Raw genomic sequence first — 60,116 nt, forward strand, 5'->3', positions numbered from 1 at the left:
GAAGCATGTGTATGATCAATATCAGCAACACTTCTTGCTTTATCCAATCTACTTATTCCAAAGATGCTCTGTAATTTGGTGATTTGTTGATAGTCTGTCACACTTGAAACTGAAGAGGAGTAATTCCATAATCTTGCAATTATTTTGCCTTAGGTGTGAGAAAAGGCTGAAGCAGAATGTTATGAAAGTGTGTTTGTTGGGGCAGGAATTTGGAGGGCATAAGGAGATAATTGGTCTTCTCAGTCAATGGGCAGGTAATGAGCTGAGCTCTACAGGGGAAATGCTTCAACACTTTAGAAAACCTCAAAGCAAATAATGGACAGGCAGTCTATGGGGAAGGTGGTTGAAAGCAGCATCTGATAAATGATTAATCCCTCTAGGTGTCAAGAGCCTTAAAACTGGGCAGGTTCACTGACCAGAAATAAATTTTTTGGTACTACTGGAGGAGTAAAGGAAGTAGTGGGAGAGGTTAAATAAAAAACAGAGCACCACAGAGGAGATCTGATGCAAAACTGTGAAAGGAAGAAGAAAGTGCTGTTTCATCTGAAAGAATGGCCAGGATGAAATAAATGTTATATTTTGTCTCCAAATGCATGAGACAGAGTTTTTAGATTATGATCATATCATTACTGAATAATTTCAGTTGGAAGGGATATCTAGAGCTGTGACTGTTCACTCAACTGCTGCTCAGGTTTGGTCTAATGTACAGTTCATGATAAAGCCTGATACATGCCAAGATCTTCTCCAAGGAATTCAACTGAACTGAAAACTTTTAATCACTTCCACATTTTTCGTGATGGTTTACTGAAAAAACAAAAAACAAAACCCAAACCATGTAGATTTGGTTTAGTCAGCATAAGACAACACTAAGCTGAAATTCAAAAAGCTTTGTAGCTGGAAGGTTTTCATGCCATGCTCCTTAATTGTAGTCACTTTTGTAACTAACTAGCAGAAATCCAAGGGAAAGTGTGATCAGTATCATGAAACAAGTACTTTCATGAGAAGTACTATGGACATTTATTTCCATATTGCATACACAAAGAGGGCATGACTGCATCTCCTTTAAATCTCACCCAAGAAACTTTTCATTCAGATGTTATTCCAAACTATGGTCCAGTCACTAAGCTGAAGTAAATTTGATTCCTAGAGCATTTTTACAAGGCTTAAAATCTTCCTAACAGTCATGACCTGCCAAGAAAATGGGTTGAGCTACTTACGTATAGTGCAGCCCGTTGAGGAGAGGAATCACTTCTTATCTAGGATGATATTACCCTCCTCATCTTTGATTTGAACTGTTCCAGTGGAGTACTTGGTTTTCTGTCTGCCATTGGAGAACACAGTTTTTACAGTGCCATCGGGGTACTCCCGCCTCTTGAACTGCCCAGTGTGAATCTCCTTTTGGCCATTACTGAATATCACAATTTTATCTCCGTTCCTGGAAGGAATAGCAATGAATGAAGCAATGGGAAGGCACTGGCTGTTATTAACCCATATCACTGAGCTGTCTGATGTGACACCACAGAAGTGGAAAATAATGTTAAGTAGAAACTTTCTCAGGTAGGTTCTAATTCACCTTAAGAGTTTACATGGGGTAGCATTAGAGATCTGATCTCACAGTAAGATTTCGATACAAAGATACTTCAGTACATAATATAATGCTTAATGGATGGTGAGATCTGCATTTTACAGGACTTCTTCATGCAGGAATCTAAAGGCATTCTGTGACCTGATCTATGTGGACCTGCTTCTGCAGGGAGGTTGGACTAGATGATCTCTAAAGGTCCCTTCCAACCCCCACCATTCTATGATTCTATGATTCTAAGTAGGAAATCTGTTTTACAACAAGATCCACCCAAAGGCCCAGAAAAGTCACGTGTAAGAAAGTCCTATTGTTGTTTTTCCTGATTTTTCATGGAGGAATAGAGAGATAATACATGAAATATCTTGCCCAAGTTTGGGAACAGAGCTCAGGAATTCTAATCTTGACTCCTTTAGTACCCTTATTGTTAACACAGAGAAGTGGTAATGTTCCAGCAACCCTGGACAGTGTGAAGTTACATGGAACTCAATAAAGAATATTTCATAATAACTTCACATTCTAGCTTCAGCTGGCATAGAGTTAATTCTCTTCCTAGTAGCTCCTACAGGGCTGGGGTTTGGGTTTATGCTGAAAATAATGTTGATAACACAGAAGTGTTTTGATTCTTGCTGAGCAGTGCTTGTACAGCATTGAGGCCTTTTCTGGTCCCTGCCCTGCCAGCAAATGGGCTGAATGTCAGGCCCAGTATTGAAACTGGGAGGAGGTGATGGCAAGGGGTAGATCACTACTTGAGCATTGGTCAGGAGCTACAACAGCACTGGGCATCACTTGGGTTTGCTTTTGTGGAGTTTTTTCCCCTGAGTTTTATTTCTTTCTCTCTCTTTCTGTTATGTTTCTTTTGATTACTATTACTATCAGAAATTATTATTGTTATTGTTACATTTTATTTCATTCTAGCTATTAAACTGTCCTTGTCTCAGCCCATGGGTTTTACTTTTCTCTTTCCTAGTTCTTCCCCCCATCCCACTGAGCGGGTGTGAGTGTGTGAGTGAGCTGCTGCATGGTGCTTAGTTGCTGGCTGGGGTTAAACTATGACACTGCAGTGATAAGCAGCCACCTATCATCCAAGGTAGAAGTGAACAATCTTCAGTGCTTCACTGTAGCAAATCCCTCCTTATCTTACAAATCCTTTCTCCTTTCATCTGGAAATTTCCCAACTATGCACAATGAAATTACAGTTTTCAAAATCAGTATCATTACACCTATGCCCAATGGTTCCTGTCACTTGGTTCCTATTATTAACATGAGACTTACTTTTTTACTTTTACCACTGTACCATCTGGGAAAAAAGTTTCCTTCAGTCCATCACTATAGAGGTGTTTCACTGTGTGATCTGGGAACACAATTTCCTGTGTGCCATCAGGATAAAATTTTTCTGTGGAAAAGAAGATATAAAAATTCTGTCTAGTATTCTTTCATGTTGCTTTACACAAGCTAGATCAGATTTTTTTTGGTCATTCTAGTGAGAATGGAAAGGATATCCAGCATACTGATAAAGAATCAAATGACTGGATAATCAAAATTAGGAGAGATGCATTTATATCCCCTTATTATCTTTGCTTTTTAGGAGGAAACTGAGCAGTAAAACAACGGAACATACTAAAAGTGAAATGCAAAACCAGTGCAAAATGGTAAGAAAGGGTTCTGGAGTCAGAGATAGACATCATGGTCATAATAGAAACCTTTCTGCACACATAGTTCATGTTTATGAGCACTTACATACCTATCTGATTATTAGGGAACTGCAGCACCTCCAGGCCATCTGGATAAGCAGTGTGGGTTGTCTGTGTATCTGCATAATAATAAATCTGGAAGGAGAGTGAAGTGTTTGCAATATGTTCACAATATTTGCATAAGCAGATTCAACCATAACAATGTGCTTTAAAATAAGCCTTCTTTAAAAAGTAATTTCAAGGTCATTTTCTGTATCTGCTATCCATAAAAATAGCTATATTTGCATTGCTGTTCCTTCCTCTCCTTCACTCCCCTCCTCATGGTTGTGTCTAGATGATGCTACTTTCATCTCTGTAGAAGACAAGAGAACAGTGCACACATGGAAGTTGTCTTCTCACGTCTTTGCTTTGGCTTCCATCCACACACTATTAATTTAAATTAGTCCCACTGCTGCTAAGGCCTCACTCATTTCTACTCTACCTCACATTATTATTAACTGTTGATATTTACATAATGCCAAGAGGGAAGAACCTCCTGTGCTACCTACCCTACAAATGCATAAAACCCATTCTTTGCTTCAGATGGCTGCCCCTGCCTTTTGCCTTCTTTCAGTCTCCTTGAATTTGTTTGGTCAGCTACCCATTTGTTCCTTCTTTGTCTATTATCTTTAGCTCTTCCCATTTTTGTCCTTGTAGATGAAGCAGTTTTACCACAGAGGGTTGTTAAACCAACACCCTTCCTCATCAGCTTCTCCCAGAATTGAGAGATCAAGATATACCATAGGACACTGTTGAAAAATCACTTATCATTTTATTTTCCTTAAAGAAAACAGAAAAGTTACACACCACTCTTTGATCTGGCATGATCTTCTTTATGTCTCCATTGAAAAAGCTGATCGTTGTCATCCTTTTATCAGCACTGATCTCTTTTTTAGTACCGTTGCGAAAAGTGATGATTCGACGTCCATCATTAAGCACTTCTTCTACCTGCAAACACGTAGAGCATCTAATATAAATGAAGTCAAAGGAAACGAGTAACGTTGCACTGCCGTCCAATTACATTTCCAAGTAAGTCATGCTATGCCTTTGTGTTTCTAAAACTATCTCTGCAACACAGCTACCTTATTTTTGTCTCATTTGTAAGTAAAAGAGGTCAAAAATACACCATCACCTCGTTTTTCTGTTAAGCGAGGCAAGGCACACAGCCCTGCAGAAAGAGGGAAACCACGCAGCTTCTTAACCAACTTCATTCACTTACTGCCTGTACTCCTTTTGCATATACTGCTGCACCTTCCACCAAAGTCACTCAAGAGGCCCTGGTTCTGGATTGCATGAAGCAAAATGATTGCAAACATTACATTGGTCAAAGAAGACGTCATACCTAGCATAGCCTCTGATTAATGAATTTTCCTGGGATTACTATGGCAGCTGGTTCTGTGCAGCATGTATCAAATCCTGTTATAGAAGTCCTTCGGTGAAGTCCCAAGAAGAAGTCAATCAGAAGATGAGCTATATTGCTGCCATATGGTTCCTATTTTACCTCAATCTCCACAAAAAGGGAGTGCTTCCCAAGCAAATAACATTAATTTTAAAAAGAAAAAAGCTTGGGGGAAGAAAAGTATGGTATTTCTCCAAACAGCCACTGTAACGATTACTGAGGCTAGGATTTTCATTTTTAGAAATTACTTTATTTAAACATTAATAGTAAATAACAGAAAATGTTCTTACACCTACTTACGACAAAAGGCATTGCTACAAGAAGTCCAGATAGTTTAAATGAGAGTAAATGTCTCTTTCTAAAGGCATTAATCCCCATCTTGACCTCTCTCTAGTTGCACAAGAAGGTCTAGCCCAGCACTCAATTTAATGAGTAATATCCAATAGTAAAAATGTCAGTGAACATTTTTCACAACTATTTTTCTTTTGAGGATCAAAGCATCAGATAACTGCATTTGCTTCTTCCACAACAGGAAATTGGGCTTGGTAGAAGCTTTCACAGAGTCCATCTCAGCATTAGCTGTAGCAGAACCAGCATCTGAAACAAATATTCCCTGAACAACTGTTATATTGCAAAACCCATTTCTGTGGCTGTTTGTGGTTTCATTAACCAACATCTTTTTTTCTTTTTTCCATTTTTACTATTTTTTTCTATGGCATCTAGCAACAGGACAAGGGGCAATGAGATGAAGCTGGAACACAAAAAGTTCTATTTAAACATAAGAAAAAACTATTTTACTGTGAGGGTAAGGGAGCCCTGACACAGGCTGCCTTGGGGGGTTGTGGAGTCTCCTTTCTTGGAGGTCTTCAAGACCCACCTGCATGCATTCCTGTGTGACCTGATAGAGGTGAACCTGCTTCTGCAGGGAGGTTGGACTACGTGATCTCTAAAGGTCTCTTCCAACCCCATCATTCTGTGTTTCTATGATTCTATGGTCTGTATTGGTGGGACAAGAAAAGAAGCCTAGAATTTAACAGGCACAGAAACTGAATTGCTGTCTTAACTTTATCTAGCCAAAAACCTTATCCGTAATTAACAACTCTGTCAATATCAAGGAAATGTTTTGATAGGATATCCTTTCATAAGGATAAGCATGGAGAAGAGTAATGGAAGAGAAGTGTAGAGCTGAGTTCAGATCTGGCCTAGATGAGCAGCAACAGTGTTGGAAAAAGCGTTTGTCTATCAGCAGTGAAACTACAACCAGCTCACTTGGTCACTTTGCTGACAACTTCTACCAATAGCAATGCACCAATGCATTGACTTATCTGCAGAACCAGCCTTTCAGGATCATTCCTGAAGTGCAGTGTATGACCACTCAGGAACAAATGATCCAGTTTTGTGGCAAGGAGTGCAGAGACACAAGGGGAATTCAGCAGAAGTTGCCTGCTCATCCCTTCCTGGAAGACAGGGACTTCCAGGAAAAGGATGAAACCAGCTGCCAAGCAGAGCTATGGGCCTCAGGATAAGGAAGCAGTCTCTAAATACATCTGGAGAATCTCTGGGGATTCTGACAGTTGGCTTGAGCAAACTGTGCAGGCTGCATAGAGCCCAACTTTACTGATGCTACTCCAGATGTAGCCAGTTGTGCATAATAAAAGACTTTTCTCACAAGTTGTGTCCAGCTGGCACAGCTCACTGCCATTAAATTCCTGTCTAGGCAAAAAAAATAATGTCCTTTAATCTTTCATTACTAGCACATTCTCATTTCTAGTGGTAAGCATATCATTCCTCTTAGCCCAAAAATGAGGTAGCTGAAGCAAAAAGGACTTGGTGAAAGTCATAGAGCAAATCTGTGTGGCAGATAAGAAAATAATTCGGTCACTTCATTAGCACTGCTTCAGCTATATCTATTTCCTATCATTCATGGTGTGAAGCTTACACTTAATCTCTCCATGAAGGAACGGACACTTACTTGGAGGCATAATTGTTAATGGCTTCTTGAAGCAGTGATTCTTGTCTATACTATAGTCCTGTTGGGGACCTCTTCAAGTGTTTTTGCATCCTATTTTAACTCACCTTTCCATCAGGATACTCTATTTTTTCTTGCACATCTTCCTCACTTTTTCTTCTTTCTTGACGTAATGATGGCCTTCTAGATAATATTGATTTTGGAGGCTATATTACGAAAACAACACAGTCAGTGTTATCTAAACAGAATATTATCAGCATATTTTCATTCATTTTAGTCAACCATGCAAAAATCATATTTATTTTCCCACACACAGAGGAAAATTGCCCTGCCTTCTGGTATTGCCTTGCATTTGTAATGAATTTTGATATTCTAGTCATAGCTAGTTAACTTCAGTTTGCAAAGCAAAAGGTGGCTCAAACATGAGGTGACAAGAGTGCACTCTGGCAAAACTATACAATAGGGAATGGAGTGAATAAACACAAGAACAAAGAACAGACCTATCTCTGAATGTTGGGTTAATGATTTGCCAACAAAGGTACCCGTATTAGCTAGATCCACTCTTCCAAAACAGATTACATGAGTCTTAGCTGTAGGTAATGCTAAGTATTTAACTAATGTCTATTAGGGATGGTACACTTCTATTTCACTGTTACAATGAGTTATCTCTGCACTGTCTAGCAGCATAAAGAAGCCTTAAGTTAATTGATATCTGGCACATAGCATCAAGAACAGTTGCTAACCAATGTTAATTATAGTTTGAAGATCTGTCACTTTTTGAATTGATACAAAGGAACAGGGAGTACTGCTCGCCACAGGGCAATGATATGCTCCAATAAAAAGCTGTAAACACAGTTCTTGAAGTTATCAGATCCATCCCTAGAGCTCTGAATCCACTGCATATCATAGGAAACTGGAATGGAAGATTATCATTTTATTTCAGTTCAAAAATGGAAGGAAGAAAGTTGCTGATCATGTAAGAGCCAGGATCAGTAGTTGCTCAAACCTTTACTTCAGAGTCGTCTGTGGATACTTTGCTGTCACCTGCAGTTATGCCACTTCTCCTATGTGTGGTCACAAAAGCCACTTTATTCTGAGTTTTTTGCAATTTTTCTGCCTTTTTAAGATGAAGAGTCTCTTCTTCCTGAGCCAAAATTAAAATGTTAACTAGCAACATAAATCTATTGATGTCCAGGTCTTGATTAAAAAATCTACTGTATTATTTGTAAGCCATTGCAATACTGTTTTAAAGCATGTACTTATCATGAGCAGTGGCAAGAAAATAAAACTAGAAGAGTATTGTTCCCAGCTGAATGGGAATTAGCCTGCTGTATATGAAAACTAAGATCACAGACTCCCAGAATGATTTTACATGCTGAAATACCTCTGTTTCTTCATTGTCACTGCAGAGTACAAAGCTGCAAGTGTTGTTGCTGTGGTTATGTGAGAGGAGCATGTCTTCTGAGCTGTCTGAAATGGGCAAAGACCTGCCTGTAAAAAAAAAACAAAGTAAACTGAAAGTATATGAAAATAGATGAATCACATTTTTCTATATCTATATCAGAGGGTTTTTTAAAGATGCTAGTTCACAGATTCTTGCAACACATTGCATCTTACACCGATAATATTTGCTAACAGCTTTCCCGTCCTCTCAAAGGTACTTTGTTCTAAACCAAAATGAAGTGCAGACCATGTCCATTCTCCTGCTTTCTGGGCTTCCAGGACAACAAATTCAGTGAGTAAGCAGGTAACAGCACAATGTGCTATTCCTCTCTTGCAAAATATAATTCTTCTAAGAATCACAGGAGAGTTTTAGTGACAACATGTTGCCTGTGAACCAAGAGTTGGGAACCAGTGTCTTCAAATCACCTGCAGACCACTCTAAGCAGGCAAAAAGTTCCAAAAATCTTACCTTTTATACAGGAATGTGAGTTAGGCTCCTTAAAACCACTCAGATGTGAGACAGCTCCAGGTGATTTCCTATCATCTGTTCTTCTCCCAGTGGGAAAAGGCTGATGTACAACCTGAAGAACAATGGAGAGGCCCTGATATATTGATGCCTCACTGTAATATGGAAGCTATCAATGTGCACTTCCCCTTCCTAGGAGTTTAGCTATCTGTGCTAATATGGTACAGGTGTCTAATCTTGTTTCAGACTATTGTGGGGAAAGAAATGTGAGTGGAAAAACTGGAAGGAGCTTCAGACAGGGCCACCCCCCACCTCATTGCTTCTCTTGGGAACTGCATTTCAGTGAATCTTAGTCTTTGTCCACACTGGGTTGCATCACAGACATGCCCATGATTGGACATGTACCTCAGTGATCCAATTCCCAACCCTAACCCATGGGCTGACTTCTTGTCATAATCCCCAGACCTGTCTCATCTCTGTGGGCTTTGATGATTGGGATTCTGCTTTGACCCTGACTTCTCTCTCCAGCTTGCCTTCCTTGATGGTGGACAGGCCCTATCCTGCCAAATTCCATGGAGAGCCACAGATGCTCCCATCCTCCATCCCACAGGAAACCACTATCCCGCGTGATGCTCCGATGCTTTGTACAGATGATCACCTCTGGACATTTTCTGAGGGTCAAGGGAGCAGGTTTCAAAGCATATACTCATGCTCTGGCCTGCAAGTGCCAAAAAACCTCAATGTACAATCGGTCTCTAAGATAATTTCTGGCAAAAAATCTGCATTAACAGGGAACAAAGACCAAACAACAGGTATATGGGGATCAAGATCCCGATCCAGTATTTGAACAACACTGTAAAAAGACAATAAAGGCAGTCTAAATGGATCTTGCTAATGACTTACTCTTTCTGGTTCAAAAGGTGCCAGTCTTCCCAGGTGAGGTGTCCTCCTGCCAGTCGGTGTTGTGCTTCTGCTAAGGGAGCAGTTGGATGGTTTCTTTTCTAGATGTCCCTTTGTCATCGCTCTCAAAGGATCAGCCCTTTGCAGAGAGCTTTTTATTGGCTAAAAGGTTTGAATATATTTATATTAAGTTGGTATAAACATATTCAAATAACATTAAAAATTGTTCTACAACAGGAACATCATTCAGTGTTTAAAACTTTTTAGAAAAAGTGTTTGTCTGTGGGGGCAGACATGGACATACACAGTGATTTATTTTATACATAATGCTCTATTTGGGGTCTTATTTTGCTTCCCACATTTCTCTCTACTTGGACAATTGTGCAAGTCAAAGGTAATCCAAGTGCGAAGCTAACAGCTGCTGTCAGCCTCTCATTCTACAGCCCCAACCACTCTGTCAACAGCAGGAAACAGATCCTGTTCTGGGATACCACATCTGAACTGAGACCAGTAAAATATATCACATGATAATTCATTTTTACTTGTCAGATGTCCACCTTTTTCACGTTTTGCCCTCATACTTCTCCATCAATCAAGGCTGACACAAGCCTTGTAGGACCATAAGACAGATGTGAGCCACAGAAGAGAAATGGGATGTGAACAGTTTCAAACAAACTATAGCAGACTGAAAAGATCACAGTTACTCAAAAGCACTTCCCCAGTTTTTTTTAGAGACCTTAGAATACAGAGGGAACATAATATTCATGCATGACCACCATGAGATATATGGGATTTACGCAATGACTGACAGGGGTGGCAGCTGCAAAGAAAACATCATGTTGTTACGATAGGAAAACTGAAGCTGCACTCTTGCCTCGTCAAAACTTTGAAGGTACTGAACTTAACATAGAAATACCTGGCAATATGAGGCAAAGGCTTAGTATTGGTGCCACGTTGCTGAAGTCGTCCCAGAAATGGCAAAGGGTGATGTATCTGTCTGTCAGAACTGATAGCAGAAGAATCTCTAATGTATTGAAGTAGTGAATGACTAGGAGCACATGGTGATCAGACACTGGTAAACATTCAAAAAAACCCATAGAAATGGTACCAGGAACTCTGATTTTGAAAAGTCCCACACACTAGACAGTGGCTGCTTGGCAGGGTGAGTGTAAGCAGTCCATCAAAAGAATATATTTGTCATCAGCTTCATTTGTCCAAGTGAGTGAGCTGTTGCTCAAAGAACATAAGAGCAAATCACAGACATGGTCATTCTTGACAGTTGTAAAATTTTCTCCATTTGATCAATGACATTTAGAGAATGCTGATCTCTTATTTAGATTAATAAATTACATTACAATTTAATGTATGTGCTTACAAGGATGGAGTCAAGAAAGAAAACCTATTACAACACCAGAAAGTTGTAGAATTTTAAAAGGCTAAATCTTTTCCTCCAAGCATAAAACTGTTCTCAGGAGAATATAGGAAATGGATGGACTATTTCAGACAAGGGTGCTAAAGGGTACAGAAATCAATGGAATTCATTGTTAAAGGATTTTGATTTATATTTTAAATTTGGAGATGTTTTCTGCAGGCAGATTCTGTGCATATGCCTCAGTCCTTCACATATATAATCATGATTTCAAATGCAGGCGAGTAGGCAAGCTGTCAAAATATACCTGAGATTTCAGCTTGAGACAAGTGGTATAGTACTAAAGATATTTAAAACTGTCTTTCGATGAAGATATCTCAGAAATTGAAGATGGATAGAAAAAAGGTGCTCCTTATTTTATATTTATTTTTAAAAAATAAATTATTGCTAAAGAATTAACAACTGAAATTACCAAGTGATTTAAAAGAACTTGAAAAGCCATTGGTACACTTTGATAGCAATTCAAGCCAATCTCAGACATCTCGTGGGACAGGGTATTAGAGAATAACGGTGTCCAAGATAGTTGGTCTGTATTCAAGGATCACTTTTTCCAGGCTCAGAATCAGAGCATCCCAGAAGGTAAAAAATCAAGAAGGGAGCCAGGAGACCCACATGGTTAAATAGGCAACTGTTGGGCAAACTCAAGGGGAAGAAGAGAGTCTACAAATAATGGAAGGAAGGGATGGCCACTTGGGATGAATATAAGACTGTTGTCAGAGGATGTAGGGAGGCAACTAGGGAAGCTAAAGTCTCTTTGGGGTTGTACCTTGCAAGGGAAGTCAAGGACAACAAGAAGGGCTTCTTCAAATACATTGCACACAAAAGTAACACTAGAGGCAATGTAGGCTCACTGTTGAATGAGGTGAGTGCTCTGGTGACAGAGGATCCAGAGAAGGCAGAGTTACTGAACACCTTCTTTGCCTCTGTCTATACAGCTGGAGACTGTCCTTAGGAGCCCCAGACTCTAGAGGAAGTCAGGTTAAAGAAGAAATTTTCTTTATTTGGTGAGGACTGGGTTAAGGATCGGTTGAGCAATCTGGATGTACATAAATCATAGAAATCACCAATATCTATCCATAGTTGCATGTCTGCCAGGAAACTGGCAACTCACTCCTGCTAAATGTGTGAAACATTCAGAAATCAGTTTGTTTGGAGAGAATTCATATTAGTAAATATTAATATTGGCTTAGCATTAACTGTTTTGGCAAATCTGTACATCTTTCGAGCCATAGTCTGAAAGAATCGCTATTGATACACAGTTAAAATGTATGTTTATCTTGTCTCACTAAAGCACAGCTTGAAGTGACCAGTTCCTCACCAACTATGCTACAGTACAAAGAGAAGCCATAATTAGAAGTATTGTAGGCAACCAGAGTATGTTTTTTTCAGAGATGTACAACGTCTCTCAGAGACAAGTGGGTTTCTTCATAAAATCATGTCTTCCAAAAATCTGTGCCTTTAGCCTGTACTGATCATTATTCAGACTCGCTCCCCAATTGTTTCTGTACATATCCTCAGATTCTATTAGATTTGACAAAAATGTCAGGCTTTAAATGTTGTTTTGCCTTTTTGATTACAGCTTATGAAAATCACTAGTCCTAGCTAGCTTTACCTTAAATATATTATACAGGTAACATGCATGCCCTGGTGGCATGCATCTCTGCTTCTGTTGCTCAAGGTTATCCCATTCACTTTGATGTTTTCCCTACTCAATTTCATGTGTTCCCATGCAGAGTTTCTCAGTTCTGGAGAGAAAATAGCATGGGAGTTTGCTTTATCTATATCCAAAGTCTAGAATTGTCCACATTCACAGAACCTTTGAGAGAAAGTGTCCACCTGCTAGCAAAAGAGCTCAAATAAAAAGGAAACATAAATGAGTTGCAATGTTCAGATCTATTGCTATGACACAGATTTGGGGCTTCTGTTGATTGTTCCATTTGCCTGAGCCTTCAATTCTAGACTCAAATAATTGGCAGCTACTGTTGTTCACTGCAAGGCCTTCTGCTGCCATCTGATCAGATAAGGAACATGTGTCTCTGTCAAATATTTCAGAGTTCACTCAGGACATCTGGGCACTATGCCCACCAGTCCAGCTCATGATTGTGCCGGATTCCAGTTGGATCGGATCCAATGCTGGCTGGATGGTGAAAGCTCAGATAACAGCAAGCCCAAAAGTCTGCTGTCCTCAACTTCCCCCTTCTCAGAACTGTTTCTAAAGCCACACTTTTTTTTGCACATGGCTGTGTGCCACAGGAGGAAAATTAACTCAATGGATGCTAGGGAATCGCTATGTAGAATAAACGTTTCTGATTTTAACTCATTTTGCAAGAGTATTTGAGATGCTCAGATGAAACAGATTCATACCTTGAAAATTTCCAGGGTAAGCTACCAAAGACAGGTTTTTTTAACTTTATTTACCACTTTGACTGCAGATAGTATATTGTCTGGCTAGTAATTTTGTATACCGTAGCACAGAGGAACAGAGAGATCCCAGCTGTAGCAGGGAGTGAGGAAATCCAGTAGAACGAATAAAACAATTTTCTGCAGCAAAACCCTCCATCTTCTAACTTATAAGCAACATGTATTGCTTAGAAATATAGCAGTCTTGAAGGCAGGCACCATCTTTGAAGCTGCTTTCATACGTGACTTACTCTGCTCTTTAAGAATATTCAGTTTAGAGTTATTTTTATTATTATCTCTTTCCAGATCTGGCACCATGCAGGATTCACCAAAGTCATTGTCTAGTGACTTTCAAGACACACACTGTCATAATCACCAGAGTGGAATAGTTGCCTCCTTTATCATATGACATGTTTCACATTTGAGTGCAGTCCCTAATCAGGCAGAGAGCAGCTGACTAATCTGAGCTACGTTTTGTTTTAGACAATGGAACTGGGAGATTAGTTTCCAACGGGTAGGAGGAATTTTAGAGAGATTGTTCACTTGAATAAAGCACAGATTTCAACAAAATGTGAGCAAATCAAGATCTAATAATCAAGGTTCTTGTAATAAGAAGCAAGAAATACAAAGCCAAGAGAAAGAAAAGCACAAGAAGATATTTACATGTCTATATATCCTAAACAGTGAGATGTGTAAGATATGTAGTAAGCTGGCTGTGGAGGGGCAGTCATACAGATATCAGTTATAAACAAGCATCTCATTTAACATACTGAGTTAACTTAACAATAACTTGTAAAAATCTAAGTGATTTTCCCACAGACTTTATCAGACAGAAGGCTGCTAATTCTTATTGGCTTGTAAAGCCTCAGATAGCAAAATACTGGATTTATGTTTTGGTGAGGCAAAGTATGGCAGTTTCCTGTAAAGCCCATCCATGAAGCAGCAAGTATAATGAATTTAGAGCATATCTGCAAGCAGTAGGCAGGTCAGTTAGGAAAAAAGGAAAAGAAAGGAAAAAAGCTTTGTCTCCTGCCACTGCAAAACCTGAAGAAAAACCATACAGAAAGTTATGCTCAATGATGGCACAAGCCCACTGCAAGAAAACATGACCATGCTTATACACTTTCACTTGCATAAATTTTGATTCCAAACAACATTGTCTTAATTAAATATTTGAAATTGTGGAAAAGTTACTACCAGCAATAGTACATACTTTGCTATTCACATCTCTAACAAAGTGCTTTTGAAAAGATGTCTTCACCTCCGCATGGCTCTTGTGATTATCTTGTCGTGATCTTTCTTCTTGTTTGGGTGAAGATGCTGTCTCTCGCAGAATAGCTTCTGCAACCTAATGGAGAATTTGTTATAAATACATAACTTTAAGTTCAAGTCACAGCTAGAAGAATGAAACAATCTTCAAAGCCATCTGGCTTTTTTTTTTTTGTAATAAAAATTATGATATTTAAGCATCATGAATGAAATTCCACAGCTGGTTCTGCTAGGGGCTGATTGACAACAATCTTTGTATATGGCATTTTAGCACCTTTGTATACAGTATCTTAATATTACTCTCACACAACAAAAATCTCCAGTGGTTTGACCAGGAGTTCTACATCACCATCTGTCCTAAAGCAGTAGAAAAAATACAGAAATCTGGTCCAGAACAGAAGTCAATCAGCTTTTTCTTATCTGTGCTATGATTTTAATTTTTTTCTTTTTTCATTGTGTACATGTGACTCTAATCTTTTTTTCCTGACCTTCACAATCTATAAAAGGATGAGTCATATGAACAGGTAAGTTTGGGAAAATTGAAAAGAAAGTGAAATGTAACTTGAAATGACATTTTCAATTGAACCTAATACTATTATGTGAAAAATCTCATTAACAAGTACATTAAAATCAAATAAAAAGAGAGACCAAAACTACTTCAGTCCATAAAGCAAAGGACAGGTTAAATGATGGTTCTAACATGTTTAAGAGATACTAGAAATGAGATTTGAAAATTAGAGAAATGCCTGGGAGTAAATGGCTTGATTTTATTTTCTCCTAGGTTCAGCCACTCTGAGGAAGAGTAAGATTTGTCTCGTCGGACTGCATTATCTAGATGATTAATTGTTCTGGTTGCCTTGATGCATGTAGGATGAAATTTATCCCTCTTTTAAAGACATATTTTCCTCCCTTGAATGCACAGGGAGATGAAATAACTCATTCAAACCAGACTTCTGTCTTTTCAATTTCAGTCTGAACCATTTATTTTCACTAAGACTTGCTGTTTTCTTTTTAAGAAGTGGGTAACAGCATTCCTTTCCCTTCCTTTAACTCCCTCAAATGAAGTTACTCAGTTATATAGTAAAGTAACAAGTAACCCTTCAAGTATATTACACTAATGGGGTACTGAATGAGAAATGACAAGAGAATTTGTAAACTTATGGTTAAATCATTTTGATTTCTGCAGATCAACAGAGACATTTACACTGGTCAGGTATATTTTCAAACCCAATTGTCCTTCCAGCTCTACCCCAGGGTAACTCACTTGTGCCTTTGTAAGGCAGGTCACTGACAGGATTTTCTTCCCAGAAAGGTCACAGCACAAAATAAGAACTGAAATGAGGTTTAATAAAAGGTCCCACTATATCAATTGCCGGAAAACAGCATGCACCTGTCGGAAAAGCTGTTTTATGAAAAAGGTGGATGATGTTATATACTGAAAGAGTAGAATTCATTTCAGAAGACTTTAGTTGACTAATTTAGGCAGCAAATGTAAATTTGTTACCTAGCCTTCCTCCCTAGTTAGTAGAGGGAGACATTTGCACTTCTATGTGTCTAAGATAAGTTGGCTGAATCGCTTTGTAGAGGTGCCCATCTCCTGGATATGTAAGGCTAAGAGGACCCCACAAACAGCATATTTTAACGTGGCCTACTACAGAGCTGATTTTCCCTCCTTCAGACTAAGCATGACAGGAATTAAATATTCACACATGCCAGCTGCAAAGAAAGACTACTCCTAAATTTTGCAGATCGTATTAAACAGATAATGTCTTCCAATACCGGCGTCACTGATTTGCTGTGCATGAAATTCTCAGCTCCTTGGAGTTTTTCCTCTCTCCACCTCCGATGTTCTGAAACTCTGAGCTCATCACGAATCTCCATATTCTGCGTGGTCAGGGTCTCAACCTGGTGTCTCAGCTTGTTGTAGGCAGCATGCCAGCAGGACTCATTTCTCTTGAACTCCTCTTGCAGTCCAGCAATCTGCTGTTTTAATATCTATCAGTAGAAAAAAAATGTGCCATGTCATTGACAGCTTTGGACTAGTCATGCCCACCTTATACATCCAGAAGGACACATAGAGTATTTTGTCCTCCTCAAGGGTTTGTAGTATAAAATTCTTCAATATAAAAACAACACATTTGAAATTATTTGTTTAAAAAAGAAAAAAAACTAAAACCACAAAAAAACCCACAAACCCCCCAAAACAAACAAATACCACTACCCCAAAAACTCCTGTGTTTAAAAAAAACAATTGTTACAAAGTGAGCAGAGAGAAGTCCTTGCTGTGTGAAGGAAAATCAGGAAATTCAAAGTAATCATGCAAACAAATACCATTAAATGTGTATGTTTTTAAAAAAAAAAAGGCAAGAATGCAAGGTATATTTAATGGTTAAAATGCCACTTCATCAGATCTTCATGTAGTGGCAAGGGCACATTAATAGTCAAATGGTCCTTACAAACAGCAGAGGATTGTAAAGACATTTTCATCTGAGTTCAGGAAAATTAAAGTCACAAAATTCAGTGCATTTTGGAGAGGACTTCTCTGTATACATGCATCTGCATTACTTTTCCTTATCCCCTTCTCCTTCCCTTACCCATACTGATGCCACCACTGAGCCCTTTTCCTTCAGAGCACTCATGCTGAACACTGCAAATGCAATACTGGTGGAGTTAAGCTGGAAATGTGCCATTTTCTCTGTAGTCAACCAATTGTTACATACATATATTTTCTACTTTCCTTTCACTTGTCTATCTGTGCATTTTATACATCCATTGTCCCTTTTCAAGAAGAAGCAGGTTTCCAAACTTAAGGATCATACAGATAAGTGACTCAGAAAATGGTTTGGGACCTGCACTCGTTATGTGGGAACAAAAGATTAAACCAAACTTCATCTCTAGGACTAGACCTAGTCAGCAAATGCAATTATTCCCTGGCAGAAATTCTAACAATCTTTCTTCTCAATCCCAGGTGGAAAAAAAGCTGATGTTTCAAAAATATTGTGCCAAGAGGGCATTCAAAGCACTCAAAGTATTCAAAATACTAAAATAACTTCAGTGAAACAGTTAATTATTTGGTGTTGTAAATGTTAAATTCTAGAGAAGTATGGAACTGAGAAGAGAAAATTTTTACTACATCTGTGGTACAAAATACGTATTTCAAAAATGCATAAATGAAAAATAAAGAAGAATAGGATGTTTGAACAAATTATTATCTTGCCAGTTTTATTTGTTCTGAAACTTTTCTGGTCAAGACAATCATTGAAATTGTCAGTTTGCTGTCAAATATATCAGTTTGCTTTAGACATCCTTTTGCAGCAGAATATCGTTCCAGACATTTCTAGGCATTATCATTGCCCAGATTTTTTATCTTTTAAAAAAAATACCTTTACTTGACCCCATCTCCTTTATCACTGTCTCACATGGCTCACCATTTTTTTTCCTTCTCTTTATCAGTGATACTTTTGGGAAAATACTTGAAGTCATACTGTGTCTAGCTGTTACTAACATGGATAGTAGCCACAGATATTCAGAGATTACTTTATCACTAAGGAGGCTGAAACAGAGGATTCAAACACATAGAATCCCTAAACTTAGGAGAAATCACAATAAATACCTCAGGGGTGTTATTCGGCAGAATAGGTAGTTAGATACATAGCTAGATTAGGGAGGTTAGGTTGTTAGGTACACAACTAGATTTCATCAAAATACCTAAAAGCCAAAGCTCAAGATAATTTAAAGAAAAAAATCAACAACTTCCCAGCTCAGGGATGACAACTGAGAATGATGGCAAATAACTCTATGCCACTGGCATAATTACTCTTTACATCAAAAAGCTTTAAAGCCTACTATGGCAGGAGTTGGAAATTTTTCAAAGTCAGCTCAGACCTTGGCAAATGAGTAACAGAAACATGAGAACCTCAGTACAAGTATAAGGACCATGAGAACCTCTCAGTCTTCCTTGAGAAACGGAAGGCACAGCCTAAATTTTTTCTTCTATACAGAAAGTGGGATGTACATTTAAAACACAAACCAAAGAAACGCCCTACAAAATATCTTCACTGTGCACACCACTGTTCTTAAGAAGCAGTGTGAATAACTGACCATTTGTGACAACTGGAGGATTCTGGTACTGCCACAAGGTGCTAGTATGGATGAATACTAATTGATAAAAAAAAAATGCAAGTATATTCTACAAAAGACAGCTTACCTGTATTTCTTCTGATTTCACATTTGCTCCAGTGACTCCAGCTGTTCCTTTGAACTTGCTATAGGCACTTTTTTCTTTCTGCAGTGGGTGAATTCGGTCTCTGTTGTATTCCAAATGGTGACTTAACTTCTCGCTCATAACAGTCTTAAGCTGGTCCACTCGTGATCTGTTCAGAAGGTAAAGAAAGAGTATGAAGATGGCATAAAGATTATAACAGAGGACTGTCTTTAATGCACCTTCTTCAGCCACAAGTTTTGGAAGGCTTGGGCATGTCATAGATATGCTGATACTGCTGGAAGTGGTAGTAATTTTTCAGTGCTTCTCGAAATTGAGGTCTTTCATTCCTGGAAACACTCGTGTATGCATTCTGCTGCAAAATCTATTCTATAGAGTAGACGGAAATAATTCTCATTTAAATTTTCTGACAACATAATGACCATGAAATTGGAGGCTTTTAAACACATTTTCTGTTCAGAGAGATAGCTAAAAATTAGGGCAGATTTGCAGAAGGCACAGTTTGTTCCCTGGCATTGCACCTATGAAGCACTTCATTGTGCAAGGCTGCGGACTGAGCTATATTTCCAGCAGCCCAGACATTACTACAAATCAGAACAGCCATGGACCTGAACAAAAGGGTGGGTATAAAGTACTTTACATAGGTAAATATATTCCAAGAGTTAAATATGGGAGCTCAGCACCCAGAATAGATTTTGACTTTGAATTCAATGTCTCAAGACATGAGTGGTCTGGAAGTGCACTTAAAAACTCAGCAATAGGAGAGGAGTAAAAATTTTTACATATCCACAAATGAAGTATATTTGTATTACCATAATCATAGAAAAGTAGGGGTTGGAAGGGACCTTTAGAGATCATGTAGTCCAACCCCCCTGCAGAAGCAGGTTCACCTAGATCAGGTTGCATATGAACATGTCCAGGCGGGTCTTGAAGACTTCCAAGGAAGGAGACTCCACAATCCCTCTGGGCAGCCTGTTCCACTGCTCCCTCATCCTCATACCCCAGCTATAAACTGCATGTAGCAGCTAGGTGCACAACACAGATATAAAATACATAAAAAAGGCTAAGCACTTTGTACCAACTCTAATTCTTGCATGCATCGCAGGCACGTCTCTGCATGAGGCAAATCACAGCAGGCTGTGAGGCAAAAACATACATGAAGCAACAGTCTTTTTTACAATAAGTCTTTCAGCAAAATGCATAAGTGGGAAAAAAAATCCAGACCAGCATGTTGGATACTGCTGTTGGTCCAGAAAGAATGCAGATTCAATACTATAAGGCAATCATGTATTTAAAATGGCAAACAAGCTGTCCTTGTTGAAGGAACAGGGAAATAACCATCATTTTCTGATGCCAAGAGACAGATGAAACTCAGAGTTGCAAAGGTGGAGCCACAGGCACTGTCCAGGCTCCTGTTAGGCATCAGATACATACCACACACTATATCCCAACTGTTTTCACCCACTTGCCTATGTTATTTGTGCCTGCAAAAGTCTGAAAGCAAAGCGCCTGGAAACAAAAGAATGGGTAGACTGGGCAGGTCCAGGCATGCCATGCAGCACTCAAAAGGATTTTCAGGGCTTCCAGCAAGCCAACATGGCACAAGTGCTATCAATGTGGCCGTTTTGTGTTCCTAATAGTGTTACCAGTTTAAAAAGACAAAGCAGATTCTCAGATTGTGTATATCAGCACAGGGCCAACACAGTCAAAGAGGATAAGCTTCCTTTTGCAATTAGTTTTAGCTCATAAATTAGAAAAAGTGGTTGAAAAGGTATGCATATTACACTAGGCAGGATTTTTTTTCTGTATGTCTGTGTGGAAATGCTAGGGGATAATTATGGATAATGACAAGAACAAATCCACAGAAAGCTCTCTTACAAAAAAAATCAAAGCCATGTCACCTGTGAGGCAGCACTGTCAGCAGGCAGAGAATGCAGGGCTGGCACAGTACGCCACTGCAGTAATTCTGCACCACGATACCATCCCACAGCCAAAATTTACACCAAGAAAAGTAACAGCAGCACCTAAATTCATTAGTAGTTTGATGAGCTGGAAAATCCCATAAATAATCAAATCTGGAAGAGCTATGACAGTCAGATGGAGATCATCTTCCAGTATGTTTGTAAGATCACGAACAAGAAAGATCTTTAATGAAACTATTTGTTTTTGAGACATTGGAAAGTATTTTGCTGACAGAGGAAGTGACACAAAATGGTAAATGTGATCCTTTGGTACTAATTCTATGGTCTTTGAAATCAAGAGGAATGAGCAAGCAGATGTGAAAAATAATTTCTTACTTTGCAACATATATTAAAATAAATACCCAAATCAATACACTGTGTTAATCTGACACTAGATAAGAGCTCAGCTTTAAACACAAAGAGGAAAAGAATCTCTCCTGTGTTTACAGTAGATGGTACCTAGCAATTTCTAACACATTTCATCACATTAAAAATACAGATTTTATTTGATTGTAATCATGCTCAATTCTGATTAGAGGCATTTGCACAACCCATAATTAGTTACAGTTGTGGAGGCATTTCCATTCCCAACCCCATAATTTCAAGACTTATTTCTTGCATAAACTTTGTGGTAGGGAATTATTCATATTCTATGAAGATAAAAACCAAAACAAAACCATTTTCAGCATTTAATAATTACAAATTACAAAAGCAACTGTCTTGAATTTTTAGGTTCTTCATTTATATGGTACCAAATGCATCCTCAGTCTAGTCTGGAGATAGATATTTCTGATATACCAATGCTGTTGGCATTGACATGTGCTGTGCATTTTTTTGTTGACTTTGGAACTATGAACTCATCCTGATGTGAATGTGATATGAGAAGTTTATCATTTACTCCATCAGAGGCCTTATCCTGTAAAACAAATTGTCCTGGCTTCTTACTGATTCACTGTAATCAGAAAATGTTCAACAGTTTATAAAAAGCATTTGGTGTTACTGCACCGGTGTTTTCAGAGTTGGCCTCCTTCAGTGAGGTGCTTTGCTTTTAATCTAGACAGCTAAATAAATCTTTCAGTTCTGAAAGGACAAGAGACGCCCTTGAAAAGAAGCTAGCGAATAAGTAAGAATTTAGCAGCCTAGTTTTAAGGATCCTGAAGGAAACATTTACCTCACTGCACACGTAAATCAATTTCAGGTTTATACAGATTTACCTGCAAAAATGCATTGCTTCCTCTTTTATGTTAGTCAGTGAAGGTGCTCCTCTGCTATATACACCCATCTCTAATCCTCTGGTAAGGATGTTCTGAATTTCTTCTATAAAGAAATCTATGTTAGTAGACAGAACTTTGGAAGATTTATGTATCCTCTCTTTGTATTTAAACCCTCAGTCTACACAAATGCAGTAAGCTTTACTGCTTAATCTGTCAAGAAGAATTTATGTATCTTTGCCTAATTATGCAAGTAGTCTCTTCCCATCATAGTTCTCAGTAGTGCAATCCAAGCCCCAGAAATCATGGTAAGTGAAACAGATTTGGGGATATGTTGCTGTCAGTAGCTGAATTATTTTTCAGTAATGTGAATGCCACAAGATACTTCAATATTATTTTTAATGTAATTCTCAAAGAGGCCTCAGGAATCCTTTTTTTAAATAGCAGCCTGACATGGAGCAGAGTATGCTTAGCAAGTTGTGACAGAACAATCAAGAGCCATCAAAAGTGAATATTTCTGCCCCAGTGATTATTGCAGTCAGGACAACTGATTTTGACTGATCCTACACAAAAAGATGACCAATGGGTTTGGGATGAGGAGTCCATGTGCAGGAAATCCTTCAGTGGAGACTAAGAAGAAGAGTCAAGAATCAGTTTAATAAAAAGGACCAAATTCTGCTCAAGCAGGATACAATTTCGTTGCCAGAAGATCACTAGGGCAAAAAGGCTAGGAAGATTAGCTGATCAAAGAACTGGGACTACTTTCAGGACAAACTAAGATATTCTTAGGAAATCATCATTTTCCACTGATGCAAGAGTTTCTGTGTCTCAGGAGTACAACATGTAAATTTGAGAAATGATTTGCCTGTTTTTTTAAAGGCATTACCTCTGAGGAGCATAAACAGAAAATGTTAATATCTCACTGTCAAAGGATCAGTGGGAGGAACACACCTAAGCTACAGGACACTCTATGACTTCAGGGACTTGCTGAACCTCTCATTGACTCATGAGGTCAACAGTCTCCACCTGAAAGTGTACCTCAAGCAGCAGACTTAGGAAAAATGGCTAGTGATGATGGAGAGCCAAGCATAACAAGGAGCTTGCAGATATATCTGTCCCTTCTTGACTATTCTACAGTTTAGAGCTAAGAAATACTGATTGAGGTGGGCATATACCTAGGGAGCACTGTCAGAATGAGTCATAAATCCAAGAGAAATTTTCCTCTTATGTGGAAAATAAATGCAGGTCAAAACTCAGGTAGCTCTTACCTGAAGTATCTGTCAACAGTTTTTTTTGTGGTTCATCCATTGCAGGTGTTTCTTTAATCCTGAAAGCAGGAATCTCACTAGCCACTGTTGAGGGTGGTAGATGATTGGTTTTAACATTCTTGACCCTATTCTCATTCTTTGATTCAGGCTCATGCTCTCTTCTTTTTGATTTTGTGAGACAAAATAGTGACTGCTGAAGAGAAGAGTGAGTCTTGCTCCCTTTCAGCCTGACAACCCCAGTGCTGGAATCGCTGCTACTTGTGCTGCAGGAGGGAATTTGTTGTCTTGAGATCACTTGAGTATCTTTTTTCCTTGGAGGTGATCTGCTGCACTTTCTGGTAGATATTTTTTCAGTTCCACTTGGCTCACTGCTGGCATAATCACCATCAGAGAGATCTGAATGTTTGTCAGTATCGTCTACTGCCTGAGGTCCATGCTGGGAGTGATACTGTGCATGGTGAGATTTGGAGTCATCATCACTGTTGGAGGATAAGCAGCTTGACTCACAGGACAAAGATGCAGTATGCCACATTGGGACAGCTGTACCCTTCCTTTGCCACTTCTTCTGCAAGGCTGAGGATGAGCTTCCTTTCTCCACAGCCTCAGGTGAGCTACATGTAATCTTTACTATGTTATCATTGAACATCTTAAAACCAGTATGGATTTGTCTTTTGCTTTCTGAGCTCTGGTCCCCTGAAACAAGTTTCTCTGGACATACCTGAACCCTCTGCTGATCCTGTGCTAATGCAGGGCCTGCACTCCACTCTGTCTTCTTGATGCAATCTGTTTCTAAATCCTGAAGTGGAGAATGCTTTTGCAGGACTTCCAAGGGGCGGGTTGCTCCCTCTATGAGATAACCCTTCAGAGGTTGATCCACCCTACCTATGTCCCTTTGCAGTGTACCCTCCACAAGTCTTCCATCAGTTCTGCCTGCTTGCCCTAGAGAATCTGTATGGTGAGTCTCCCTTTCCTCACCAAGTCATAGGTTCATTTCTGTTACTGTTTCAGGACACAGTTGCAGGATTTCAGGCCATCTTCTCTGTTGCGAGTCAGTAGGATTTTCTTTTACATCTTCATCTCTCATGATAACTTCTTTTTCTTCTGCACTTTGCTCAACTACTTTTGCTTCACAATCAGTCTGAGCTTTTATCTCCCACTCAGCTAAAGCATAGTCTGCTTTTTTTTCATGTGTACCCATCTGCATGGAGCTACTGACCTGCAGATTTAACTGAGAGCATTTCCCATGCAGCATGCCTGCATCCACCTGACCAGGCTGGGAAAAATGACCCCAGCAGGATAGAGCAACTCTTCTGGAATATTTGTTATCTTCTTTCAAAGGCTTCTGCTTATTATTTTTGAACTTTGCTGTACCTTCTTTTCGTTTCAGAAAAGCCTTCTGAGGTGCTACTTTTGCCTTGCTCTGAAAAAAACACCAAAAATCTTGGCAACCATAGTCTGAGAATCATTCTCCAGAATGAAAGATATTTGTGATGATCAAAAAGGCTACGACATAAGAAGTCTTAAAGACCCTGGCTATGGATAACTGAGTATAGTAGTTACAGTCCTGAGACTAGAGGGAACATAGGAGGAGTTTTAGAAACAGTTGTTATGTGATGCCTCCATTAACTCATTGGTAAAGTCAGATGGTTAAGATGGTGCTAAGTGTTTATATGACCAGAAGATGAGAATACTTCTGTCTGCATTTGTTTTTAAGGGAGGTTTCAGTGTTTTTTACAAAGGCACACAGGAATATTAATTTGAGATGTTGTTATGCTGGGGAGACATAGGGAAAATTCCCAAGTGATGAAATGTGCATGTTCCAAAGTCAAAAAGCCTATCAAAATGCTGAGTCTGACACCTAGAGGTGTCAGACATAAACTCATCTCAAACAGCAAGCATTACTGTACTTGGCCCTTGCACAAAAACTATTTGGAAGTGCTCTCATTCTCACATCAGTAGCACATGAGAGACTGCACAGTCCACTTATTATGAAATAAACTAACAGAATCCACCTTGAGGTCTAATTTAGAGAAGTCTATTGAGGCTCTGACACTATGACCCAAAAAGTATGTGTAAAGAGAGGAATCCAATGGGAAACAGTGAGGAATATGACTGTGACCGAATAATACTTTTGGGAAAAATCTTTCAGTATCATATGAAAGAACAGTGCACTGCCATGCAGTGAGGCAAAACAGAGTCTGCTCAGTACCCAAATCCATGACAACTTGTCAAAAACAAAGTAAGTGCACCAATGGCACAGTACCTGATGCTCCTTCTGCAGTTTTTCTGTGAGTTTTTTGTTTACTTTGGGTTGCTGTTGAACAAATTCTTTAGAAGTCTTCTGTCTAATACCAATTGCTGGTCTGATTGGTCTAGTCAGGAAACAAGAAGGTACTTATTTATAAGTTTCTTCAAATAGGGTTTTTTTTCAATAATTCTCATGTCTCTAATGTTGTGGTTAGAACTGAAATGTCTGCAGTTTCTTAAAACATGAAGCATATTAATAAAAAGCCCACTATTACGTGACATCTAAGACTCACTTTAAAACATACTATCTAGACTAAACATTAATTATGCTTCCAGCAAGCAGCATTTTTTTGGCTGCCATCAGTCTCTCCTTAAAAATAGAAAATAGTCAAAAGGAAAAATATTTCAGGCATTTTCTCCAGACTATAGCTGGTTACAGTCACAAAGAACTCACTATCTCTCTGACAAAGTGGTTTGAATTAGCTGGTGAAGAGTGACAGAGGAGAAAAATAACGTCTATAGTGTTGTGAAGGGACAAATTGAATGCTGACTCAAAATGAAGCATAACACAGCATACACAAACATATTTCATTGAAAATGTACTTAAATGCAATTTAGCCACTAATAATTTCTACTGAATATTAAAAATCTCACTTTTAAGAGAGGTTCTGGTTGCGCAGAACATTACTCCTCTTTCTATACTACATCTCCGCCTAAACCTAATCTGTAACACAGATTATCTTTTTGTTTGTCAGTCTGGCTCTGACTATCAGCACACACCATGGCCTAATAGGATTAGATTTGTACAGTAAAACTGTCATTGTTGAGGACACAACATTAGACAATATGCATTCCAGGGATGTTTACTTCAAAGCGACTAGAGCCGGGTCCCATAGGCAAATTGTCATGAAGAGCTGGAGTGCATTCTCTGTTTTTAATGTCATCCAGCTCATGCTAAGGGCACAATGTGAACCAAAGCACAAGTCCCACATGGTTAATGCACTAAAACACACTCATGATGGTTAGTCTCAGGCTGTACTTGCCTAGAAGTTTGTTGCTTCACCTTTAAACTTGATGGAAGGCTCAGTGTGTCAAAAATGCTGCTGCTTCGATATGCATCAGCCAAGGAAAGGTAACAACTCTATGAGCATTTCTTCTGTCACTAATGCCAACCTACCCATTCTTGCCTAGCCGTGAGCAATCCCTCAGTGTGCTGGTACTACTCCTTTTGCAATGCAGTGATAAAACAGACCAGAGAACCAATCCAAGTTAAAAGTTGCATTTGTCATCTCTCCAGATAGTTTTAACAAGGATTACTTTGCTCACCTGTTCATTATATAGGCACATAAAAATTGATCTTGGCACAACTGAAGAGGCAGAGCAAGGAAAAAGTGAACAAGCTACTCCTCAGACTGATTCTGCCATCACAAACAGATGGTCAATGTCACAACAAAAGATGCCATCTCCCCTTCCAATTTTTGCCTTACTTCTGTATTTTGAAGATCTACAGCTACCTGAACAGGGGTTGTTATGAGGCTGGGGTCAGTCTTTTTGCTCCAATAATGAGTTATAAGACAAGAGGAAATGGGCTCAAGTTGCCCCAAGGGAGGTTTAGATTGGATATTAGAAAGAACTTTTTCATCAAGAGACTTGTTAAGCACTGGAATGGGCTGCCCAGGGAGGTGATGGAGTCACCATGCCTAGAGATATTCAAAAGACATGTAGATGAGGTGCTAAGGGATATGTTTTAGTTTAGTGATGGGCCTAGCAGTATGAAGTTAGTGGTTGGACTTGATTATCTTAAAGGTCTTTTGCAAGTGTAATGATTCTATAATTCTATAATTCTATGACCATAGTTGCAAAACCATTTCATGTAAACTGGTGAAACTGGCATTTTATTTTATAGAAGCAAGTCAGCTGCCAGCTCCTGTCCAATCTCTGCCCATGCATACCTGTCACTCTCAATCAAAGGAAAGAGCCTTTGTATTGCAAACACATACAGTATGTGTACAATCAAGGAAAACATGCTTTTGTAGCTTGTTTTGACTGATTAAGATAATTTCTCACCTGTCTTCTATGTTTCCAGTCTTCATCTCCTCCTCTATGCCAAAGGGAGATTGAGGAATGTCCTCCTTTACTTGTTCTCTTTGTTCTTCTTTGACAGCAGAAAAAGTTTCAGGGAAACTCCTTTCTTTTAATTGACTCTTATCTAAGCAGCAGGAAAAAGGTTAATGAAAACAAAGACTTTGTAGAATGAATAAGTGAACGATAAACACAATAAAATCAATTAGAAATGTTTACCTTTTCAACAACAGATGCCATATTTTGAGTTTTCAAAGCAGTTCTAGAATGCAATACTGAATTAAATAGGTGGAAGGATGCAACTCATGAAAAAAAAAAAAAAGAAGCTCCTGTTCCTCAATTCTAGTTCCTGGAAATAATGAAAGGGCAAATAATATGATTTGCAGTCCTTGTCTCTAGAGACTTGTAATGCTTGGTTAACGTGTTTACTGCAGAACCTTTCAATGGAGACACTTTGCTACACAGTGTCTGTAACCATGTGCTCTGCAAGGCAGTTCATTAAACAGTTTAACGAGCAGTATTTGCACATATGAGACTTGCTAACAGGGCATTTTCTATTCTATTTGACAAAAGTACAAATTTGTAGACCTTCCTCTTGAAGATTACTGACTCTCTTCGCTACAACAAAAAGGCTCCTAATTCATATCATCTTTTTTTCTAAGTGTCAGCTAATGAGGACTTCTCTTAACTCAAGTTAGATCTGTCAATTGAAACCAAAAGCTTTTACTGACTCATTCATACTACACACTGTTGTTGTAACCAGGAACTACATAGCTCACTTTGTCACATTAATACACCTAGTGCTATTGAAATCCTCTGCAACATGCTGCAAGGACTGTCTAGTTATGTCTTTCCCTCAGCCTTTCTCAGCTCCATACCAAAAATCTCCAGTCTGACAGCAGACAAACAGTGCTGTTTCTGCAGCCTTCTCGCCTTGCACCAGAATATAGATGAGGAGGCAGAGGTGAAAGAGCATGTTGACAGCAGCAAGGGACACAAAACTTGTGCTGGGTTGTCTCCAGAATGCTCTAATAGGAGAGGTGCCCTAGCACTGTAATTTTCAACTAGTGATTCCCCAGTGCAAGGTAAGAAGGATGTGTCCAAGCAGCTGTGTAATTTACCTTTGTTTTCTCTTCTATCCTCTTCCTGAGCATCTTCTCTGGAAAGTGTTTTTGTCAGGCTCTCAGTCCACTGAAGCAATGGCTCAGTGCTTATCCCTTTAAATAAGAATGTGAAGTGTTATACAAGCTGTAGATATACTCATGTTTATGCTTCCAGCAGTAAAAATCCACACTCATCGCAACAGTCAGGAAGTTCAGCCCAGTCCTCATGCACACATTCTACTGAAGCATATTTCAAAGGCAGCCGCACTGACCAGCTTCATGTCAGGAGTTAACCTGAGGTACTAAGGCTCTGCACCTTCAAGCCTTAGTTTTACATACAGATAGCAAGTCTAAGTCAGCACTGCTGTTGAAAAAATGAGCAGTCATACCTTCCCCTGTCCTAATGCATCCTTGCTTTCAGATTCCTGCTGTCCTCACCCTCACACACACTCCATTTATGCCAGCAGTATTTCTGAAGCTCTCTGATAAACTTCACTGGACAACTGACACAGGTTCAGGTTAACCCAACAACAAAATAATAGTGCCAGGCATACTAAAGAGACACGACTCTTTCAGTGAGAGTGAAACTGGTCCTGAGCTGGACTGTAGAATATGTATTGTGGGACTATCTCACAGCACCGTAGTCAGGTCTTGCTATACAAGTTCAAAGGAATCCATGATGCAGATCAGATTTACATCCTATTCTTCTCTAAGAGGTTTCTTTCCCACTTCTTTTTATTCCACTTCCCTACATTTTGAAATCAGCTTTTGATTTCTTACAAATTGCTCTTTCTTCTTCCTCACTCTTTGATATCATGCTGTGGAAGGCTACAAAGTATAGCACAGAGAAGACACCAAGTAGCAGCTTATAATGTTTTTCCTCCAAACGATGCAATTCTGCATCAATGTGAGAAACATAAAGATTGCTGACAAAGAGCAGGTCTTCTTAGCTAAAGAAACATGTTCTTTCACGTTTGAAAGCTATATCCACTTCCTACTTTTTATGCTTCTCCCCCTAAATCTGACATATTCCCCATTTCATACAATAGTGTTTCAAATTTAACGACTTTCTGCTCCATTTATATCTACAAGGCCAAATTTCTCTGTCAATATGAGGGACAGGATGATTGTGATTAAAAAAGTTTAAAAAAACAAGTTTGTAATACTTTAAAAACTTTTATAACAAGCCACCATAAAATCAAAGCACCTTCGCCTGACCTGTAAAAAGATCAGTAACAGTCACTAGCAAGGAGAAAAATCCAAAGGATTAGCTTCAAATTTCCAGAACTTGTTACTCACCTGAATCTGAAAGCTGCACATGCTCTCCTGAGATTTCTGAACTGCTCTCATTTGGCATGACTGGTGAAGATCTGCTTTGCCAAGCAGAGCATGTTGCCAAGGGAGAGGTCTGTAAGCACTCTGGGCTCTTAACTTGGGAAGAATTTTCTGATGGGAACTGGACAGGAACGAAAGTAGGTGGAAAGCATGGATGGGGTGGCATCATGGCTACTAGACGAGAAGGTATCCCAGAAGAAACAGAAAAGCCTAACAATAATAACCAGAGAAGAAAAATTAGAGAACTTTAGGACAAATATTTTTCACCAAACCATTGTTGCTTTCATGCTCCCTAGTAGTTTGCATGTTCAGAGTGAAATAAGTAGATTCTTCTTTTGTTATTTCATTTAAGTTGTAAAACTTAAATCTGCATCATTAATTTACATAGTACTCCTGAGCACATTTCCCCTAGGATTCTTTGTCTCTTAGTAGGTAAAAGTTACATATTGCAAAGTATTTCTAAGGCACTTCTCAATACAAAAGTGGGGAAAGTTTTTATTTTAGCTCTGGATGTCTGTTTACACATTTTATTAGAAGACTTCAAAGTGGAAGCCTTCTATTCTGTTCTGTTTCTTGTAGGTAGTAGAATAAACTTTCCTACTTTCTTCTCTAAGTCAAGTACTGGAGTCTGTTTTGCCCAGGACTGTAATTGGCAGCAAGCCCTCCCTGCTCTTGTCTCAATCCACAACATCCTTGGTTATCTTTTTATTCCCATTTCTCTGGGACCTCTGTCATCCTAACGAGTGTGGGGTTGAAGTGGGGGCACCGAGCAAGAGACTGTCATGGTGCTTCTTTACTGGTTGGGCAAAACCCACAACAAACTGACACTTGAAGCCAGCAGAGATGATTTGGTGTATTTATGCAGATCTATTTATGCATGCATATACACAGATTTAAAAGACTAGGGTGTTTTTTTTAATTTTCTTCCATTTTTGTTACACTGGGAGTAGAAGGCAATTAAAAGCCTGCAAGCACTTTCCTGGTGAATGTTGTTTAATTCCACTGTCCAAGCTCTTTTATTATGTTGGCTAGTAACTGCTGTTATATACATTAGTGAGGTAGTCGAAACTTGCTAAAATTTCAATTTCTTTTATGGCAGCCACAATGTAAGATCATATTTCCCTAAAGCCAACTAACAAGTGCTAGATCACAAGGTTTCCAGAGCAGGGGGTGGAGGGAAGGTGAAAGGCTGTAAATTCTTGGTGGTTTTATTATTACTGCTAACTCTGCCTAAAGTAAAGCCAATTGTTTTAAGGTAGAACTTTTTAAGCAGATATTCCTCATGTGACAACTGAAAGAGAGTTTTGGTTATAAATTATTCTGTCTAAACTGGTCAAACTAGGTGACTATGAAATATTTTTGCACATGCATGGAAGGTCAGCAAATTATGTGACTGTCTTTGACTGAGAGGACTTCCTCACATTATGTGTGGTTAGAACACAGGAAGAAAGTTATGAAAACACATGTAGCTTTTCAGCTCTGGAAAGCTATCTGTAAGGCCCCATCAGGCTGCAACTGAACAGTAGCACACAAGGTGCCATTACCTAGTTCTCCTTCTCCTAATTATCCTCTGAGATCTTAGCAAAACGAGACTCTTACAGTTCCTCAATTGGTCAAAGCAGCTTGAAATTAGACTGAGAAACTGACCCTAGGTCAGTGCACAGATGCAGGCAGGGGCTGCCTTAGACTGCTTAGACTTCTACCACATGGATTAGTTGAAGCTGCCTCCCCAGCAGGTTATCTGAAGAAGTAATCCAAGAATTATCTGAAATGAGCAATCCAAGGGTCACTTGGCTCTAATGGATGCTCCCTGCTTGATGTTATGCACAAGAAGCTTTGCTAAAGCCAGGCCAGTGCTGTCACAAATCTACATGATTTCCCTAAATTCTTCTTTCACCATGGAGTCACGTTCTGCGGACAGTGTGGGGTTCCTCTTTTTCTAATTGCTGAGCAGATTGCATTTTCTGGCAATGTCACAGGGTAAAATGAAGTCGTTCAAGGAGCTGTATCATGCTGTGAGGAACAGGCTGTACTATTAAAGGTAAGAGTCTAGCAACAGAAATGGTGTCAACAGTGTTGACAACAGTGTTGATGTTCTTTCTCTTCTTTTTTTCTATGTAAAAGCTGTAAATTTCATGTATAGGTACAGAAAGAATAAAAAGTTTCAGCATTTTTATAATGTTCATCACGATACTAAGATTTTCTCCAGTAGCATTCAAATCTGTACTCTAATAGAAGTCTGTGCAAGAGGTCTGGTATTAAGCACAAAAGTCTCCTCCTCATGGGTCTACTGGAATTTTAACACAGAAAAGTAGAAAGACATGTTTTCCATGGTTTACATCTTGTGTGTAATGTGTTTAAAGAAACCAATGTTTTAGCCCACTGACAAAAGAAGAGCCCACAGCCACTGAAAACAGCTATCAAACCATCTCTCTAAGAAACTGTCACATTTCCCTGCTGGAGTGCAAGCATCAGCAGATGAGGGTGCCACAGTATCAGGAGGGATTCCCCGTGTACCTGGGTTGTAAAGTGCAATCATCTTCTGCTGTTCAGCCACCAGCCTTTGCAGCTGCTCAATCTGCTGCCTCATCACCTGATCCTGCTGCCCTGGAGTCTGAAAATACCATGAAAACAGAGTATCAAACTACATTTCTGCACAGTTTCTGATCAGGAAGAATCACCCTATCTGGACTTCGGGGGTGGGTATTTCTTTAAGCGTGTATTACTTCTAATAAGGAATGTTAACATTTATATTTAAAACTCTTGCAATTTTATAACTGAAAGGGTACACTGACACTGTGCAGGCAGTATGTGCCTTGCCAGGTTTTGCTGATGAGCCTCACATTAGCCAGAATTTTCTTCTGGTCTGTATGCTGAGATTTCCTTCTCACAGAAACCAAAGCACAGATGAGAGAGAATTGCTCATCCATGATTTGCACCAAGAAGGTGTTAGAACAGTATCAGAGCAGATGATACCCTCAGATCAGGCTTCACTGTAAGACTTAAAACTGTGACAGGGTCCAATATTTCATTGTTTGTTGAACTCTGATAAATGGAAAACACCAGTATTGTAGTTGAAAAGCAGTTTTCAAAAGTCAATAACCACAGAGTGCAGATGCAATTAGGAGGAAATATGAACATTGCCTCCACAGAAGTCTTCACTAACATAGAGAAAGGACTGACTCTTACTAAATTTCTGCCACTGTTCCTTAGTCCTTCTGCAGGCAAGGCACTCCCTCTTGCCAATTTGCCACAGGCTTCCAAGTTTCCCAGTTTGTCTTTATTCTCCTACTCATCTGTTTCTTCTGTTCTGTCTGTCCTGGCCAGAAGCCACCAAAGAACAAAGAATGCCCAAGACTCGGTGTCAGATTTTATGATCAGCTGTTGGCAGTTCAGGATATCACAGGATACATTTTGGTCATTAAACTTCATGATCTCTTTTATGTCATCCAGAAAAGAAGTAGCAGATTCCTGAGGCTCAAAGGAAGCTATCTGCAGCTGTAGCCTTACTTACATTAATGCTTTCCCCAACAACCGGGCATGTTTCTTTTCCCTCTGTGTAAAGTACTACAATTTTCATTAGACTGAGAGCTGATGGTGGTGTGAACTCCTATCTGGTTCTTAAGTATCCCCTTGAGAAGGGCAGTGGGAAACTGGATCCCAAGGCAGCAGTCCTCAGCCACAGGAAATTTAGATGGTCCGGGACTCACTGCATTGGCACAGACCAGCTACAAATCTCCTGACATATTACTGAAGAACAGAGGAAGAAGTCAGAAATGGAAAAAAAGATAAAAAAGGAGATGGAGGAAGAGGACTGATAGAAAAACTTATGGAAATGAGAACATAATCATGCCCCACAACCATTATATACATGGGAACGTGGAACCAGAACATGCAACATTTTTCACCAAAGGAAAGGAGACAGTGATAACTATCAAAAAAGAGGAAGAGGAGAAAAATTGTCTCTTGGATAAAGTACTTTATTGCATGGATGCATTAGATCAACAGCATCAGACACAGGGTCACGAGGCACTTCCCAGTAATCGTCAGTAAAGCTTCCTACTTATAGACAGACAAAAAAGTTACTGGCTCTTTCTCAAGAGGCTGTGCAATTATCAGAAATATACAATATGAGGCTATAAATGTCACGATTGTTTAAAGCAAACTAACCTGTTCCATGTTTTTGTAGGTGGAAGAACAGTGGTTCATCCCAGGCTCTGAGGCAGGGAGCAGAGGAGGAGCAAACATTTCCATGGTGTCACTTGCATCATGAAGTCCAGCCTGCGTTACACTGGAAACCAGCTTCCGAGGAAAAAAATCAGACCCAGACAAGTAATACAACTGCCTTGCATATTGAAAAGCTTGATTGTGGTCTGAGTTATCTGTCAAAACATTACCGTTGCCCATCGTACCACTGGCATCTGGACTGTATAAAATCGGACACTGCTTGCTGAGTGACTCACTTGTACTGTTAACACAACCTGGGTATAAAGAAGGTATGGCCTTCTCAGTTACTGTATTGGAAGATGGTACCATGCTTGCCAGATCACTAGTACTCTGCTGTAACAGATTGTCTTCCTCCTTAAAAGTGTCTGCTTCCATGACCTGCTTTCCAAAATCCACGTTAGGCACGTGCAATAAAAGCCACCATGAACAAATATGTCATGCTGACATAGTAAATCTTGTGGTTTGTCTTTTTTTCATTTTCTTTCATCCAGGAGGTTACATTTCTAGCCCCAGATGGTTGTAGTGTATCTTCTGACTTCAGAAACTGTGAAACATGCATATATATTTTTAATATATATAACAGAATATATATATATATAGACATAAAATATTGTTAGGATAAATGTAATACTAAAAAAAAAAATCTGACAGCTGAGATGGTTTATATGTAGTGTGTGGTTCCTCACTATTGAATCCTAAACTCTCAGACAAAGGGGAGCAGACATAAGGCTCTGTTACAATAAAAAACAAACCCCATTCACTACTAGAAGCATTTGCCAAAGTGTCGTGAATGACTTTGTAAATAACTGTAAGTGACTGTAAAGCTGAATCTTCAGCCTTTAAATTCAGAAGAAGTGCTTATTGTCCAAAGGTGACTGCAGAAAGCAAGGAGGAATGGAGATAACAGCATGAAATGGGTGAAAAACCAATACCATTTGAAAAACTCTGAACAAAAACATCTCTGGAAAACTGCCTGATGTTGAAGTAGCTCAAAAGAAGGTTTCTTTCAGAAAGACCGAATAACAGCTCTACGTTCTCCCTGAGACCAGTATGCCTGAGACAGCTGTGCAACACAAACACTCTGCTTTCCCCTCTTTAGGCATTTGGCTCCAGTCCTTCTGAGGCAAGGGTCAGGCATTTGCTACTTACCTTAAAAAAATGAGATGGGGGGCCATATCTCAGCAACTGAATTTAGTGAGCTTCCCCATCGTGTCTGCTACAGGAGGATTCAAAGGTAGTTTATTTGCACTCTTGGAGAAGTGTGGAGTCTCCAAGAACTTAAGAAAATCATTTAACGTCTTCCTCCTACTGTAATATAAGCAGATTGCTTACTCTGTATACACACCCTACCAGGTTCAATATCTGTTTTGACAGGTCCATCATGTGTAGCTAGGAAACGTTACATTGTTTGCAGGTTTAAACTGCCTTTAGAGTAATCAACAGTTCCACTGGAAATGTTTTGGAAATCTAAAAATCTAAAGTAATAGAAATCTGGGCTGTCTGGGCAGATTCTTGTATACTAAAATAAGAACCCTACAGAATGGTTCTCCAATAGGAGTGGAAGTTAAAAAAAAGGAAACAGATGGACTGGACAGGGACAGATCAGAAAGGATGGGCTAAGAAATCACATTTAAAGGGAAGAGTAGTGTCCATCACCCTACATTGCAATTCCCTCTGAAGCCTAAGAGGAAACAGCTAATTCCTATCTCCCTATTAACTTTGCTGCCAGCAGCAGTATTGGTTGCATCTTAGTATTGCACAGGACATGATAATTTGCTTCTCCCACAGATCCTCACTTCAGGTGGAACTCAAGTGGAGCTGAAAGTTCAAACATGGAAGTAATTTTTCTGACTCTAACAAGGGAGCCTATGAGTGACTAACTTGATAGTATCAGCTTTTATTCTATTATAAATAAAAAGAAATTCCAATAACTCTGCCACAGTTGATTTTCTTCATCAGTTTAATATATTGTAAGCTCAGGAAGGTGGGGGAGCATATTTAGCTGGTAGCTGACTTTAGTTTGGATAAGAAACTGAACACTGAAACTTGCTCTGTCAGGAACCTTTTCAGTGTTTGCTTTCTCATTGTTGTGGATTGCCAGGGAATTAGCAGGTAAACAGAAGCCCTCAGCCATAGCCTTGATCCCTGCAGTTCCTCATGGACTGAATCATTCAATCAGTGCCACACAAAGACTTCTCCTCTCCAGTCAACAAAGTAGTTTCTCGGCAAATAAGGCCAAAGCAGCCAAAACTGCTCCCTGTGAGGTAAAAATAGCTGTGCACAGAGCATCTTAGCAGCCATCAAGAGCAAACAAGGAAGTGTGGTACAGGTTGATCATCATCTTGTAAAGTGTTTACAGGGGTTTATCTGTTATAGCAGATTTTTTTCATAAAGACCAACATGTTTTATCTCAGGAAATCTGCTAATAAATAATAGATAAGTAAAATAGTTTGTACTTCCTTTAAAGCACTGGATGTGATAACTGCTTGCATGAACTCGGTATGTGACCTGATGATGTTAACACTGCTAAATCCTCACAAATTCCCCTGAAAACAGTAGAATACTAACTGAAACAACAGTTTTAATAAGGCCCCAAACATAGCAATAGGAAGTTAACCGTATGCTCTCAGGCCTGCAGACCTCAGCTGAAGGCTCAGAGCCAGAGTCACAGCCCTATGAGAGCTGTCAGGGACAAGGGCACCCCAGGAAAGCCCTCTTCCCATAGTATTGTCTGAAAGACTTTTGGAAGTTCTCCTAAACCCTGGAGGAGTTCCTTGAGTACCTCTCTACTAAAGATAGCACTGAGAAGTTATTATTTGCGATTTTTTTCTTATGCTTTTTTTTTAAACTGTACTATGAAGTGTAGAACAGCCATAAACTTGATGCATACAGATAAACAGAACAGGAAGACATAAATTGGTTGTGACAGTTTTCTTTTAAGCAGCACAGAAGATAAAATATTCATCAAGCAATGAAGTGCTGGGACTTATCCTGTGCTCACTGTGCTCTCTGAAATCTGATGAATTTTTTGATATTCTGTATCTGCACTGCTCTGATGCCTAACAGTCTCAGGCACTGATCTGCATCCTTCTCTGTTGGGAATGGTACAACCTCATAACAAAATGACACATTATTTTATAATCTGCTTATGCATGTAAGTACGCAGCTGCTGCATGTGTTATATTGGGCTTCTTAAAACATGAGCATACAGTATAAAAATCAACAATAACATAAAAAGGATTAAGTTTTTCCATTAATTCCTATTAATTTCTGTATACTTTGGGATATGTCTAAACTGATACACCATCACAAAACAGCCATTATTTTTTTCCACTTAAAAGTACTGAATAATTTACAAAAGTACTTAGCTAGCCAATGAATTCTATAGGTGAAAACATAGCTCTGAGAACTACTAGAACATTATCTGACTCTTCAGAGTGACTCAAGAAAAAAAGCAAGACTGGTATCTAACTAAACAACATGAAGTTTTCAGATAGTTCCTAGTGACATTTAGGATTCAATTATAATCTTCATGTCTTATGTGTAAGACATGATAACAAATCCAATTAGAAGGTGTATTGGGTGACCATGAGTTTTTAAGTTATTGATGAGTTTGCATTACATATCTATTTCCTTATTTTTCATTATACTTTGAGATTTATTCTTATGCAATATGCAACTTTTGATGATGTAATACAAAGCCATGCATTTATTTTAAGGTGAGGAACATAGCCATTTATTTCAATTGTTACTTCTTCCATATGACCACAATGGCTGGTGCATTTGAAAGCTTCTCTCTGATGACAGATAAAACTCGTTACTGTGATAACTGACACTAAATACTGACAAATTATTTCTGATCTCCAGCCCATTTAACACACATCTCAGTATTTGCTACTGGAGTACAGCTCTTGCCACTGAGGTGAAGAGGAGCAGGGCTGAAGCAACACTGCTCCTTACCCACAGCTGTGAGCAGCTGGGCTGAACTCTGGTCTGCTGCCTCTGCCAGTGGCAGTACTTTTCTGCAAAGTCTTCATACCTAAACATTGACACTTCTGCCATTTTCCGTCTTTCTGCAAGTGGACGCCAGATCTCCTCCTGGCAAGACACTGCTAGCTGCCTCACTAGCAAGCTGGAGTCTTCAAACACAGCCAAAATGTAGATCATGGACTGAATTTTCTCATTTTGTTTTTTTTTTTAACCTCTCCTTTTCACATAGGTGCAGGTTGGATGCACAGCTGCCTGCCCTAAACAGCCTGCACTGCAGCATGGAAGCATGTAGCAGCAGTGCAACCTCCATATTCAGCTTTTTGGTAGTTGCTCCTGGGTTTTTTTTTTTGGATGAGCAATTTCAGTGGAGCTCAGGACTTGCCCCAGGACCAAGCTGCAATGGGATACCAGGAGGGCTCAGCCTTTCTGGATCAGCAATTTGTTAGTGTGATTTGCTTACTACTTTTGAGTGTACACTATTAGCAACTTAGCAACAGTATCCATAACTGAGTCTAATAACTTAGTTGACATGAATTACTCTTATCTAAGTACAGCTCATTTACTATTTACCATTTGGGATACTCCAGGGTGCTTGAACTACATATAATTTATCTTGGCCTCTGTAAAGACTGCTCAGGAGAGATTTCTGTTGCCTTACATATTACTCATTCATGTTTGCCTACAGAAGGATTATTGTCACACCTGAAAACATCCAGATCAGTTTCGTTTTGTTTTTTCTTTCTCATTTTCACACCACGCCATACAGAAAAGGACTTCTATAGCATGATTTAGCTACCTGTTAAAGCGAAATATGATCAGTGTTCTGAAAATGCAACTCAGAGGTGTCTTGAAAATTCTTCTCTCTCTCTTTTTTTTCTTTAAATACCTTGGGATTTTAATCAGATGGGAATTACATTGCAGAAACCCTGCAAGGTTGTACATGAAACAACAGACTAGAGAGGGCTACCAGTGCCAAGTGGACAGCAGCTCTTCCAGCCAAGACAAAGTGTCAACCCCTGCTTCACTGCTTGCTGCTGCTCCTGAAGAATTTAGGGCAAGAAGAGAGAATGAGAGATAAAATAGATAAGGAAAGAAAGAAGCATTGAAACAGCTGCCTTATTTGGTTTTCCCAGGAGTGCTCTCACTGCTGGACCAGACCAAAAGCCAGTGAAGAATGAACATCCACTTAGCAGTCATCTCCCTTTCTATCACAGGTTCCTAGGTTTTTTCTTCATGTCTCCTGAAAGATGAACTCAGGTAGCACTAAAAAAATTAACAAAACCTCAATTGAATAGGCAGGATGAACAAATTAAAGGGAAAAAGAAAGGCAAAATATCAGACTTGTGACTGGGGAACAGATGTTACTTACATCTAGTTATCTCCCTTAAATTTTGGCAGATCAGAGGTTTGGATGAAGGGATGAGGTTGTGTTTTCTGTTTCATGCAACTAAAGCTAGAATCCTATATGTAACAAAACAAACCAACATAGTTCCAGAAAGAACTGTCTTTCCAATATGGAGATTTCAATCTTTTTTTTCCAAGCTTCTTGCTGTGTGTTCATCTCTTCCACTACCTCCTCACCTGTTTTTCCATTATACAGTTTATTGCCCTTCCTATTGATTTGTTCTCAAGTCACACTGAAAAAAAGCACTTGAAAAAATACAGCTATAGGCAGCAGAAGCTGAACCAGAGGAAATCCTTTTGCCTTTGAACACATCACATAGCTTCACCCTGTAAATGATGTGAAAGCCAGCTGTACTACAATGCCTTTCACCTGTTCCCCAGAAAAACACTAGGCTGGAACTGAAAGCAAATGTGGAAGGAGGTCATAAATTCCATGAAGCTAAACAAGATTGGTCAGCATGTCCTAATAAAGGTTTCTCTAAAAATGCAAAAGTATCCTACACTTTTTCTCATGGTCTCATGTTATATATGTTCTCACTGGATTTCTCTCACTGTACATTGCTTATCCAAGCCTCTGATACCAACTCTCTGTCCCATATTGGAGCTGTCATTGAGCTGCCACAGCCTCAGCATACATTGGACTAACACCGTGAGACGTTGACAGTCTTCTCATATACAAAAATATTAATATTCAAAAAGAAAAGATAATAGGAACAAATATAATGGGAGTAAAACTCAGTCCAAAACCACCTGACATACATTCAGTCAGGGGCTGTCTAGTGATCTCAATTGCTTCCAAAGCAGGAGGCAGAGGGAATGCTTAGGATGCAAAGTCCTCTGGCAAGCATTTTAAGGAAAGTAAAAGCTGGGTGAAAGTGAGATCTCAAAGTTCACAAATTAGGGAGCTCTACATAAGTGTATAAAGATATATCTAATATTTGCCTCTGCAAGGGACTGTCACAAGCTTCGCGTAATCCTTTTCAATAGTTCTGCTTAGTCCCTGGCTGTAAGGGATATGTCAAATTTTCTGGGTGGAACTAGGGTCAGTTTACTTGTTGGCAAGCACAGCAAAAGCAGTACCTCCTAGGCAAAATGAGTAAATATAGGCAATTCACTGTAATTTAACCCCAAAACAGAACAGTAATTAAAAGCATCTTGAGAATGAATTTCAAACTTCCTCTCTCATCATTCATTTCCATAAATTAATCCCTAGACAGAACAGGAATTCACCAAATAGCTGCCAGCAAGTGAGTCTGAAATTCTGAAATGGGCATATGATGCTTTGTCCCTTGTATTACCAGTTGCTGTCTCTTACAGAGAAAAGTTTGCAGGTAGAATAAGAAAAGGGCAAGAGTTTAATTCTTTGTAGACATTGGTGTCTGCTATGAAGGAAGGGGAAAAAAAATGTTTCTATTAACTGGAGAACATCGTCATCCTGAGAGAGAAAACTAAAGTAATTGTTAGTGTGTGTACTGATATAAATGGCTACCTAGTGTCCATTACACAAAGACAAGACAAGCCCATAACAATGAAAAAAGACCCGTCTGGGGAGGGGAAAAAAAGTAAACTGTATAACTGCATTGTGCTGTGCAATATGTCTCTGTCCATTCAGGCTGCAAATACACCTATGATTACATTTACAAAATAATGACGTCTATTTAAGGGCTGATATTCCTGTGCATCCTTTGTGATGTAAAATTACAACAAAAACCCTAGGTAACAAGAGACTACGTAACTCTTTCAGGCCATTTGTAGGGAGTTTAACCACTAGAGGGAAATCTTGCACTACTGGAAGTGAGTGAGTAGACCAAAATAAACTGAAGAACACGGATGATTTTTTTTTTAAATGCAACAACGAAAATAATGTTATGACTCGAAGAAATGCATGCTCTCTGAAGTAATCTTAAGGAACTCTTAGGGCAGCATCAGTGTCTCACACCATGTCATGATATTAAATGTAAAAATTCAAAAATTGGTACTTAATGGTCAGTGGCACTTGTACACACTCCTACTGAATTCAGGCTGATGAAAAGCACACATTGTTTCCAAATACACTCAAGCCTCCACACTCGTGTCAAGAAGACAACAATGACCTGCAGACAGTTTCTAAATCGGGGTACTGCTGTGTTTCTAGGCTAGGTGATACCACATAATTGTCTCAGTTTGTTTGTACTGTGATGTCTACTTTTCAGTCTTTCTTGAGCAAAGTCCACAGGAAGGGCACTTTGCCAATGGAACTCCACTGGCTAAAACTAACTGTTACAGTAATAATGTGGATACATCTTCCATCAGTCAAAATGACATTCTGGCAGTTATCTCTAACCCTCACTTCCTTTGCAAGACAGATTTCCGTGAGCAGTATTTGACAGCTGGGTCTTTGGCTCATAATTAAGCAATTTAAAATGATTTAAAATCTGATGGTAAGTTCTTTTTGTGCACAGTTCTTCCAGATAAGCTTCCCCATCCAAACAAGATGCATCTGATGGTGGCAATCAATACCTGGGCATCTGAGACCAAATAGAACCCTGTAATCATGAGCATGTCCCAGTTGATGTCAGATCCTACCGCAGCTGATGTTTCCTTTTAGCATTTTCCTCGTGAAATTTTTCTGATGCCTCATTCTATGGGATACTAAAGTCCATGGGAAGACTTATATACAAACATACGCTAAAAACATTACCCAGTATGTTTGTTGCTGTCAGATCCCATATCTTGCACTGTCATGTGGTAGCTTTTGTTTATCATTTCAGTCCACTTGGGTGCTTCGACTCCTATCCTCAGGCAAGAAGGATGTGAACTAGTCCATGTCTAATAAGACTCCTGTATGCTCCTGTTAGCTGCTGGAGAGACTTGAGACTTTTATCAGGCACTCTGGAGTATCCAACAGTCTGCCCCCAAATTAGGCATGTTAGCTGTTTTTGTAGGAGGACGCAGAATTTGAGGAATATTCATTTTAGATAAATGCATTCTGAAACGCTCCTGAGGTAGAAGTCAGCAGAGAAACCAGAGTTAAGGTTCCATAAAAGCCTGGGTTTAGAGCCTTAACAACAGATACTAATTTTTTTCAGATGGTCAAAGGTGGTGACAGAAAACTCAGAGGCCCTACAACCACAGTGTCCAGGTAGAAACCTTCAAAGAGCTGTGGGGTTTGTGGTTTGCTGCGAGGGCCTTTACAAAGCTCTAAGATTGCCTATCACTTGGATTTTGTACTTCAGTCTAGACTAGCCACTGCCCTTACCTTTATTTTATCATTTTCTCCTTTTTTCCTTAAAACCAGTTTCTTAGTTTTTGTTGTGAATGCACAAAACCACTATGAACACTTCTGCAATGAAACATTATTTGTGAGTAATTTATACACACGCACAAAATCTTGAAGGACAAATAGTTTTTTGAAAAACAGAATCACAGAATCTCAAGGGCTGGCAGGGACCTCAAATGATCATCTAGACCAACCTCCCTGCCAGAGCAGGCCACCTAGAGTAGGTCAGACAGGAACTTCCAGAGAAGGATACTCCACAATCCATCTGGACAGTCTGTGCCAGTGCTCGATCACACACACAGTGAAGAAATTCTTCCTTATGTTTCTTTGGAACCTCTGATGTTCCGGCTTGTACCCGTTGCCCCTTGTCCTATCATTGGACATCATTGAGGACAGTCTGGCTCCATCCTCCTGACACCAGTCCTTTATGTATTTTTAAGCATTGGTGAGGTCATCCCTCAGTCTCCTCTTCTCCAAGCTAAAGAGCCCCAGTTCCCTCAGTCTTTCATCATAAAGGAGATGTTCTGCTCCCTTCATCATCTTTGTGGCCCTGCGCTGAGCTCTAATCCATCTTAATTCACTGCATTCCCTACCAAACAACTGCTGCCTTATCAGAGATCACATATTATATAATAGAGTAGCAAAATACAGAACTTTTCAATATTTTCTGCCAATAATTTCATTCCACCTGTGTTGTATCAAAACTTGGTCTTCACTTAAATCTTGAGCATTTTCACTCATAGTGAATATTATTAATTGCTCTGGTTGCCAGACTCCAAGATGCCTAAGAAATGAAATCATTCACTACTCTCCTATGATGTAATCTATTGGGAAGCCAGAGAGAGAAGTTTCAAACCAGAGAAGTGCAGTTTATGTGACACTATATATGCTTACTTTCTGTCCTTGATATTGTATCATTAAATCATACAACTTTGTGTGTTGAAAACAGATAGGTTTAGTGGTCAAAGTTCTCTTGATTCCAGTAACCTTCTGAGTGATGTAGTGACAAAGTGTGAATCAGTACCTATGACAATCTGTTTTCAGAATGATAGCAGTATAAAATTAGTATAAAGCACAGAAGAATTGCCTATAGTTACATACAATACAATCAACAGACTTTCAGATGCCAAGACACCACCAGATGTCACAAATAAATACTAACTTAAAAAGTCTGACTTACTAAGGAAAATCTGGTGCCAGTTAATGTAAAAACAGTTGGTGTTCTCTGTATTAGATAGCTTCCCAAATAGATGATAGCTAACAAACCTGCCTATTTCCATCAGGAGAGTCATGGAACAGATGGTTAAGATCATCTAGTCCAGCCCCCTCCTCAAGGAAAGGTGTATGCTGTAAGGTATCTTGCAACATCTATTGAAATGTCTAAGCTATACACAGATTTAATCTGTAAATGTATGAAAGAGATACCTTTATAAGAAATAACACAGTGTTATTTTTCAAACATCTGTTTGAGTGTACAACTGGGGATTTATTTTTTTTATTTCTGTGTTCTTCTCTCCTTATTGTGTTAGCTCTAACAAAATAACTTTTTAAATGCTACCTTACAGAGTCCCAGTGCCTCTCTTACTGGAATTGTAATGAACCAGCACCTCTTGATTTAAAACAAAATTGCACTGCTGCCATGCAGCTCCACAAATCTGACAAAAATGATTCATCTGGCTTTCAACAGAACTTAAAGATGGAGTGCAGAACTCAGAAGAAATTTTAGGATTTATTCCAGGAATTCTCATTCTTCTTTTTCTACATTTGCACCATTGTCAGGGATTATTTTGGGGCACAGTTTGATACTTACTAAGGTTTAAAAGGTTACCTCCTTTTGGGAAGTCACTGGTGCCCATCAACTGAGTCTTGGTAACTTTCAATAACCTGAAAATCCAGCTTATACATGTGAATAAAACACTGCTAAAAGATGCTAGCAGAACTCAGGGTCAGGTACAAAGTCTTACCTGAGAATATGAGACTTGTAAGCAGACATTCAGGGCAAGAACTTCCTTATTTAGTTGTTTTGCTAGGAAATATTTGCCCATAAATGCCCTTAGAGAATGTTGCAATGGTTAAATAACCTGATGGCTTTGCAATGAAAGAAGTTCAGAGTAACAAAATTAAATCTTATCTTAAAAAAAAAAATCCAGAAGAGAAATGTATTTGTGAGTGTTTTGTAAGCAAAGCCAGCAAAAATACTTGTTGTAATTGCACTGTAAGCACACAGTCTAGCCCTTCATAATTACTGAGGCCTCAATGAGCCAGAGCTGTACCGGATTCTGCACAAGAGCAGCAGTTGTCCCTTCAGGCATCACAATTCCAAGTTGCCAGTATACACTTCACAATAAACTAAAAGCTCACCCTTATCAAACCTACTAAGATCAGATAAAAATACTTAAAGATTGAAAGGAGGAAAACTATTTAAAAAAAAAAAAAAAAAAAAGGTTCTTCACTTTCTTTCTCCTTCACTGTCAAGAAGCCACAGCAGCCTCTAGGAAGGGGTGTGCTAGTGGAGAGAATAGGCAACAGTCTTGCACAATTGCAGTTCAGCCATAAGTCTTAGCTTTCAAGAAAGAGACAAAGTAAAGCTTATAATGCACAAATATTACTAATTATGCAGTTACAATATACAATTGTATTATAAGAGTAAACTAAGTGATTAAAAGCACATCTCCATGCCTTAAATCTAGAGATTTAAGAGATAGAAAGTCAGTTTAAGATAATGAATATTGTAAACGTGCTTCATTTAACTAAGCATTTTATATAGTATTTCCTATAAAAATCAAGTGAGTGGAATAAGCTGTTGTTGAGTTTTAATGTGAAATATATTGCAGTTTTAGTAACAACTTTATGCAAGTTAATATTTTGTGGCAATGTTTGTATCATTACCACAAAACAGTAACTTTCACCCTTACAGAAATAAATACAGGACAGAAAAAGTGATAACTTAATCTTATAGTAAGAGCAATAAAGCCATATTAAACCCATAGTTTCTATGGCTTTCTTCAGTAATATATTTTAAAGTCATATTACAAACTAACAGCTATTTATAGAAAAATTAAGAGGCAAGAAAACAGTTGAGAGCAACGGCAGTTACAAATGCTTTGCAATGAATCCAGTCAGATCCAGTCTAAGACAAGAATGAGAGGTTAACAAAGACAAAGTAAAAATATGTTTCCTGTGTTAGTAAGTCATTTAAAAAACTCTGCTTTTATGAAAATCCAAGAATATATAATACTTTCATTAACAAACATTGTTTATGTCAAATTAACTGCAACATAAAAGGCGCACCAGGTTCTTCAATCTCTGTTTTTACTGTTTACACCCCTGCTGATATTGTCCTTTATTACTAGCAGTTGTTTCTGAAGTGTAAAACCAAGATATATATCCATTCGTCTGAAAACATCATAAGCTGGAAAAAGTCTGTGGAAATGTTACTATTTTAACCCCTATGGTTATGAGCTGAATCTGTTTTGAACCTGAGTGAGAAAAATAAGTACAAAGGTGTTTACATTTTTATATAAAATAGAGAGATGATTAGTATACAACAGTTCACCTTACATTAATAAGACTATTTTAATTTTCATAATGGATGTGTCCTAGAAATCAAACTATCTACTGTAAAGATACATCACTGATACATTCTAACAAGTAGTACATTTTCTGTATCTTAGTATTCCTTTTTCTCTTCCTTTCTATGTTTTTGTACTGGAATACGGAACCTAGAAATTGTTTTTGTAAAAACACACTTGATACTAGTAAAAAATAATAACAAATGATGTGGATTAGAAGCAAGATCTACCAGAAATTCATAGGTTAAAAGATGAATGCTAGCAAAAGATTAACAAAGAAAATCAAGGATAACCAGCAGAGTTCTAGTTATAACTATTTTCATGGCTCCATAGTAAAAGCTTCTCAGAAATGGAAACAGAAATGGTAACAAAATCATAGATGGAATACCCAATCCAGGCTAAGAAACAAAAAATATTATTGATCTTCTGGTAATTAGATAGCTTTTCTCCTTTATAACTCCTAAACACTAGATAGGACTAAACATGACTTGTTCACAAATAAAACTACCATGCTTTGTACTAAGCATGAGGGTCATCTATGGTTGACATAAATCAACATCATAGATATCTTCTATTTTGAAGAAAATGTCCAGCCATTGTTTCTTGTAGGAGAAACTGTGTTTTCTCTACTTCCCCTAACCCTCAGTGAATCATAAGCTTATAATAAAATTTCAGTTACTACAAATTAAATACATAATGTTACATTAATTATTGTTAACTAAAATAAATGTCTAGCAATGACAAAGCTATACTAAAACCGAGCAAATGCTTTAAAAAGCTTTGATAGAAGAATATTAATTTGACTGCTTTACTTCAGCTTTAGTTATATAGATAAAATTGATAATGCAGTAATTCAGTATGCATTTATAACTAAAAGGCAATGAAAATAAATGGAAGATGATTAATTCATTAAAAATATGAATTGTGCATCAGGACATATAGTTGGGTTGAATCATAGAATGTTAGGGGTTGGAAGGGACCTTTAGAGATCATCTAGTCCAACCCCCCTGCAGAAGCAGGTTCACCTAGATCAGGTCACATAGGAACATGTCCAGGTGGGTCTTGAAGACCTCCAAGGAAGGAGAATCCACAACCACCCCTGGGCAGCCTGTTCCACTGCTCCATCACCCTCACAGTGATATAGGTTTTTCTTATATTTAAGTGGAACTTTTTGTGTTCCAGCTTGATCTCATTACCCCTTGTCCTGTTGCTAGCTACTATAGAAAAAAGGAATGTCCCAACCTCCTGACACCCACCCTTTAGATATTTATAAATGTTAATAAGATCTCCCCTCAATCTCCTCTTCTCCAGACTAAACAGCCCCAGTTCCTGCAGCCTTTCCTCGTATAAAGATGTTCCATTCCCCTGGTCATCTTGGTGGCCCTGTGCTGGACTCTCTCCAGCACTTCCCTGTCCCGGACTCTCTCCAGCACTTCCCTGTCCCTCTTGAGCTGAGGAGCCCAGAACTGGACACAGGACTCTAGATGAGGCCCCACCAGGGCAGAATAGAGGGGGAGAAGAACTTCCCTTGATCTGCTGGCCACACTCTTCTTGATGCATCCCAGGATGCCATTGGCCTTCTTGGCCATAAGGGCACATTGCTGCTCATGGTTAGCTTATTATCAACCAGGACTCCTAGGTCTCTCTCTGCAGAGCTGCTCTTCAGCAGGTCAATCCCCAGCCTGTACCAGTGCATGGGGTGAAAGAAAGGAAAAAGTTGAACTAAAATGGCGTCAGAAACTGCAGGGTAAAACTGGGGACATTGCTCCCTCCCCCCCACGCTATCAGGGTGACCTGGGTTGGGGCTTGTTTGGGTTTTGGCTCGTTTGGGCATGTCTGGACATGTTGGGGTTTGTATCAAATGGAACTGCGCCGGTGTGCTGGGATTTTCCACTCTCCTTCCCCACACTATTGATGTGCAGATGTGCTGGAATTTTCCGCCTCCTCCCCTCTCTATATAAACCCTCCCCGCCGGGCCTCGTGGTCGCCTCCTCTATCTCCTGCGTGAGGTATGAGACGGCCCGGAGCTCCGAAATAAAGCCACCTCGTGTTTTTGCAGCAAGCTGGTCTCTCGTCTTCCTTGAGGTGATCGCCGTCCGGTATTCAGAGAGAAAGTTCCGAATAAGGGAAGCTTTCAGGGGTTGTTGCTTCTCAGATGCAGGACTCTGCACTTGTCCTTGTTGAACCTCATGGGGTTACATAACATCAGTCTGAAGAAAATTGACTGTGGTTATCAGCTAGAACATTGTACAAGCAATATTGCACGAACATAGTTTTTCTGGTAGTGGGGAAAGGGATCCTGACTTGGTGGATAAGAAATTTCACCACTAAAATAACCTTTTAATTAATAGCTTTTGTTTTCTTGACTAAATAGAAGTCAGACAATTTTCAGCTCAGGGTGGATAATGGAATTAATTCAACCAAAAATGAAGAATTCATTTCCAGGAACTTGTCATAAAAGGAACTTAATTCCTTGCTTATTGGTCACATCATTACCACCAGGTCCCATGTCATTCACCTAGTAGAAGCAATGTCATTTAATTCCCTCTTCAGCCTGAACGACCTACAACTGCACCACACAGAAGAGAACTGAGCAACTGATGTAGTACAATTTAAGGATGAAACATCCTCCTGATTTTTTTTTGTTGTGGAGATGCACTTTGCACTGGCTGATTCAAATAGTAGTATAAGCTCCTAACCCATGCACAGTACATAGCAGGAAGTGGTACCTTATAATACAGGAGGTGATAGGAGGGAATACCGTGATTGCTTGGCACAGCATAAAAAAAACTGATTATGAGTCTCTTTCAGTGGTTTTGTGAAATCATTTCCTTTCCTTTTATTACACTATCTGAAAACTAACCGGAAATATCAAAACATTGTAGATGTTTCATGAGATAAACTGTTCTGACATTTTGAAAACGTTATCATCTTCATCTAAAACTTTTTTCCAGTTCAGTCCAAATTCTGAAAGCTTCAAGTACCATCCTCTTTCCACTTCTGTAGCAAAAACCCACAAATTGTCACCATTCTAGCCAACACAATTGCTCTACAAAGTTCTAAGACAGAGTTAGATCTAAATAATAAGTTATATCTGTTATATACTTAATCATTATTAATAACTTTCCATCACAAAAATGTTCCTCTCTAGACCATTTTGTCCTAATTATTTTTAGTTTCCACTCATCATCACCAACTGCTATCTATCTTTGCATATAATTTCATGTTCTTTCCTCTGCTTTTCCTTGCCACTACCAAGGTCCAAATGACTTTGATGTCTTCTGCCCACTGTGACTCTCTTGCAGGTTCACCAGCTTATAGTAATCATTGTTCTAAGAAAAAGATAAGAAAAAGATAACAGAAAAGATAGTACATGAAATTTAAATTCCATGGTATCATGGCTTAGGCCCATCAGGGAACAAAGGACCACGATTAGCCTCAAGTACCGAAGAGGCTGAGAATTGCCAAAGGGCAGGGAGGGCTTAATTGCCGCTTAAGGTTTAAGACAAAACAGAGCAGGCTACTGGGCTTGGGGAAGAAAACAGAAAATAATTTAATGCAACATCAACCAAAACATAACCCCAAAACATAACCAAAATAAACCAACTCAGAATAATACAACAATGAAGAGTCCGATCAGCCTTTTTCAGAACACCTTCTTGTCACACCTCCACTCTTCCTGGGCTCAGAGCCCTGATCCCGGGGTTTTTACCTCGTCCCCTCCTGAATGGGTTGGGGGGCAGGCAGTGGGGGTTTCAGTCAGTCTGTTCCCGATAGCTTCTGCTGTTTGTCCCTCCTCAGGACAGGTGGGTTCTGCACCCATCCTCCCCTTTCCTTAACAACACTCCTCACCAGTGAGAATCAAGGAACAGCTGGGTACATTTTCTACTTTTCAACACCATTTCCAGTGAGCATTTTCCCTCCCACAAGACAGCAGCCCAGATGCAGTGTTTTTCTCCATGTGAGGCAGAATTCCCACCATTGCCGTTTCCAGCTAACCAGAATTCCTCATAGTTACCAGGGCTTGGCAGCCTATAAGACTGTCTGGTGGACCCCTCTCCCTGGAGAAGCATCTAGCCTGTGAGATCAAGCTTTGCTCTCTTCCTCATCTTCTCTTCCCCACTCAAGGGAGGATGCCCTTTCAGCCAGGAACTGCTTCACTAAGGCTGTGGTGCACTCTCCCTGCCTCAGAGACGTCCCTCTCTACCTGGAGCCTGTCAGCAAGCCTGCTCAGGTGGGACAGTGACAAGGTCAGCAACTGCCCTTTGGCTGGTGTCCCAGAATCATGGCATGGAAGGCGTAGGACGGGACCTTTACAGATCATCTAGTCCAACCTCCTGATAAAGCAGGTTCACCTCAATCAGGTTACACATGAATGTGTCATGAGGAGTTTTGGAAACCTCCAGAGAAGAAGTCCCCACACTCTCCCTGGGTAGCCTGTGCCAGGTCTCCCTCATCCTCACAGGAAATGAGTTTATCCTCAAGTGGAACTTCCTGTGTTTCAGGTTGTGTTATTACTCTTTGTCATCTCATTGAGTGCTACAGTAAAAAGACACCCCATTCTCTTGACACTCGCCCTTTAGGTATAATAAGTGTTGATAAGGTATCCCTTTTGTCTTCTCCAGGCTAAACAGCCTCATGTCTTGCAGCCTTTGCTCATAACAGAGATGTTCCAATCCTCTAGTCATCTTTGTAGCCCTCCATTGGACTCTATCCAGAAGTTCTCTATCTGTCTTGAACTGAGGAGTCCAGAACTTGCCCCCCAACCCTACCCTGGTAGCCACTGCAGCAGTGTTTGCTCACTGGCTGAAGGTCAATGCAGGCATGGTAACAGGGCTGGCAGAAGTGGGATTTATGCCTTTGAGCATTGTGGGTCTCTGTCCAAGAGCTGCCACAGGGCATGATAGGCTTCCGTTGTGGTTTTCCCTCCCTGGGGCACAGGCCCTCTCAGATTTGAGAATTTTTGCAGTGAATAAGACAATGTTTCAAGACAAGAAACTTAGATCTGAGGGGATTTTTTTTCCTTTTCAGTTACATTTTTTATTTGCTGAGTTCTCTTCCAGAATATCTTCAATGCTATATACAGCAAATACATGCATCTGCGTTTACATAATTTTGTATCATATACTTGCCTAAGTTGCTATTCAGTCATGATAATTATATGCAATCTGATATCACATCTGCATTGCTATTTAAAAACCTCATACTTCACTGTAAACAAGGATGAATTGCACCAGCCAACGCAGTACTACTTTCAAGTGATGACATACCAATGCTCTTCCTCCAGGGATCTTTGACTCCAGCATTCTCTCTTGACCCTTTGCATTGCCACTGAAAAACGTGGCCAGTGATCCAAGCTCCACTGCCTCTCCAGCTGTGAACTTTTAAAAAACAAAACAAAACAAGCCAACCAAGGTAAACAGCAAGCTGCAAAATGCATTAATTTACACAGTCATAGGAGCGTAATGTCCCACACAACAGCAAATCTAGACACTGCTATGGCTTACGCAGAACTGTAGAGGACTGGTAGGTACTTGTGGCAGACTGCAAATGGTCTTGTTTCTCTCCATCCCTCGTCCTGCCTCTTTGCTCTCCAGCTTCACCTCACCATCTCACCACAACCACTACAGTGTGTTGAAGCTTGCTTAATGATTGGAAGATCCACTGGGAATTTGCTGAAAAGTCATGGCTGGGTAAAATTATAGCATTTATTAGATATATTCCTGTATTCATAGTGAGTCAGATGCTGACTCAATAAAAATTCTGTCTGAATTAAGTCAGACTTTTAGATACAGTCCTTAATAATTTCTGAAGCCAATAAAGTAAATTTCATATATTCATATATAAATTTCATATATATTGGATGCATCAAGAAGAGTGTGGCCAGCAGGTCAAGGGAGGTTCTTCTTCCCCTCTACTCTGCCCTGGTGAGGCCTCATCTGGAGTACTGTGTCCAGTTCTGGGCTCCTCAGCTCAAGAGGGATGGAGAACTTCTGGACAGAGTCCAGCGCAGGGCCACCAAGATGATCAGGGGACTGGAACATCTTCCTTATGAGGAAAGGCTGCAGGAACTGGGGCTGCTTAGTCCGGAGAAGAGGAGGGGGGGATCTTATTAACATTAACAAATATCTAAAAGGTGGGTGTCAGGAGGTTGGGACATCCCTTTTTTCTATAGTAGACAGTAATAAGACAAGGGGTAATGGGATGAAGCTGGAACACAAAAAGTTCCATTTAAACATAAGAAAAAACTGATTCACTGTGAGGGTGATGGAGCAGTGGCACAGGCTGCCCAGAGGGGTTGTGGAGTCTCCTTCCTTGGAAGTCTTCAAGACCCGCCTGAACATGTTCCTATGCGACCTGATCTCGGTGAATCTGCTTCTGCAGAGGGGTTGGACTAGATGATCTCTAAAGGTCCCTTCCAACCCCTACCATTCTATGACTCCATGATATATGCATATTTGTGCTGTTCCATTCGAAATGAAACTTTGCTAATGGTAGCTAAATATCAAGAAATGCATCACGTTTTGTCACTGATTAAGTTCCAACAAAAAGTGTTGGAATAATTTCAGTTCTGTAGAGTTTGTCACCTTGTACAAAGTGGAGTGCGAATTTCAGCTAGAAAGAAACAACTTTTCACAAAGAGACATTCACCAGATTATCAGTTTTGATGGATCCACTGCCAAATGAAGGAAGAATCTCTCAAACATAGCTCCATTCTCTGTTCAGAAGATAATTTTAGGAAATGTCAGAAAACCTTCCTGTGGACATTTCTGTGTTCTCTTTAATTAATAATTTTATTTGTTCCTAATCTTCTCTTTAGTAGACACGTCATTGGTGGCTTTGACCACCCTCAGCCTTGGTGTAAGCAACTACCAATGAGCAGGTGGAGTGTAGAACTGGACAAAGATTTACATGACCCAACACCTAAGTCCAGTCTTCAGCTTGTTTCTACATTTCTGTTTGTTTTCCTTGATGTGCTTTGCTCAAAATGGCATCTCTTTAGGTATAGCATTGTCAGAGCACAACCTGTCAGCAACAAAAGCACAGTGGAGACTTATATAGAATTTCCAGGTAGAAGTAATTAATAGAAACAATATAAATCTAAGTAGGATGAGCCTGGCCATAATCTGATTAATTTACATAGTACTTTCAGGATATTTCAATCATGTAGGTCAGAAGGGATGGAATTTTTACCTAGAAGCTATGGAGGATTCCTCTGTAAACTTCACTTTCCTGGTAACCCAAAGAGATTGCACTTTAGAAGAATGTGAATGTTAAGAGAGGTGAATAAGATTTCATTTTTCCACAGGATCATGTTATTTTTCTATCTTAATTCTTTTCCTGAAAGGATCTGTAGATCAGGAAAGCTCCTGTAGAGGTGCAGAGAAGCCTTCTGTCACAGGCACAGTGACACCGGTTTGGGTTGCTCAGGGAGAAGAATCCTTCAGTAATAATGTTGTTTAAATTGTATTATATAGTAAAAGAAGATCCATTGTCAGTCAGAATTTCACTAGTCTGTCTTGAATGATAAATATCAGAGTTTGTCCTTAAACTACGTTTATTGTATTTCTTGTATCTCATGCACCATAGGTCCTTCATTATCTTCACAAAATAACTTCTGAACTTCACTCCAATAAATGCATAGAGCACGGGGTTCACACAACAGTGTAAAAATGCTATGGCTTCAGTGGTGTATTTCACATAGGCCATCATCTTGTCGTTGTCACAAGATTTGTCCATCTTGCCCATATTTACAGCTGTCACAAGAAGAACAATGTTATAAGGTATCTGACAAACTAGGAAAACAGCTACAATTAATACGATCACACGGATTGCTTTGTTCCTTTTGGAATTCTGAGCTTGTTGTAAGGATTTGACAATGAATGTATAGCAAAAAATCATGAATATGAAAGGTATAAAAAATCCAAATCCAACTTGTAGACACAGCAGCAGTGATTTCAGCATTGTGCTTTCAGAATTTCTGTCAAACCTGTAATCACAAATCTCTTTGGTTTCATTGATGGAGAAGCTGTAACTTTCACTGTATAGAAAAGAGGAACTAGAAATTAAAATGGATGATGCCCACACGACCAAACAAATGAGTTTACTGTATGCAAGTGTTCTTGCCCTGAGTTTAAACGACTTTGTTGCCTGCACAATAGCAATGTACCGGTCCACGCTGATGAAAGCCAGAAGTAGCATGCCACAGCTGAAGTTAATTGCATAGATTCCTCTGGTCATTTTGCAAATGAAATCACCAAAAATCCATTCGTCAGCAGCATAATTCACTGCCCACAGTGGGAGAGTGAGAACAAACAGTATGTCTGCTATGGCCATGTTGAAGAGGTACACATCCGTCATGGACTTGGTTCTTTCATATAAAGCAAAGGTCATCACTACAAAGATGTTGCCAACTAGACCAATGATACAAATGAATGAATATACAACGGGCAGAAATGCTTTTGTGAAGTTCCTGACTTCCAATTTAGAACAAGGTTGTGTGATTAGAGAAGCATAGTCTGACAAATATGCGTAATCTGTGGTATGAGAATCTGTCTGTAAAAAAAGAATAAAAAAATCACCAGTTAACACATGAGTACTGATCTCTAATTTCTATACAGTAGAAAGATGATAGATAACAAAGTCATACAGAGTACTTTGGGAATGTTTTGAAATTTTGCATACAAATATGCTCACTGATTTGAAATGGAAGTGACATTTCCCTCATGATAACTGTAACATTTCCATCCAGTCCTTCCCATGTCTTGGCATCAAGCTTATATCAAACTTATCTCAAGATAGCCCACATCACTGCTGTTTCCTCCAGCACTACATGTTTTACACTTTCCACCAATCAAATACTCCAATTACAAATGTATTTAATACTGCAAAGGAGACTTGTGAGGATTAACTGGGGAATTTGTTGAAATCTTAATTAAAATATGAACATGGAGATAATCTTTCTGGATGGCCCAAAGGTTTCCACCTTCACATTATGCAGAAAGGATTAGTCTGATATCACAGAAGACTCTACAGTAAAAGTTTGAATTTGAAGTAAGAGGTCTAGATTTCCTTTACCATCAAGGGAGAACATATCTTTCTAGCATGTTACACATTTCATACTAATTTAGCTTGTCTAAATCTCACCACAGAATCACAGATTCTTAAGGGTTGGAAGGGACCCTGAAAGATCATCTAGTCCAACCTCCCGAGAGCAGGTCATCTAGTCCCAAAATTATTATTCCTTTCCACTAAGCTAAGGCAGGCTATCAATGATGGGTAGTCTCATAAACAGTTACCTGCAACATAAACACTAAACACATGGTAACATTGGGACACTACAAATCCAATAAACAATGTGCTTTGACATAGAACTCTGCTGTCAGAAACAACTCTTCAGGTAATCAATCCTCAGATTAGGGCATGTCGACCAGCAGCTTCAAGATGTGACTTCCAGATTAGAAGCTTAGCTGATGTACTAATATAATTTATCAATTAAGTACTTACAAAATTCATTTTGGCAGTGTACTTCTCAAAGAAAAATATGTTTAGCAGAACTTCAAAACACTTTCCCAATAATTTCTGGAAAGAAAATAAAGTAGATTGGATTGAGAGACCAAAAATGTGAACAAGTAGAAAAACACAACTGGAAGCAAAATCTTTACTTAAAGAAGAACCTCATAACTTCAGTTATATCAACAGTACACAGGACAATCTCAACAACTCAAATATCTCTGCAGCACAATGTGCAGTTGTGGGAAGTGGGTAGTTTGCATCAGTGTAATATAGAGCACAATCTTACTTATGGCATGTTTATTCATAGAGCTCCTAAACAATATATGACAGTGTGACTCAGTTCACATTGACTTTGCACTGTAAGAAATTAGAGTAAATTAAATTCTACTTACAGAAATTCTGTGTGACAATGTCAGTCAGTGTATTGTAGGAAATATGGAACAAGTAAACAGCAGTAGTATACTCCATAACAGTAATATGGCACTTCAACTCTTTTTTTTTTACTCTGGTATTTTATCAGTGTTTCTCAGCACTTTTAACATCACATTATTTATGCTTTTTTTAATACACTAGTGTGGTAAATTAAGAGTGCCAGGATAGTGTAAACGACAGTACAGAATCTATGAACAAACTGATGTTTTGGTTTTGTTTAGCGCACAGATCTTTGTGTTATAGACCGTACTCCATGAAAATAATCTGTCCTCTTTATCACTATGATATCTAAATATTTTACAAATAGTAATTAGTTCATTTGCACAACACCAGTGGTGAGAATGTAGTACTATATTTTAGAGAGAAGGAACCTAAGCACTGTGTCATCACAGTAAGTATCCACTTGAGATGTTCTGTCTGAGACATCTGTGCCCCCGTAACATCACTTTTAAGAGTCCTTAGCATTATGAAGACTTCAGTTATGTAAAGGATTAAATCCATTGGCTTTGATTGCAGCCAGGCTCTGACTTCTGCAAATCAGACCACAGAGTCTAAAGTCACAGACAGATAAAATAGGGAACATGCCATTGGTGGCCACATACACAAAGCTGGGCTTAAATGATGTCACACAGGAACCCACTGGCAGGAGATTTAGTTCATCGGCATTCCCCTGCATGAGTTTTGTGCTCCTCTTCTTTCCACTAACTGCTGTGTGAGAACGGTACATACCAGTAATGCAATAGTTGCAGGGATTGTATGACATGAGGTACAATATTTGCTAATGGCAGATTCATCTAGAGTTCTTTTGCTTTGTGTTAGCCGTGCTGCTAATTAAAAAGTGTGCATAGGTTAACTTTACATCTAGACAAACAAATCCTTCCTGTTCGGGAATTACTTGAATTTTGAAAGAGAGAGAAAGATAGATATCTATGAAAGCGGGGCAGATGCAGTCTAGATATAACTGGAAGGTTGGGGGAGGTAAAGGACTGAATGCTCTTCAAATGCATAATGAGGATGAAACTCTTTATGACTCATGTGAGGAGGCTGGATCATGATCTTTGCTGCAGGTGGGCAAAGACCCAAGTTATCTTATGTTGGCTAAGTGTCACAGCTTCTATGGCTTTCCTGCTCTTTAAAGAAATCTTTAACCACTTCTCCAACTTCCTCTACTGGCTTTTCAAAGCTGACAGCCTGAAGGCACTTGGAACACCCTCTGAAGCAAGCTTTAAACAATTTTGAAATGTCTCTCAGAAGTGCAAAGATGTATAAAGTAAGCAGGTAAACTGTACAGTTCACCTGAGGCTGTGGTCCCCTAGCTCATCTTTGAGCAACTGGAGCCTCCTGCTGCTTTACCCTCCTCTGACCCCATACAAACAGTGTTTCTGTTACCTTTTGCACTTCGCTGCAGCTACAGTAACTCTTCCGTTAGACAGCACTAAAGGGACACCCGTCTAGATTGCTGGTTTAGACACTGTTATTTTACTGTTATAAGAAAAATATCTTTCTAGGTATGTGTTATTCATGTCTTTCTAGGATATACATGATTAAAATATACAAAGACAGCCTGATAGCATAGGTTCTCTATAAAACCGTCACTCTTCATTCCACTTACCCAAACTCACTCTCAAATGTTAGCATAACATGTAGAATGGAGATGATAGGGTGAAGGCATTTAGAGGAAAGAGAACACAGGTGTTTCCCACAGCCTGCAAAAAGGGCTGCGAATGGAGATCTCTTTGTATTAGCACTGGAGAAGGGTGCTCTAATCCTCAGAAGAGTTCAGCAGATAACCTGTAGATAACAGCTACTACTCATCACAGGTGAGCTGCATCCTCTCCCTGGAGCTACAGGAATTCATAAATGCACCACCAATCACACATTTGTTCAGAAAAAAGGGCTTCCACTGTCTAGAAATATTTTATTGAGGATGTTTGGTACAAGAAGAGGAGAGATGGACTCCAATGAAAACAGAATTGCAGAGATCAGATTTTAGACCTGATTTAAATCTCTTGAGTTGGTTTCCTTTCCTGAATTTGAAAGAACATGAATACTGAAGTTACTAAGAAGATGCATTGACAGCAAAGGAAGTTGAATCATAAGTCCTATAAACACATTGTCCTTTTCAATTTAAATCTTTCTAACAGTCTTTCAATAGGCACCTTTAAAATACATAATCTGCATATTTATGGCTTTATCGTTAATGTATCAGGTAATTGTACAAAATAAATTTCCATGTCTATAAGGAGAAGGATGTGTTCTAACACCATTTGTCTACTTTTATACACTACAGATGGGCACACATCTGTGCATGTGCACACAAACATACTGATGTTCTGAATATTAAATATATAAGCCTTGCATTTTTTATCTTATTATTTTTCCACTTTATCCACAGTATCATGTTTATTTTCATTATGAAAGTAATATGTGAGAACTCAAAAGAATGACTAAACTACAGTCTTAATACAAATGCATTATTTAAATTACACAAGCAAAAGACAGTGGATGAAGAAAGACCTCAGAAAAAAAGTAGATTTCTAAGAGGAAAAAAGCTTCTTAGTACTTGGAGGGAATTAATAAGTATTTTTAAGCATTGTCCACCACTGTAAGTACACTCTTACATTCATCACACATACATATGTTATACATTTTTTAGTTTAGTACTCACCAGAGTAGAAAATTGTGTGAAGATCAGGTAAAAGAGGATGTGTGATTCGGTTACATTCTTTTGTGGCTACCTCAAGCACATTTACCATCAGCTTCAACAGGAGTACACTTTAAATTGAAAAACAAGAAATAACAGCATTAGTTAAAGGTACAGAGCTAAATTGAAATAATCACCACTTCCTCCTAACAAGTAGTAACTATAACCTGCTTTATTACGTAAAGGGAAATATTTAACCTTATCTGTGCTGGAAACATCCAAGCTGGAGGCAAGACATTTACTAATTAGGCTACCTATGTAATGATGTCATTTTTCAAATATCAAGCTAGGATTCTATCAAGGATTAGAATTGTTAAAAGTGTTGTGGGAATTAGTAATGGCTTATTTCTGCAAAGGGTGCACTTAATGTCTTGCAGATGAACAGCTGAATCATTAAATGTTTAAATCAACAAGATCACTTACAGTAGAACTGCAAAACTGAGACAAATGTTAATAACTGAGTTGAATAATAGCTATTTTCTGAAGAAAAAAAAAAAACAATCTGAGATATGTCAATGTGTACATTATCCAAATGTTCTGCCTGAACTGCAAACACAAAAGATGTAAAAGCCCAGGTAAAGAAGGAAAATGCAATTGTATCTGTCTGTTTGGCACAAACATTTGCTGTTTCTGTGCATGCTGCTCAGATCTGCTGTTAAAGTTAATTGGAACTAGACATGAAAATATTTCATTTTACAATTCCTGAATTTTAAAAGCTACAAACATTTCCAGACTTTAGTTTCTGATGACAACTTAGATGTTTTCATTAGTAGGAAAACCAAAACTAGTAAACAACCCCTTCAAACTTGTTTCTTTTAGAAGCTGTGTGTGTCTGAACATTCAGTTACAGCTTTTCTTATTAGGGACTCAAGATGGCATTAATACAGACAGCTGTGTAGGATAAGATTAAATCAATGGAATGCTGGACCTAGAAGAATGCAGGATAGATGTCATACTCATCTTTACTTCAAAACTGAGCATATCGCAATGGCACTG

General features: G+C 39.1%; 2 protein-coding genes across 2 annotated transcripts; both read right to left on the bottom strand.

Moving 5' to 3' along the window:
• Positions 1-1,245: 1,245 nt before the first annotated feature.
• Positions 1,246-34,423, bottom strand: LOC104563320 (centromere protein J). The gene is given in 20 exon segments (XM_061989643.1): positions 1,246-1,435; positions 2,855-2,975; positions 3,324-3,408; positions 4,120-4,260; positions 6,788-6,886; positions 7,687-7,824; positions 8,065-8,171; positions 8,593-8,704; positions 9,493-9,651; positions 14,532-14,666; positions 16,367-16,582; positions 18,795-18,960; positions 21,985-22,099; positions 23,250-24,669; positions 25,513-25,621; positions 27,564-27,705; positions 28,700-28,795; positions 29,981-30,226; positions 32,534-32,630; positions 34,187-34,423. Coding segments are annotated over 20 exon segments (4,131 nt in total).
• Positions 34,424-53,125: 18,702 nt separating this feature from the next.
• Positions 53,126-55,984, bottom strand: CCR6 (C-C motif chemokine receptor 6). Its single transcript, XM_061990466.1, has 2 exons — positions 55,976-55,984; positions 53,126-55,024 (listed from the first exon to the last, which is right to left on the bottom strand). Exons 1-2 carry the CDS (start codon positions 55,982-55,984, stop codon positions 53,939-53,941), a joined length of 1,095 nt encoding a protein of 364 aa, XP_061846450.1. The 3' UTR covers positions 53,126-53,938.
• Between the last annotated feature and the right edge of the window lie 4,132 nt (positions 55,985-60,116).

The sequence above is a fragment of the Colius striatus genome, chromosome 2 (assembly GCF_028858725.1).
Source record: "Colius striatus isolate bColStr4 chromosome 2, bColStr4.1.hap1, whole genome shotgun sequence".
NCBI classification, from domain to species: Eukaryota; Metazoa; Chordata; class Aves; order Coliiformes; family Coliidae; genus Colius; species Colius striatus.